This window comes from Anastrepha ludens, chromosome 2 (assembly GCF_028408465.1).
Source record: "Anastrepha ludens isolate Willacy chromosome 2, idAnaLude1.1, whole genome shotgun sequence".
Taxonomy (NCBI): domain Eukaryota; kingdom Metazoa; phylum Arthropoda; class Insecta; order Diptera; family Tephritidae; genus Anastrepha; species Anastrepha ludens.
In genome coordinates this window covers 59,307,045-59,379,133 of record NC_071498.1, presented here as the reverse complement: position 1 = coordinate 59,379,133, position 72,089 = coordinate 59,307,045, and the positions used below count along the sequence as shown (strand labels likewise).

The window sequence follows — 72,089 nt, the reverse complement described above, 5'->3', positions numbered from 1 at the left end:
ATAAAATACAAAATTGTTATTGAATTACTTAAAGAACTGTGTATGCGTGACAAATTGTCTTTAAAATGTGCCTTTTTTAAATAATTGTCTTATGGTTATATATTATACAATTTAATTTATGAGCTTTTTGTTAAGAGAAACTCTTTTGTTAAGAGAACTACTCGTTTGCTATATTTGAGGTTATGTAAAAAGACGAGGTACTCTTTTTCTAAAAATTTCGTTATAGTTTCTTCAGTATTTTCTGGTATTTTGATGATGTCCTATGTTCCACAAAGGATTGAGGACCGGAATAATTTTGATTCGTATTCAGTAAATTCAAAGGCTTTTTAAAATGTGTAAAAAGGGTGTAAAGAAGAGTTGAGAAAAAAAGATCTAATATTTTTGCAAAAGGAGCAAAAAATTAAATTTGCACTTTCAAAATATCAAATTTTATAAGAATCAACAAATTTTCATTAGCACTAAAATCTTCTCAGAGTGACATTTTTCAACCTTCTTCAGTTTTCTTTAACGTACAGTTTCGGTAGCTTTAAATTAAAAATAAGAAACAAACACGAAATTTAAAAATTTTCGCATTTTGATATTTAGAAAAGTGCTACATTTATTTAAAAGAGCAAATGGTTGGTAACACTGCACAACTCAGCCAATGTGACGTCACACACTCTCGGACGGACGAAATCTTGTTTCTAACATGATTTCTTTCCTGATTCCTTCAAATTCGCTGAGAGCCGGTTAGCGGTCTAATGTTAGCCACACCCTCTGAATTCATTTCACTATATCAGGAATCAGTTATTGTTGTAAAATCGTAAAAATTTCACATAAAAGAGTGGAGATTGCTGCTGAAGTGACAGTTCTTGGCTGAATTTAAATAGAACCACCTGTCACGGGGAGCAGAGTATTAACATTCACTGCTAATTATCATCGATATAAATTCTGTTAAGTTTTTTAAATCCAGCCAAGAGTTAAACTATAAGCAGTTCAATATTTCAAACATTTACAAATATGTTACTTGCCAATAAATATTTTATATCATATTACATGTGGTCTTTCTCCTAAGTCGACATTCCTCCTCGACGCTCTAGTGTGGTGGACTGTGCTAAGAAAACCGACAAATAAAAAACATATGGAAAGTATTCAAAGTCTTGGACCACTCTGCACTACAGAGCCAATGAGAATGTCTATCAGCTAAATCTGCCGTAAGACTCGACTTATAGGGCCAATACGAGTTATATCACTCCGAAATGCAACTGGGTGAAGAATTTCCGAACAACAATATGCTGGAAGAAGAAGGGTGGAAAAGAGGCTAGGAAGATACCTAGCTCCCACCAATACGCTTCATATATACGGTCTGTCATATAACTTTACGGAATTAAAAATGCTATAAAAAAGGAACTACTCAATATTTTTCCAAACTGTTTTTTTTATTTTGAAGTACAATCCTTCCGGTTAATGATGGAACACAACTTCATTCATATGGCTGCTTCGGCTAGTATACCAAGGTCTTTACGCAAAATTCGTCTCAATGATGTCTCCGAAATGTCCAATTGTTGAGAACGACGATGAACTGATGTTCCTGGTGATTCACGAACACTCTCGGCCACAGCAGCAATATTTTCGGGTGTATGCACGGTTTTTGGTCGGTCACGCGTTGGTTTGTCAATAAGCAACCCAGTTTCTCTTACTTTTTTCGCAAAGTAACGCACATACGCTTCATTCGGTGCTTTTCTTCTTCCCATTGCCGTACGTAATTTTCGTATACATTCTGCAACATTACCAAGATTTTCAAAGTAATGTCGCAATATTTCCCAGCGTTCTTTGAGCGTATACACAACCATTTTCGTTCAGCGGAAGAATAAAACTAATTTTCTGTCAAATCAGACCAGGTAACCAGTGTTACCATTCTGCAAATAATACCTAGTTCAAATCCGTAACGATAGATGGCGGGCCCTGTATTTACTGACGGCTTGAAAATGATGGACGGAGTAAGTGCAGGGATTTATCGCGCAAAGCTATGCATCCATCGAGCATTTAAGCTCGCTGATCACTTCAATATTTTTCAAGTAGATGTCGTTACTGTAGGAAAGGCTGGGGAAATAGCATTCACAAAAACATCGAGCAGTTTCAAAATAAATACACACGTGGATAGTGAAGCAGGGAAGCCATAGAGAGACTGGCCGCAGGCAGACAGCCTCATATCTATTGGCTACCCGGGCATAAAGGCATTGCAGGAAACGAAATTGTACGTGAGATTGCCAAAAGCGCTGTTTACATACCATTTGAACAAGAAAGTGACGTAATGAAGCTTTTAAATACGATGTACAATGACGTTGTTGCTGACATGAAAATACGAATAGACAGAAGGTGGAACAATCTAGCCAATTGCAAAACCGCGAAAATCATCAGCGCCAGATTCGTACTAACTTTGTCTAGAAAGGAAAGCAAAACTATGGCAGGTATACTGACAGGCCACAACTTACTAGCGGCACATGCATACAATATAGGAATTACAAACAACGATAGCTGCAGATTTTGGAATCGCTGGAACTGGATAAGAGTGAAACGTTTAAGCATCTTCTATGTTCTTGTCCATTACCTAGAACCCAAATAAAATGTCTAGGAGCTCTACAATATGAGAAGTTGGAATGCCGCTCGGGGTTTAAGCTTGAGGGCTTACTTAAATTTACAAGAAGTCTGCTACCAAGACACGTAAAGCTCAAGCTCCTGCCGGTATCACTAAGGACTAATAGGTCTAATGTGATGACTTTCAGCCAGCCAGGTCAACTAAACCATATCTATATATTTATATTGGAAACCCATTAGACACGAAAATACAAGGTGAAATCTAAAATAATCAAGACTGAGCTAAAATAGAAAGAAAAATGAAATAAATAAATAAAAAAATAAAAAGTGGTCCCTTCTGGCCTCGATACACTGTTTTGCGCGATCTAAAGCTTTTTGAAGAGTGTTTCAGGTCATTGACCGGAATGTGCTTCCGGATGTTGGAACACGTCTTTTGGATGACCTCTACGGACCCAAAAAGTTTTCCTAGTAGAAGTCACAGGGAGTCATATCAGGCGAATACGGTGAGTGATTGATGGTTAAAATGCGATTTCTTGTCAAAAAATCAGTCACTAAAGTGGATCGATGAGACGGTCCATTATCATGCAATAAGCGCCAGCTTTCTCTTTCGCGGTATTCAGGACGAATTCGACGACTGCGATGAAACAAACGCTTCAAAACGCCAAGATAGAAAATTGCATTGACGGTTTGGCCCATTGGCATGAACTCCTTGTGAACAATTCTCTTGGAATCGTAAAAACAAATGAGCATCGACTTGATTTTTGACTTCTCCAGAAGCGATTTTTTGGGTGGTGACTCGTCTGGGGCCTTCCATTCCGCACTTTCACGCTTAGTTTCAGGTTCATGTTGGAAACACCACGTTTCATCAGCAGTTACAATGTTTTAAGGGAAGTTCTCGTCTTTTCTCGCCTCTTTAATGAGGTCTTTCGAATGTTGAATTTGGTCCTTTCGTAAGCCCAAATGATCAGTTAAAATGCGTTAAATCGATGTTTTGCAGATATTCAACTCCGATTCCATGCATTCCAGCGATGACTTCGGTTCAGTTTTGATAAATTTACGAACATTTTCGATAGAGTTTTCAGTGATTACTGATTTTGGGCGGCCCGTATATTCATTGTCATTTATGTCCCCACAACCATCTCTGAAATGTGTACACCACTCACGAGGTAGACAATCATCGCCATAAGCTTTTTCATCACTTCAAATGTTTCGGTAAACGTTTTACCCATTTTGAACCGAATGTCACCAAGCTTTCACTGGAGGTCAGCTAGCTAGGTCAGCTAACTTCCAATACACTAGTTCATTGAAAATATGGCAGCATCAATTTTTTTGGACTTCACCTTGTATGTTTTCATTTCCCCTACAATAAAAAGTTTAAAAATCTTTTAGACGTACGCAATTTGTCAAATTCAATACTTTAAAGTCGAAACAGATTCAAAAAGAAACGTAGAGATATTATATTTAACAAACTTATTGCTATAAGGTTCTTATAGGGCTTTCACAATAGATCAGCTCTGGTCGCAGTGCCTTCTAATAATAATAATAATAAATACTATAAGGTGGCTCGCAGTTAATCATCCAATTTTATTTTTAAATAACTTTTCCACTTAATAAAAAAAAATGTTGAATGAGTGACGGAAATCTTTATTTTGACCTTTATGCGCTCCACTGCTGCAGCTGCCTACATCAGAAGTGTCAAATATAGTCGATGTATGACGCCTTTTATAAAAATTATAAGTCTTCCACCTCGCATAAATAGTTACATATTTTATTAATGTGGAATAAAAAATGCGAGCATTAGCAAAATCCTCAAATGAGTAAACCTCAATTTGAGGAATGCCAACGAACCGAAGCGTGAAACCTGACAATTCATAAAATAAAACACAGCTTAACTAATTGTATTTGCAATAAATGCCAACTAAGCTAATTTCGGCAAATTCATCAAGGCCGATAAAATTACTCTCCAGTCATAAATTTGTGCATACGAATGTGTGCGAGTGTGCATGAATGAGAAATGTACATTTAAATGTGCATATGTGTGAGTGTTTATGTAGGTAAGTATGTATTTATATTATATAGGTATGTATGTATGTATTATACATATGTATTTATGCATCTATGTATTTGTGAGCACACATTTTGTGGCTTAAATTGATGGCAGTTGTTAAATGATGGTGTTGTCATTGCTCGATGAACACAAGTAGATTTGAAGATGTGTGACAGTATTTATAAATTTCTATGCATGTATGTAGTATATTTGAATGCACGCTAGGTATATACATATAAATAGGATATACAAAGAATATTTAAATAAATACATTCGCTTATTATCCCACAAATCTTACCAACGCATGCCGTTTTGAGCTATACCTCCTCTTATTTATTTATTTTCAGGTGGCTCCAGAAGCTTCTCACGATTCCGCCCGCAAAGTTTCTGTTTTATTTAGCACAACAAAAGCGGAACTATTTACAAATTTTTTATCTAACCAAGAATGTTTCTTACATTTCTCACCATATGGGTTCAATTCTTACTAAGGCTTCTTTGGTCTATGGAAACCTATTTTGTTGTTAAGTCAAACCCAATGCACTTTTTAAGTGAAAAACCTTTAATTTTATCTGTGAATATTTATCAATTTCAGGGTCAAATTTTCGAATCGAGTAAAATTTATAAATGCTCTTCTCTGACTACGTTTTTAAATTTCTTTTGTTTCAGAGGCGCGCACAACCGTCGAAAAAAACCCACACCCAATGAAAACATAGTTCATTATTTTGCACGTGCCTGTTGGTATTGATGGCAACTTCAGAGTAAAACTTATTAAAATTCCATGAAAAAACACTAAATTTCCAGACAGCATTAACTTTCTGCATTCGGCCGACGTAGCCGAATGGGTTGGCGCGTGACTACCATTCAGAATTCGGAGAGAACGCTGGTGCGAATCTCGGTGAAACACCAAAATGAATAAAAAATTTCTTCTAGTAGCGGTCACCTCTCGGCAGGCAATGGCAAACCTCCGACTGTATTTTTGTGCCATGAAAAAGTCGGCTTGAAACTGTAGGTCGCTCCATTTGTGGAACAACATCAAGACGCACACCACAAATAGGAGGAGGAGCTCGGCCAAGCACCCAAAAAGGGTGTACGCGCCAATTATATATATGTATATATTAGGGTGTCCCAGGCTACAAGGGGGAATTTTTTTTTTCGGAATTTCAATACGCATACCCTTTATTTTTTTTCCTTTTGACTCTAAAAACTTAAATATAAAATATTATTGAGATCGGATGTCATTAACCCGTGCCGACTTGAAGTCAAACTTTAAGTTTAAAAGTTAGTATGAAAGCTATAGGCTCACAATAGAGAAAGGTTTAATTGAATTTTTAGATTAATTAAATAAATAAAAATAAAACACATATTTCGTATTTATTTTCTTTTTATTATAAAAGGGACATCAATCATCGAATTTTCTTTTCAAAGTTTGCTTTTTACAGTCGGGATATACCTGTCTGTGTTCTTGTACGCAACGTAATAAAAATTGTTTTTGCTCCTCTTGAACAGTGATCAAACCATGGAACTCTTGCATTAACTTAACCGCTCTTTCTGCCGTATCATTAACTGCTTTCAGTCCTAGCAGCTTCTTTTTAGCCTGTAGAAAAGAATCATCATTTGACCACGAAGAGGGGCACTTGTTCAGAAAACTGTCGGCAATCTGGAGTCGATTAAAAAAGAATTTCCTTTTGACAGAGACGAAGTCATCAATGGTTCTCTCTGAAATTAAAACAGATAGATCAGTTATCATTTATACCTATTATAATTAGCAAACTTAGTCATAGAACAAAATCAAAGCTTAAATAACGTACCAAAAAATGGGCTACAGAGTTCTTCTTTGGATGCAATGTAACGTTTATTGTAGGCTGTTGGGCTTTCTCTAGTTAAGTTAGCAATCATTTTTACTTTAGTTTCTAGATCGTCATCATAATCAAATAAAGCCAGAATAGATACTTCATCTGTCAAATACCACAAATGCTGGCAAAACTTCTGCAAAGCTGCTTTTGAAATGCTTTTATCTATTGTTTCGTAATTTTTCATGGCCTTCAAAAAACACAAATCCTGATACGGCGCCTTTACTGCTAAAATACATTGGAGCCAGGGTTTTACGTAGGATGTCACGATGAACAGACATACGTCCAACAGAGCTGCCTTATCCTTGTTTGAAATTCTGAATTGAGAGCTAAGTAACGATATTTTTAATGAATAAATGGCTCTCGCCATCCATCGAGCCTGGTGCATAGCACCTGGAGGGCGAATCTTATATTTCTTCTCTGAATCTCCGCCAAGAAATATAATTGAAAGCTCAATTAAATCGCGATAGTCATCTCTAACGATTTCTTTGGTTAATTCAGAAATTGTAGAATTCTAGCAGCTTGTCAATTTCCGAAACATTAAAACAAGATAGCTTTTCTATACAGCTTGGTTTTTTCTCGGGATCGATATTTTTCCAGTTTTCTCGGAATTTCTTCAATAATGGGATGTCTGGGCTTGTAGTTACTTGACTGATTTTCGCTTCAAACACGCCTTTAAGTACTAATTCGTAAACGTGACGACGACAAGCAAAAATAAGCACTTCTCAACTCAGTTTTTGTTCGAGAAGCACACATGCTCCATTTATGCGGCCTGTGTTAGAAGCAGTAGTATCACAACAGAGAATCTGCGCTTTGTCTTCAAGGTTCCAGTTCGTAATAGCATCCCAAATTGCGTCTGCCTGTTCCCTTCCTGTCGAGCTATCCAATTTAGGAACAGCAATAATTTGTTCTTTATTATCGTAGGTAATAACTACCGGTAGGCGTTCTTCTTTACTTTTACGTGAATCTACAGCTGGCAACAGTTTTCCGTCCCAGTGGACAGTTACCGTGTCCGGGACCTTGATTTGAAAATCTATTTTTATAGCTTCAGCCCGTTCTTTTCGCATTCAATTATAAAGACAGAATCCCTCACACTTAACTGACACCTGTCTAATGCGGCAACTAACTTGGGAGTTATGATAGAAGTTTTATCGGGCTGAGAGGAGGCTTCTCTTGAGCTGGGCCTATTTTCATCCAATTCTATTATTTCAGAATCAGAAGATGACTTTTCTAGTGGTGGTTCGCAAGTTGATGTTGATGGTGCTAAGGATGAGAAATTTTTAGAACGTCGCTTATCCTCCTCGATGATTCTAAGGCGCGTCCTTTCCTCTTTTTTTGTTAGTTTTTTGTCCACTCCGGCTAAGTGACCGGGCCGACCTGGTTCTCTTTGGCGCTGCAAGAAGATCTTATCTTCATTTATTTTAATCGATTGAAGAGCATTGGTATGTGCGATGTCAAACAAATTGTTTAAGTTTGAAACAAACTCCTGTCGACGCTGTTCAAACACTTCTTGAGTTTTTTTCGCATTTTTTTGCGATTCTCTCCAAACTTGGTATAAGTTGACTAGTTTCTTAACACAGTTAGATATTGATCTGGTCGGTATACGTGCCTTTTCCCAATAAATAATACACTCACGAATTTTGAGATTTGCACTTTCATTGACACTTAAGTTCACTTCACGAATATTATAGAACAAAACTGCCAGTACTTGCCCGTTAGAGGGAAGTTTAGAACCGGTAATTTGATGTTTTACGTCCCCTATTAAAAATATCTCCTTTTTGGAACTTCGTAACTCCACTGACATGTTGACTACACGAAAAACCCGCGATTACTAATAAAACAAACAAGTAATTACACGCAATCAATCCGACAGTTCGCGCGCGCCGTACTATACAAGTACCGTTAGGTTTCCCCGCAACTCGGCACGGGTTGCCGTGATTCTAAATAGACGAAACTTTATTTTTAGATGTTTTGAGACCATTCAAACCAAATAAGAGGGTATGCGTTAAAAAAAACACTTTAATTTTTTTGGGACACCCTAATGTATATATATATTAACTTATTATATATCTATAAAATGTTTCAATAAGATTTCCTTTAGCTGCTATAACCTCCTCGATACGGGTCCGAAAACGTTTGCATGTCCAAGTGAAATGCTCTTTATTCATATTGACCTTAAAGGTATTAATTGCAGCCTTTAGTGAAGAATTGGTGTCACGAGGAATGCTTATTAGTTTCACGCTCAACTACATCCCATGCATAGCAATCCAAGGGATTATGGTATGGTCAGTTAGGCGGCCTTAAGTTCGATGCTAAGTAGCTTGAAAGTTTTCAGCCATCCAATCTTGTGTCGCCATCGCTTTGTGTGAAGGAGCAGAGGCTACTTGAAGGATGTATGAACTGTCACTGCGTACACAAACAATCCAGGGTTTCACTACTGTGTCTATGTGGAACCTCAATATTTGCAGCAGGATTCACTCGAAATTCTTGTTATTTTTGCTCAAAACACCTAAAACCATGTCAGTGGCTGGAAACTTCGTGTGCATGACAACAGGAACCTCTGTAGGATTATAACATATCCATCGGTCATTTCTGCAGTTGATTGTGGTTGGGTTTATGGTATTGGTCTAAATCTTTTTCGTCAGAAAAAACCATAACATCTCAGGCGCTTTAGGGTGTTTAATTTTGTTTAGAAGGCGTTTTGATCGAAAAACTCGCTGTTCGCGTATTTGCTCCAACCTAAACTGTATTCTGCGTATAACGGAGGATTTATACCGGAGAGCTTCGTGGAAAACTCAATGGATAAGACCCTCAGAATCGTTAAGCTCCGCCGCTTGCATTTGTTGAATAAATTCTGCGAATCGGACAGTGGCCTATACTTGATGTACGTCGAACATGGAAGAGAATATGATGCTCAAAAACGGGCATACATTTTTCTACAGAAATTCTGACGGTGCACCGAACTATTGTAAACGTACGGACAAGAACTTCCTCATGAGCCGTGGGGGAGATAAAAAGATAGGATTCATTCAGCATATTCCTCCTTTTCTTCAAAGAGTTCGTTTCATATATCTGGAGTACCACTTCACCGACGATATGGACAGTTGCGTGTTTCAGTAACGCTAGCGGTGTTGAATCAGTTCGCCATATGATGGGGGTGGTTTTAGGACAGGATTGGTAAGGGATAGAACTGGTAAATTCTTTCTTGGGCACCACAATCCGACCCCGTGGACACTAAAGGATCTAAACTAACCTATGAACTGAATTACCACTTTCATACGAACTGCGGTTTTCAAATTTTCATTGTCAAAGTGGCGAAAAATAAATTATTTCATAATTTTATTTTAATTTTTAATTCCTATTTTTTATTTAATTTTTGAATAACTTTGTTTTTGAGGGAAAAAAAATTATTTTTTGTGATGTAAATTTGTATTTTGACGTTTACGTGCTCCTTTACGCTTGTTTGCCTGTTTGTACACTGCAGCTGTTTCTTTCACAAGTCTCAAATATGATTGACGTATGGCACCTAATTTACTCACTTATCTGGCAAGCGATAGTTGGTCTTGGCCGTTACCAAAATGTTGCGCCAATCGCCTCTGCATTGTGCGCATTGATGCCAGTTAGAAGCACCAAGGGCGGCCAAGCCGTCGTCTTTGGTCGACTTGGTATTTCCAAATTAGGACGTCCTTTTTAGCGAGTTTCACCAGTGCCTTTTGGAAAAAGTGCCTTCTTTGGTGGAGCGTTATTGTACATTCGCTCAACGTTACCTAGCCAGCACAGCCACTGAATTTGAATACGCTTCACTACGTTGATGTTGGCGTACAGCTCGTGGTTCCATTTTATTCGATAAGTATCATTCACGCAAATCGAACCATAGATCTTGCGAAGAATGACCGGATGAGTGATTGATAGAGTTTTTTTTCGTGCATCGGGAGAGGGATAAGCTTTTCAATTTTCTACGCAGCCCAAATGAGCAAGAACTACTCTTCGCTGGATCTTTTGGTTCACGTTGTTGTTGGTGTTAATTCTGGATCCTAGGTAGTCCTAAGTCCTTGACTACGCCGAACTCGTACTTGTCAATCGCAGCTGCTGTCCAATACCCGTAGACTTTTTGGTTGTTGGCACAAAGCACTTTGTCTTGCCCTTGTTTATCGCATGACCCACCCGACGTGATTATTTTTCAAGACTGATATCATTAGCGTAAGCGAGCAACGTGACAGTTTCATGCGAAATAGTGCCGGATTTGTCGATATTGGCGGCGCGAATATATTTTTCCATCATTAAATTGAAAAAGTCGTGTAATGAAAAATCGTCTTTTTGAAACCCCCTTTCGTTTCAAAAGGCCCAGAAAGATATTTATCAATTCTCACTGCCCTGATGGGGTTTTTTAGGGTCATCCTGCAAAACCGGATGAGCTTGGCGGGAATCCCAAATTCAGACATAGGAGCACACAGGTGATCCCTTATCGTACTGTCGAATGTAGCTTTGTAGTCGACGAAACTATGGTGGGTGTTGATCTGCTTCTCTTGGGTCTGCACCAGAACTCGGCGTAAGGTGAAAATCTGGTGGATGGGGGATTTACCAGGCCTGAAACCATACTGATAAAGCTCAATCAGTTTGTTGACGAGGGGTTTCAGCCTTTCACAAACTACGTTTGACAGGGCCTTGTATGCGATACTGAGTAAGCTTATCCCACGGTAGTTGGCGCGGTTCACCTTTCTTGTGGATTGGATAGAGATTACTGAGATGCCAGTCGCTGGGCATGCTTTCATCCGACTATATTTCGCCTATGAGTATTTGCATGCTTTTCGTCAGCTCATCATCTCCGGCCTTGAATGCTCTGCTAACTGTCCTTCCGTACCCGCAGCTTTGTTGCTTTTAAACTGGGCAATAGTTTTGAAGACCTTGTCTTAATCGGACGGTGGAGCGTCGACACCGTCATCAGAAACTGCACTACTTAGCTCAACTTCTCCGTTTGTGGGCGTGTTTATGTCATCACCATTTAGTAGTTTTGAAGTTTTAGAAGTGACGCCTCCATATCATCAGCATGCTCTACACGTCCAGTACTAGGTTTCCATTTTCGACATACGACACAATTTGCAAAAATTATAAATCTTCCACGTTGTACAAAGCCACAATCATGCATTATAATACTCCTGCACTCTATCGAACTCATCAAACACGTAAGTATTTTTATCGACTTGTCCATGCATACATTTAAGTACATCACACCACTAGTTTACATTACATTTTATCTTCATTAAATTACACCACAACAACAAACATTGATCCCGCCTTCAGCTCATATCACTATCGTATAGATTCACTGGAAATGTGGCAGAAATATCCTCACACGCACAGCTTGCTTACTCACTTCTATTTGTCACAGAAGGAAAATGAAACTGGGAGCTGGAAGGTGGAAGCTGGATAAATGACCGGATATTGTAAAATCCCATTGTAACAAATGACAAGTCGTTGTAAGAAGACATGTTGCAGCAACAATGCGACAACGAAAGCAACCACAACAAAGCACCAGCAACAACACTCAGCTTATAGAGTGCACGAATTATCTCTGAACAAGCTAAATAGTCAAGTGTCTGGTCATGTTGCAGAAGCGAAATCTACACATCTTGGTACACATTGCGCAAGTATGTGAATTGTATACACAGTTGCGAGCATAAAAATCGACCCAATTTTTGATTAGTGACCAAAATTACCATATATAGAAGAACCCTTACCCACATGAGGTACGAATGATTTGAGGTTATTTGTCGCAAAAGGGGCGTAATTCGGGCTTGAGAAGCACACATTTTTAAATCTTATGGCTTACCACCAGGAAACTACCAGATAACAACACGAGAGTGGCACTGGATTGGAACCCGCAAGGAAGCAAAGCTCGCGGTCGGCCAAAGATGAATTGGCGTAGGTCGATGTTGCGCGAGCTAGCAGATGTGCGATGAAAGAGTCTTGTCGAGATCCTATGCTCCCAAACATAGTGAACAATTATATAAAAAAGTAATAAAGGTGTACGAAGAGAATGACTAATCCAAGACGTGTTAAGGAACCAGCTAGAAGTAGTATCGCTTTTCTGAATTTATGAGTTTGCAAAATACAACCTAAGATACTTAAGGGGTTAGGGGTAGTCAGAGGCCCGAAAAAATGATGATTTTCACGAATTTTTTTTTGCTACTTAATTAATTTATTTAACAAAAATAAAAACATAGCATAAAAACATCATGTTTTAACTTGACTTCACCAAAATTTCAAGAAAAAAAATTAATAATTGCAAAAGTTATCGCTGTTTGTGTGAAGCCCGTTTCTCCAGAAGTCCCTTGCGGTGAACATCACAAGTCCTTGCAGATTCATCTAAAACCAATCGGATGAGAAAAATTATTTTTATTGATAGATAATCTCGAGCCGGATCGAAGCTTTTTTTTTTTCAAAAGGAACAAAATGGCGGCCTCAGGAAATATTTTTCAAATTTTCGGGAAAAAACCAACAGTTAATTGTTAAAAAAAAATCGAAATTTTTGAAAAAAAAAAAATCCTTCGATCAGGCACAAGTTTTTTATGTTTTTCAAAAGCTGTATAAATTTTATTGAAATCTACGTAGCGGTTTTTAAGTTACAGTGTTCACCAGTTTGAAAAACATAGTTTTGAGAAAAACGCATTTAAAGTTTTGCTATCGGCTCCGGAGCGGCCGAGCGCCCTTTGTTAATTGTTGAATAACTTGAAAAGTATTTGTCGGATTCACTTCAAATTTTTACACAATATTTTTAAAACATTATACTTTAAGAAAATGCAAAAAAAAAATCGATTTTTTGAAAATTCTGACTACCCCTAACCCCTTAAAGAATGAAAGGCGCGATTTTATATTAATTATATCAATTCCGCTCAAGTGAGATGCACTGTCCACATTGTGATTTAGATTTCTTTACAAAATGGTTTTGCCTTCTTCTTACTGTCGTCCCAAAATCATTATCCGCATCACTCCTTTTTTGAAGGCGATAAATGGAAATAGTTATGGGAAGACAGTAAGCTGTGTGGTCACTTTTGCGAATCCCTTAACTTTTAAGTCATGCCTCGCAACCCGAGCTATGTGAGCGAGCTTGTCGTCTGGCAGAAACGGCGCACCAACTTGTCATGTCGTTTTTTTATGACTACAGACGCTTGATCTGAACCAGTAAATCTGCATGGTCCTAATCCATTACTAATTTTTCGACTTTCTTCAGTCACTACTCTCACTGGGCACCCACGAAGCGCTCGCTCTCATTAGGCTCTCTTCCTTGTTGAAATAGCCCGATTCATTGTTATCCCTATAAAAAATCGTATATACATTTTCTTCAAAAATTTATTTCAAATCTGCCTGTGCGATTAAGAGAGATATCATTGAATATGGCGACACAGAAATATGTACGAAAAAGCATTCGTTGAAGACTTCAAACCGATTTAGCCGCTCGGCATTCTGATCAAATGCGATTTTCACAACGAAAATGAGAGAGCCTACAGCAGAATTGAACTAAAATCTATTGACTAATAGTTTTCCAGTAGCGTCCAAATTTAACCCATTTGGTGCCAATACTGTACCGCATGTGAAAGGAAGAAACTTGGAAGGCTATAGCTGCAAGTACATTCGAAATTCCATTGTTAAGATGATAGCCGAATTTTTTGGAGCGTTCTTCTTATTATGAAATAGAAAACCCCACCATGTGAGTAGTTACTTTGAGGAAGTTTTCTGGCGATTTGTGGCCAATTCGTTCCAAAATGATAAGAGGTATCAAAAATTTCATTAATCCACGTTTTTTCTTTCTTTTTCAAGTAAACATGAACTGACCTCATAATAGTGTCGACCTCAATCCTATGAGCACCCATTGATAAATTGTGAATATACTCGTCCATGATAACCAAGAACGGACCGAAAACTTCACTTAGGGGGCGATAAGTCCTTCGAAAAATTTGCTGCAACGGAATTGTTTCCCGTATTATTTTCACCCCCAACTGTAATCCAAAAAGAAGATTAAGCAGGCAACTTGTCTCCTTGGCTGGACAATGAACGCAGCTGCTAGGAAATAACGACAGAAACAAATCAATAATCGTCAAAGTGTGCACGCTATGTGTGTTCCTTATTAAATGAGCTAAAAGCAGTTGTTGGCTAACAGAATTCTAATGCAGCTCAAGGCACTACTATGGGGGAAAGTGCGATACTCGTAGATATTTTGGAGCAAAGCGTGAAGGAGATTGTGACAGATGCCGGTTGATGGATGAGTGTGGCGATGAAAAGGAGTTTACGGCAGCTGCGGAGAATATTCGAAATTATCTAGTGAGAGCAGGTGAAGAAGACACAATGTCAATGTGGACTCTGTGTCACCAATTTCAGGAGGGAAACAGTAACTTTGATGGTCAATTGAGTACAGCAATGACGAGTAATCAAAAAAATAACAGATCAATACTGTGGTGACTTTCACCAGGCTGCGCTAACACACAACTTAATAGCAAATGCCCCGTGAGACAGGAATAAGTAAGATAGCAAGGCAACTGCAAAACATCATAGCAGTTGAAATTTTATTTTACACTTTAACTCAAGGCAAACAGCACGGCCACCAATTACTCAGAAGGGTATAATACCCACGATGTGCAGAATGTAGAGGTGTGGCCAACATTAGGTCGTTACCCGCCTCTCAGCGATTTTGAAGAAATTTGCTGACGTAACAAGAGATGGCGGTTCGTTAACGAAAAACTGAGATTGTGTTGCTGATTTACGAAGCTTCCGTTAATATTACTTCGTTACCATCTGAACAACGACTGATTGAACGAATGGTTGAGTCCGTGCGAAATAAGGGGGCAGAGTTCTGCTCCCGAATCTCCGATGCCGAAATTTTTCTCTCTCAAAATTTTTCTTGTATTTTATGCTGGTAAATGAGATATATATTGATTGCAGAATTATGGCACAGAATACAGAAGAAGGCAATGATATTAGAGATCCGAAAGAGGAAATGAGGCTGCATCGATCATGTTCTGCTTAAGGTCCGCGATTAGTTGGAACCCCAAGGAAGTGGTAAACAGGGAACAACAGAACACCTGAGACGATTGCTGTAGTCAGAAACCCACGCCATGCAGCTTAGCTAGAATGAGCTTGAAGGAAATTCGTCGTCCTTGAATGAAGGAAATGCGTTGTGGCCTTTTGTTCCACACTTCAACTCTAGGAATTTATGATGAAATGAAACTCTTGCGATCTATACCAAATATTTCATGGCGTTTAGTACATCAAATAATACAATTTCTTCAACTTTTTTACGTTACCTGCAGTATGGAACATGAATGGATGCCGGTTGGGTGGTGTTTGTTTTCTGTTGACGTACTGCCTTGGACCATCTTTCAACTGTAGAATAAAGAGGAGCAGAGTCCCGCAATGCTTTCATCAAATCGACATGTATTTCTTTCATTAAATTTTTTTAAGACAAAAATTGTGCGATCTTTGAAGTGTATCAAATTTTCTCTTAGGCCAACTGCGGGTCAGCAGGGACCCCATAGGTACCAGAGCCAATAATCGGAATCAGTTCTACAGGAATCATTAATTGGATCAGCGATCACGTATGCAATTTACATATCTAAATAGTCATCCATAAATAGATGCAAAGTGTTTTGAGACAAGCCCGAACAGAAACCTTCGAAATTTCTTCTAAAACTTGGTAGAAAATACGTTAGGTTGATTGTTGGTATTATTACAGGGCACAACCCATGGGGTCAGCATATGACCACCACTGGAATTATTGAGGATCCGATTTGTGTGTCTTTCTTATAGGAGGCGGATAGCACTGAGAATTTTTCCATGTGAGTGTCCTACCTTTGCTAGAGCAAGGCTGCGAATTTTGGGTTCCGATGTCATGAGAATGAGTAATATTCGTTCTTTCTTTCATATTTGCCAAAGAATCTGTAAAAGTCTCTCTGTCTCTGTCTGTATTCTATCCTATCTCTTTCTCTCTGTCACTTCTCCCCTTTCCTCCTTGGCTATCTACCCTTTACTTTCCAGAGCTTTAAATGCAATGGGAAAGTTCTCACAGGTCTAGCTACCTCAATGTCACTCTCTATCACTTCTCTTCTTTCCTCCTTGACTATCTATCCGTCCTGAGCTTTGAATACAATGGGCTTTTTAGCCTGAGAGTTTTAGATGGTACCATTCTCTCGGTGCTTCTTGGCTCGCCTTCTTCAAATTTCAAAATTTCAATCCTGTAAAAAGTATTTAATGATAGAAGTAATGGAGACATATCCAGTGGATATACGAAGAATGGCCATCTTTGATTTTTCTACTTGACGTCAGCCAGCTCAAAAAAGAAGGAATTGATTGACGCAATTTTTTAAACTTAACCAAAATCACTCAAAAATTTTATTTTTTTTATTTTGTTTGTAACTAACTGCACATTTAATAAACTTGGTACCTTAACTAGTTTTAAAGGGACTTGTCCGGAACTAGTTCATAGAAACCAATTGAGAGTAATTTGAAGGATATATACACACGCATAATTGGCTGATATTTCAAGCATCTCCTTGAGTAAAGCTATCAAATGAGGATCCAAAATTGCTTCCATTGGTTTGATAAACAAGCTGAAATGTGTTGATTGAAGGCAAAAGTTTTAATTTCTTTTTTAACTTCTCTTATAAATAGCGATAAATTCAATCAAGTAGCTAAGTTAACTGGTCTTAAAGGAACTAGTTGTGAACTAGTTGCGAACTAGTTCCGAAGAAGCGAATCGAGACTAGTTATAGGATTTGAACAAATATCTCCATGCTTGAAACTATAGAAGACAAGCCATACATTATAAATATCTACACACCTTAAACTAGTTGAAAATCTATATCTTTGCAGACTAGTTTATTTCCCTACGAGGCATTTGCACTTAATTGTATGAAACTCCAACCGCATACATATGTATACCATGCATGTGTGATGTATAATAGCATTGGGTAGATTTGCTCCGTAACACCTTAGAGTTAAGTGCACATCCTGGCCATCACTTGCCCTTTGTGTGTTGCATGCATCGCCCGTATTGTGACATTCCTCACTTGAGGCGCTAAAATCAAGGTAAACGAGAAGCATTTTGTGCTGGTAGTTATTGCTTTTGTAAAATATTTGTGTAACTCACCCATGTATGTATGTATGCATGTATGTAGGTATGTATAAACATCGACCGAGATGGGAAAGAGTTTGTGTATTTGCGGCTGTTGCAATTACGTCATTAGCACACACACGCACACAGCAGTAGACTATGCTACATGCGTTAGCAGCAAATGCAATTTGCAATAAAAACATTTAGACACCTTTTGATCTCTCACCACCCTGAAGGCAGACCAGTCCCTTCACTTCACACCTCCTCTCACTTTCTTACCCTGCGGCGCACTTTCCGGTTTGTTGAGCACAATCCCAATTATTATTTTATTATCACACATAAGGACATGATATCCTTTTGAGATACGGCATTTTCGAATCACAGCAAACACGCCTACGAGTATGTATGCATGCATATGTGCATATATGCATTTGTGTTTGTGGGGCTAAGGGTCCGTAAGCCGTACTGTGGCATAGACGTTTGAATTGCAGCAAATTTGTGGCAATGCGACGTTGGATGTAATATCCTAATGAGTGGTAAGATTGCGTATGATTTTTTGTTTTAGTTTTCATTTGACAGTATTTAGACATGATAGTAGGAGAAGATAACTGTAAATTCAATATCCAAAGTAACACAGTGCACAGTTATTAGTGTTAATTAAATTAAGGTAATTTCTCCTTAGAATTAGGAACCGCCGAAGCAGGGTGAGTTTATATGTAACTATTATTATACAGTGGCGGCCGCTGTAGCCGAATGGGTTGGTGCGTGATTACCATTCGGAATTCACAGAGAGGTCGTTGGTTCGAATCTCGGTGAATGCAAAATTTATAAAAAACATTTTTCTAATAGCGGTCGCTCCTCGGCAGGCAATGGCAAACCTCCGAGTGTATTTCTGCCATGAAAAAGCTCCTCATAAAAATATCTGCCGTTTGCAGTCGGCTTGAAGCTGTAGGTCCCTCCATTTGTGGAACAACATCAAGACGCACACCACAAATAGGAGGAGGAGCTCGGCCAAACACCTAACAGAAGTGTACGCGCCAATTATATATATATATATATATTATACAGTTAATTCCCGGTATCCTATCACAGGTGTATCTGAAATACCAAGCGAGAGAAAAATTTGTTTCTAAGGGGTGATCAATTTAGAGGCATCGGATTATAAATTCGAATAAAACAACGAAAATTCAAATTGATTGGTCAGTATTTATTATTTTTGTGTAGAACCATTCATGGCACTTATTTTTTAAAGATAATCCCTTTCAAATGTTGGTCGCCGTAATTCGGCCATCTGTAATCACAAATTTTGAAGGGCTCGCTGGAGCACTTCGGTCGGTATCTCGTGAATAACTTTAGTACAAAAAAGAAGGAATGACTTGCGCAATTTTTGAACTTGACCAAAATCACTCAAAATTTTTATTTTCTTCATTTGTTTATAACTAACAGTACATTCAATAAAGTTGCTACCTTAACTAGTTTTAAAGAGAATAGTGGGGAACTATTTTATAAGAAACCAATTGAGAGCAATTTGAAGGATATATACACGCATAATTGGCTAATATTTCAAGCATCTCCATGAGTAAAGCTATCAAATGAGGATCCATAAATTGCTGTTATTGGTACTAGTTTTCAACTAGTTCCGAAGAAGCGAATTGATAGTAGTTTTAGGATATGAACAAATATCTCTAAGCTCGTTGGAGCACTTCGGCCGTTATCTCGTAAATAACTTTAGTAATGTTGGCTTACAATGCCTCAATCGCAACTGGTTTATCCATAAAACAGTTAGACTTTACATAACACCACAAATAAAACTACAAAGGGGTGATATCACACGAATTTGATGACCAGTCCACTGGCTCAAGACGAGAGTTAAATTTTTTCACCGAAACGAGGACGCAGTAAATCCACTGTTTCACGAGCTGTATGGCTGTATGGCAAGTAGAGTCGTCTTTTTGGACGAAATGTTGTGAAGATCACGGGTTTCAATTTCCGGCATCAAAAAGTCGCTTATCATCGCGCAATAGCGTTCGCCATTCACTGTTAGATTGGCGCCAGCCTCGTTTTTGAAGTAATATGGGCCGATGATTCCTCCAGCCCATAGGCTGCACCAAACGGTTGTTTTTAAAGGATGTAATGGCTGTTCTTGAATGGCGTCGGAATTCGGACACAAAATAGTAACAAATTCGCCAATCGAAATCTGTAGTGCAATTCCGCCTAATCAGCAAAAAATACGTTTTTCCTTAAAGTTTAAAATAAAACGGTAAAAGTAACTAAATTTGCCGTTAAATTGATTTAAACACTTTAATCGCTTGCAAAAAAAAAAAACAATTTCTTCGCACTCGTAAATGCTCATTCGCAAAATTCGCTAAATCAGTCATTTTTTATTTTCTTTTTATTTGTTTTTTTGTTTGCCACTTTTAGTTGGCACCTCCGCTGCTCCGCAGGTTAAACACATTTTCAGTTCTGTTCAATTAAATCCATTTGTACACAAAGTCAGCATTTTACTACAACACTTCGCTTCCTTCGCAATCGCAATCGCACCTTTAACCACAAAGACAACTTCGAGCACTTGAAATGCCAGCACAGCATCGAAGTCTGCTCTAACTAGTACAATTTACAGCTTAATCTCTGCTCTCGGTTTTAATTTTATTGTTTATTTACAGTACTCAATATCGCCACTCTTCACTTCCGTACAGTGAGCGAGTCAACAATCATTTCAACAATCCGACTTCCGCAACTCCGTAACCCCACAGCCACTTTTTTGGTTGCCTTTGACTTTGTTATTGGTATAATAGCAGCTGCTGCTGCGTCAGCCAACAAAGGTAGACAAACAAAAGTTTCGTAAGTTCAGATTGCTCTCAAGTGCGTGGTGTAGGCGTACATACATACATACATACACGTATATAGCACGAATATATAAGTATAAGTATTTTATAAATATATTCCTGATGTGATAGAGAGGAGTAAACAGAAAAAAATGTGCGCTTTCACACAGTTTCTGATTGCTGCAGCCTCTGTCTGTATGCTAGTATTACAATTACATAAGTGCTGAGGTTAAATTGGAGCAAATTCGCCTCAGGTTATTAAAAGATCTGTAGGAGATATTGACAGTTTGTATTACTTTTGTATTCTTAGATTTATTTCTCTATTTCTTTTTTCTTCTTTCTTTAATATCATTAAATGCCCGTGAACTGAAGTATATTTCGAAACAGAGCGTTACAACTGTTTTGAGAATAGAAAAAGACGTTGGATTATTTTTTTTAATGTGGTATAAATTTGGAAATAAAATAAAAGGAAGCTGAAATTTTGTTAGGAAAAACAAGGATTGTAAAATTTATAAATAAAGCCACACTAATGGCCATTGGCGGCCATCGTGGCCGAATGGGTTGATGCGTGACTACCATCGGAATTCAGAGAGTGAACGTCGGTTCGAATCTCGGTGAAAGATCAAAAAATTAAGATAAAGTTTTTTCTAATAGCAGTTGCCCCTCGGCAGGCAATGGCAAACCTCCGAGTGTATTTCTGCCATGAAAAAGCTCCTCATAAAAATATCTGCCGTTCGGAGTCGGCTTGAAACTATAGGTCCCTCCATTTGTGGAACAACATCAAGACGCACACCACAAATAGGAGGAGGAGCTCGGCCAAACACCCAAAAAGGGTGTACGCGTCAATTATATTATATATATATATATATATAATGGCCATAGGATATATCTAAATACTAAATTACAGTAATTCAAACGAAAACCAGTACTTTTTTAAAAAAGTATTTTTAGACTGATTCAGGTCACTGAAAAAGAAAATGAGTTTCATTTATTGTTTGAAAGAAGCATTTTCGAGGTATAGGCGAAAATTTTCTTGGTATTTTCTCATTTATTGCAAGAAAAAAAAACCGAAAAAGCGAAAAGCTATGACAAATTGGAAAAACAAATTAAACTTATTTTCGTATATATAATAATTCAATTCTTCAAATGGTGTTTATTGCGTCAGATTCCTCGACGACTTGCGACTTTTTATCTGGTCTCTAATAAACAGCATTGACGTAAAGTGTACCCACTGTGAACCGTTCCCACTAAGCCCATCTAGGCCTGGATCGCCTGAACGTTCAGGTGACATTTTTTCAGCTCGGTTCGGAATATGTCTCTCAATTGCTTTCATTTATTTTTTGTTAGCGCAACTGAGAAACGAAGAAAATGTGCATACAACCAAAATTCAATGGAAAAGTATAAAATGCGACTGCATACATTTTATTTTTTATCGACATCTTGCAATTAGAATATCTTTTAGATCGCTATCATTTTCATTCCGCAAGGGTGCTTCAACCCTTCGGTCTATTGTGATCGAAACCTGCGAAACCTTGTGGGAAATTTTGCAACCATTACATATGCCAAAGCCTATCGAGGCCAATTTAAGAAAAGTATCAGAGAATAACTGGAATCATTGTAGCTTTCCCAATTGTGTAGGATCCATCGACGCAAAACATATCCGTTTAAATTGTTCAGCGGGTTCCGGATCAACGCCTTTTAATTGTAAGAAATATTTCTGCATGGTAGTACAAGCGACAGGCTAATCGCCTACCCTGTAAGAAATCAAATAGCTTAACGAAACCAACGCAAGACAAGTATTGTCGAGGCCCTATGCTCCCGAGAGGAGTGAGCAAGGAAAACAAAAAAAGTAATACAAAATGCGAAATGCAAATTTTTGGCAATTGAAGTTGGTGGATTCGGCGCCAGAGCGATGGAGGGACATTTGCTTCTTCCGCACTTTACAAAACGAAAAGCTCTCGGAAATTCAATTTCCCGGAAGATGATGGATTACATAACAACACAATAACCATATCATATCATAGCATATCCCCTATTAGACTGGGTACGTCGACCTATTTCTAGAAGAAATGCGGCAATGGAAAATGAATATTCCATTTCCCGTTTATCACGAGCAAGGTGATGTGTCGAATGTACTTCTGGTACAATGAATTCAAAGTGGAGGATTTTATGGAAGTCAATAGAAACTGTTCCGAATACTGCATACGGTTTTTTTACAGCTATTTGTATACTACATAAGACTGTAATGGATTCGGAAGACGTTAAAGTCCACAATGCAGAAGGAGAGAAATTTATTAATAGTGTAAAACAGAGTAGAATAGGAAGTTCAAAGAAAATGGATAGACTAGTTAAAAACACTTTTGGCAGTTATGTTCGTCAAAATAGAAATATGAATAACAAAGAATTACATGAAATATAAACAATTCACTACAGCTTCACTTTTCGCCTTTTTTTGAATTGACGTCTTTGAAAACAGTACCGCCCACTTTCAAGCTAACCGCTTGCGCAACGTCTTCATCTTCGTATTCGGTTTCGTTTCTACTCCATCTACAATCTAACTGTCTGAAGCATTTTAACGACATCGTATTCTTAAACAGTTGTATCGAAAGTGGGTTGTCATCCTACCAGGCCACATGCAACCCATGATTATTTGCAACTCAAATAATATTTTCATTTCGGAATTTAGAGCTGTTTTAAAACCCGGTACTTTATCTTAGACTTCGCGTAAGTTTGCTTAGAATGTCATTATATCAAAAAGATCTTTAGGAAAAAATTGATCAGAGTATTGGTACAGCTACAAAAGATGTAAATCTTGTTGAAAATCTGGTTGGAAGTGAAAACCAGATCCTTCAAATTTTGTTTGCTTTTTCGTCAATACAAATGTTTGATCAGATAACATCGTCTTCAACTATTTCATCAAAATTTTCCACGTTTAGTGAGCGCACGTTTTCTAATAAAACCATATTAGTAATGTAATAAATTTGTAATATTGTAATAAATTATTATAAATTATCTAATTGATCAAGAATTTACAAGTTTCAAAGCTCCTGTGGTCACGGTAAAATCCTGGCTGGCATTTCAGAGCTTCCCGGACTGGTGGAATATGCACTCTCGCTTACACTTGCCATTACAATGTTCACGACCCTCCTACCATCAAGGTAAGAGTAGGAACGGGACGATGCCAGAGAGGGTGAGTCCATCCATGTATACACAGATGACTCAAAGCTCGAAGGCAGAGTGGGCGGCGGCGAATATTCCGAATATCTAAGGATTTCTTTGCGTTTTCGGCCCCCCGACTACTGTAGTGTCTTTCAGGCTGAACTGATGGCAATAATGAAAGCCGTGACACTGGTACAGTGGGATGCGTTGCCTGGAGATGATATCTACATTTACACTAAAAGCCTGGCGATGATAAAATCCCTCACAAAGCAGTCGACAACCTCAAAAGTAGCCATGAAATTCCGCACATTTCTAAGCGAGATGACTGAGTAATTTCTCCTAAAGGTAGCATGGGTTCCTGGCCATTGCGACATTGAGGATAACTGCAGAGCCAATAAACAAGCGAGTCTCGGCACCAAATTGACCGATGTGTACATAAACAATCTTTGAATAAATCGTAAGAGCAGTGCTTTTATGATAGTTTCAAAAACAGTTTTCAGGTTTTATGTTTACAAAATCATTATCAAAACTACTTTTTTCTGAACCGTTTTTCGTTGTAGCCCTTTTGTGTGGGTGTGTGGTCAATTGCCTGATGTTATTTTCCACTATTAACGGCATACCTTCCTCTTTGTAATGAAATAAACATCCGATCATATATATTAGAAAATAGAATTTTTCTTTGAATATCAAAATAACACATCTTATTGGAGAACCCTTTAGAACACGATGTACAAAAGATGAAAATCTCACAACATAGAGCGAAAGCGGACTGTCGAGAAGAATGGAGACGTATTGTAGAGCAGGCAATGGTCCACCCCGGACTGTAACGCCAAGATGAATTTCCATTTCAAAAGACGTTAGTGGGCTTGGAAAGCATTTCCTGCAACAGCTATGTGGTAAAACATAGCGCTATCTAGCGGTGGTTAGCTAGGCACTATTACTTCGTACGCACACTACTATTGCGCGTTTGCTAGTAGTAGAAGAAGAAGCATAAACAACACAGCCAAATGTCAAAAACAGCTGCCACAAGTACTTTGTTTTATTTCTATCAGACAAATGCTAATACAATTTGTTGATTCCCGTTGGCTTGTGTGCGTAGTTTGTCGAATTGATTATACGTAAATTAACTTAAAATTAACAATTTCTGGTTGATGTGCGAGAAAAGTGCGCTGGGTAAAAAATGCGCAAGCAATTAATTTGAAACGGTTGTGCTTTTAATTATTTGTGTAGAACAAAGGCTGTGTTTAATCTTGTGTGCGCGGTGGCCTGTAATAGAGCTGGCCAACCCCGCAAACAACAACAAGGGAAAAGTTAGTGTACACGAGCAACATTTCTTATTTGCATATTTTAGAGTAATTTAATCAAGTGCAATTTGTAGTTCACCTAACCTTTGCGTAGAAAACTGTATAAAAAGTGATAGTGTGACGCTAGATTTTGTAATTCTAATGTGATTGCAAAACAAAGAGCTGGTAATTAAATCAAACAGTCATCCAACATTCCAGCGGCAGTGTTGGGTACAACGGCACTTGCAACCACATACTTCGCAAGTGCATATTGCGCTGCGTGGCCTATGAGAAAATAAGCACCTCCGCGTGTGCTCCATCGCCCGCAGCTGTTTTGGGTGATCGGTGTAGCGGGAAAATACCCATTTGGTCCCCCGCCTCTTTTAAAAAAAGGGGTATAAGGGGGGGTAGAGGGGTGTATCCCCATCTTAAAACTGAAAACAGAACCTACCGGAGGCTTATAGTTTTTAAGTTATTTGAGTTTAAAAATTCTAAAATTGACCAAGAATCCTCCTATTTTGGTTACTACAACCAGCCGAAGTGCTGCCAGACATCGTATAAATAAACAATTTTAGAAGATAATAAATGAATAGAAATACAAAATTTTACAAATTATTTCTATATTATATACGTCTATTCATATATATATATATATATATATATATATAGGTATATTTATGGATATATGTATATATTTATATACATATATATATTAATGCTTGATTTTCAGTAAAGTATGTTTGATTGTATGCATTTTGAATATATGATATATATATATGATATATATATTTTTAATTCCAAATTTTCACTATATTATGAATATATGATATATATATATACATATATATATTTAAAAAAAAAGAAAAAAAAGCGCCGCAGGCGAAAATTTGGAATAAAAAATCGCGCGATTTTTAATTCCAAATTTTCACTATATTATACATATATATATTTAAAAAAAAGAGAAAAAAAGCGCCCCAGGCGAAAATTTGGAATAAAAAATCGCGCGATTTTTAATTCCAAATTTTCACTATATTATGAATATATGATATATATATATACATATATATATTTAAAAAAAAAAGAAAAAAAAAGCGCCGCAGCCGAAAATTTGGAACAAAAAATCGTCTATGCTGTCCACAGTATTTTTGCGTAAAACTTTCTTCTGCGTAGGCGGCCTTCGGCCGCGCTTCAAAAAAATAACCCTCATCAGTCCAACTCCGGCTAGGCAATCCACAGTATTTTTGCGTAGTACTCCTTTTCGCGTAGGAATTTTACGTGAAGCTGAACTGTATTTCGAAAATCACATCGATATTGTATTTATATATATTTATGAACTCAATATATACACCTTAGAGGTTGTAAACCCCCATTCCCTCATTATTCTAACAAAAAAGAGTGTGTGGAAATTATGTTCCTATGTTGCTTCGTTTTCAATCGCATTCTATTTTTTTATTATTTTTTGCTTCTGGCAGCACTCCATTCAGCCATACTTTTCAGTTATTGTAAATTTAGCTGGCGCGTCAAGTGTTTGCAAGTTATAAATGCAATTTAAATTGTTAATTTATGGTATATATCAATAAAAAGAGTTAAAAACGTGTGTGTATGTTAATGTAGTTTGAATATTTATTAAAATAAATGTGATAAGTGCACTTATTGTATCAAAATTTGGTGAAGGTAAAAGACAAACTTTATCAACAAATAACGTAAAAACTATTATTAACAGGATAGTGTTGGTGCTAGTTTTAGCAAAATAAGCACGAAATGAACATCTCCTGTGAATTTCATTGAAAAATTCGTAATATTTCTCTCAAAACAAGTGAGGGGAGAACACATGGAGTCGGAGCCTAATATAGTTTCAATATTTATTAAAATAAATGTGATAAATGCACTTATTCTATCAAAATTTGGTGAAGGTAAAAGACAAATTTTATCAACAAATAACTTAAAAACTATTATTAACAGAATAGTGTTGGTGCTAGTTTTAGCAAAATAAGCACGAAATGAACATCTCCTGTGAATTTCATTGGAAAATTCGTAATATTTCTCTCAAAACAAGTGAGGGGATACTGCATGGAGTCGGAGCCGATGGGATAAATCCTGATTGCTTAGGTATAAATCCCCGACGTTCCGTTAATTTAGAACTCTACTGCCTTGGTAAATGATTGATCGTTTGACTTATTTGGATAGCAATACCATTACTTCATAAATATACTATAGTTACTAGTATTAACCAATTGAAACTGTGCGTTCCAAAAAGAGTTGGTGTAAAGGGGCATGTAAAGATATCACGAGGACTTTCTCTGCTTACCTGTTAACACTCTCGTTAAATGTCGTACAAGTACGTAACAAACAATGGCTAATCCGTCAAGTCCAAAGATTGCTAAATGTATTCCTAAACTGTCAGTGAGTGCACTGAACAGTTTTCGAAAATACCTGGCAGCGGTTAAGATACCCAACGAAATCATACCCAGTAAATATTGTTGTTGTCGTTGGTGTTGTAGCATGTGTAGAGGTAGTAAGTATCATGCGGGTTACCTTCGCATGCCGTACATGTGTTTTGCATGTGATGTTGGTATTATAAAAGCAGGCACAATGGATCGGTAACGGTTTAAGTGAGTTGGTTTAAAAAGTGACTGCCACTTCCGCCTATGCATAAATTACTCGCTATGCAAATGATGTTCAGGTTACATGAAAGAACATTTTGTTATTCTTTGCTGTGATTAGCGAAACCCTCGAGCTAGTTGTAAAAATCGTAACGCAGCATTGGAAATCAAATAAATGTGTACTAGTGTGGAAGTTTCAAAATAAATTTCAAATACTGATGACCGTTTCAGTCCTTCTAGCAGTGAAAAGTTATCAATATCTTATGACTAACTGTGTAAAAAGCTGATCGCTGTTAAAAAAGAATGTGGTTATTGCGCGATGTAATTGAGTGGACAGCGTCAAGTGCTATATGGTGATGCTGTACTCATTACGAAAACTTGTTCCAATGTGATGCTAGGGTTAGGGCCTTCGCACACAGGTCGTATCGTCATCGGCAGTACATGATTTTTTAAAGTAGCGACGATGATGATAAGCTGCTACAACAATAACAGCATATGCTTGCTTGTCCGCACACAATGCAACTAGTACGAGCTGTCAATATGTCTAGCGATTAAGAGGAATTTATTTTATTATATTATCAGCTCAATCGGAGGAGAAATAAAAGTAAAAGGAGGTCCTGGGTGCATGCGTACATTAGGAAAAACTCAAACAGCAGATTACTCATTGCCACGAAATTTCACACATTTTGGATAAGATGTCTAAAAATGTTTTTAAGGCCCTTGTAGAGATTGTGAAGCCGGATATTCAAATTTAAGATTTTGGTGTGGTGGACGCAGTAAAAGAAGATGTGAATATTTCACCTCTACTCCTTAGGAAAAGCAGTGTCTAAACTTTATCAAAAGTTATATCTCACCTCTTTAACTCCTTTATTATAGAACACGGGCAATTTTTTTTTTCTTTTTTAACATTAACATATGTAGATAATAGTTCTGTTCATGAAGCAAATAGTTTCTAACAATTGTTACAAATTATCACGTTTTGGTGTTCATGTACCCAAAAAAACCTGCAAAGTAGGGAGAAGTGAGAGAGCAAAATGGCATTTCATTTTGAGGGGAAGTTGCAAGTTTTTACTGGATAAAATTTACTTCTAAGTATTTGCAGTGAGAAAAACAGCTTCACGCAAAATAAAAATGAACGCGAATTAAAATTTGAGGATGTCAATTGCTAATGGAATGTTCTTCATCTGAAGCGATGATGAAATGGAACAAATGGAGCATTGTGGACAAAATGTAATCAAGTAATCGTTATTTAGCATTTTATTTACTTTATTTTTTTTTTTATTTATTACGAGGTAGCTCAATTGAAAAAAAGTTTTAATTTTTGGATTTCTACTGCCAACAATTTAATCAGCTGTTCGTCAAACTTACAAATTGTTACTGGTTTTGCGTTCATGTACTTTTTTTTGATATTTTTCTCTTAGAGAGAATTTTCGGAAATTAAGTTAATTAATTAAGTATAATTTTTACATGAACAGACCTAATTATTAACACAATTTTTGTAAATTACAAAATTGTTGAGGAAAGTTCATAGAAAAATTCTTAATTGCAAACAAAAATGTTTTAGTTAAAGGATCTAAAGATTATTTCGAACTACAAGCGTACAGGATATTTGACGACTCTCCGATAAGCGTCATGCTGCATACTTCTTTCAATGAGACCAGGTAACTGACGGTCCATGTGCGATTCGCCATTTTAAAACATGTGTGCAACAACAAAGCGTATGCCTCGCGTGCATTTTGTCGCATACGCTACGATGACGATACGACCCGTGTGCAACAACCCTTAGACGGTATAACAAATCGGGAGACTTAATGTGTATTAACTAATAGAGATAACGGGTTATCTAACGAGAACACGCGGGGCTTGGTGGCTTTCCAAAATTTCAGTAGTGAAGCCCAGTACCAAGGGACATTATTCCGACAGCTTTTTTTAAAAGCTTATGAGCCTGCTGCCATAGCAATAATTTCGAAAAATATACGTGATAACTCTAAAAACACATTCTAAACATTTTAGTGATTTCGCTGCAATATTGTATAACAACATAGAATTGAAAATGTTCACCAAATAATCAGTCTACCCTAAAATCTAATTTTTGGCAGACGAAACGCAAAAGTATAATCACTTATTAATGTAGTATTTCTATAATTGCCATCTCGCCACCGACTTCCTGTGACTTGTAAAAAACGCAAATCATTAAGTGGAGTCATACGACTTAAAAGTTATGAGCCGGACATTTTCTCATTAGAATATTATACTTGTATGTATGTGTACATACATATTTACCGTGTTTTAAACATCTCAAGTAATTATTCTCTAACTCTATGTGAGTTACACTTCTTTTAAAATAATTCTGTGTAAGCGTACATAAAATGACCCTCGTTAAGAAATAACTAAAAAAAACATTGAATAATTAAAAATTTTACTCATTAACTTCGCACTGCTGGGAGCAGCACTCTAATCGGACATGTAAGAAGACAATAAAAACAGTAGTTACGAAATGCTTATCGCCATACGTTTGACCATAGTCAACAAAACAAACAACGGAAGAGCTGAAAAAAGTATTATACATACATAAATATGTACGATATGTACGATGAAAATTGTTCAGTCTTTGTAATGAATTTACTATTAAAAAAAATTTACTGACACAAACATATATACGTACATACATATGTGTATTTGCTCTTCGATAAAAAAAAGCAAAGCGTTTAGTCCAGATAAAAATAATAGGCCCGTAAAATATGTGTTTAAATTATATACCCAAGGCACATTCAACAAGGTATAATTGACAACCCAGTCGCACTCTCTCATATCCATTGTAGAGATCCATAAGTAAAAACACACCCAGCTGGTTGTCAAAAAATATCAGCAGCTGAGGTCACCTGATTCCGAAACGCTCTTTTACGTTACATGGTTGCATAAAGATGATTAAATTTCATAGAAAATCGTATCAAGAAGTCAAAAAATTACGTAAAAACGCAGATATTTTTCAATAAAAGCATTATATAAGTATTATATATAGCTAAGAAATATAGGTGTTACAAATATTTGTTATTGAAAATTTTCGAAGCCACAAGTTCAATTTTTTTTTTTGTCGATATTCTATCGTTTTTAATGTTATAGGCATTGGCACATGGCATAGCAACCCTGCCAATTTGCTCAAAGAAAAGGTCCCAGCACTCACACCATCACACACTTATGTAACTGCCTGTCAAACCCACACCAAGGTTGCCTGTCGAAAAATAGGAAAAAGAAGAGTATTTTACTTGTATTTTTATACAATTCTCATACCTGACTATTACTCGTAAGTCAAAAAGAGTAAACAAACAAATTAACCCTTTATGATGCATATTCCATTTTTGCTAAGGTTGTGGTCACTGAAGCTTACATTTTTTGTTACATTTTGTTGCAAAATTTTGATGGAAAATATTGAAACTTTTGTTGTAATATAAACTATATTTATATGAAAAAATAGTGGTGTGCTTTTAATTTTGCAACGGGGTGTAATGAGAAGTAAACGTAGAGGTACAAATTAAAAGTGGTTAGGGCAAGTATATTCTTACATTTGTTGCAAACAACAGTTATGTAAAGCAACTTATTCAACCCTAGTACGCAAGTGCGTATGGGTATAAAATAATGACTAAAATGCTTAATACGTAATAATTGCTTTGTTGTTATTATCGCCGTACAGCATAAAACGTTTTAAATGGGCAGAGTCGTTTTCGCTGATTACTTGATTTTATTGAAATCATTGCATTCGAACTAAGTATAACTTTTTTACACTCATAAATGACGAACTTTGTACTGATCAGATGTTCCAGCGGCATTTAGAATGATATTTCGAACGAACTATGAATGGGACTCGCATAGTTTAACATTAATGCAAGGGCAATTACAAAGGAAACTGCATGTGAGAAGTTTCGAATATACTTTGTGTCTCCTCAAAAAGTCTGCTTTCATAGAGCAATCAACAAGGAGATGCTCGCGATGGGGACTTTATTGAAGGAATCGGGCACTACTCAACATATATAAGGCTATTGTCGACTGGCTTGTAATGAACTAAGGATGCCGCTCTAGTGTAGAACATGGGCATCACGTGTTGGGAGAATCTCCTGCATGATAAAGCAATGCGCTCTATTGCTACTAGGTTTATTCTACTAAAATTTTAGGGTCAAGCATAGCGGGAACAGTCGGGTACATCAGGGTTTTCATTAACAAATCTCACGAGAGCCGTTTTTGCAGTGCTGACACGTGAAGCGCTATGAAGTATTTCCTGGAAAGGCCTGACAAGATGGTACGAAAATTCGTTCCTGAACAGAAAAGGAGTGAGCTACGAGCGCTGACTTATTACTTTGTCACCACAAGCATCATCAGAAAACCACTCTTGGGAGGAATATTTATGTTGTTGCAACAACAACTACATCCACTGTGCACATCTGGTTTGAAGGATAAAGATAATACAGAGCATTTTAGCCGTCTTTCGCCATATATAAATGTTGTTGTAGTTGTTGAGGTGTTTAAGTATTTATACTAAATAGTATTAATTAGCGACTAGCGCCGTTTTATTACCACTGTTCTCGTATGATGTCCTTAGTCAGATCCATTTCGTGAGATCCAGATATAACAGCAAATTTTGTATCTCTATGTCTGCGATTTCATTAATTTGTTGTAGGAAAGGTTTACCGAATGAGCGAGGTCTTGTTCTGGCTAAACCCAGGACATTCGAATAAATAGTGGAAAAGACTTTCTCACCCTCCGCTTGACAGTTTCTGCAGATAGAATTGAAAGGAAGATTGAGTCTGGCTGCATGATCCCCTTAGATCGTACATTTTTGGGTCGGATGTATTGGGAATGCATGGCCTACATTCTCTTTCCTTCGATAAACAGCTAACATTCTTAAAAAAATCTGGGATGTTTGCAGAGAAGCAATGAATTTCCAACCCGACCTAGGACCAAATTGTTCTTGCTAAATTCTTTTAGTCAAAGTTCTATGACTCCCTCCGCTTTCCTCTGATTTGCTTGAAATTTTGACACAAAATTACGGAAGCGTTAACCTTTCTAAAGCCTCACTAGTACCAAGAAATTATTGCTAAGTTCCCCCTCATTTTCTAGCCCCTTAAATCGTTTGGCCAGCGAACATAGTTGTTCCATGACTAGGAGCGATCTTGATTTCTTAATAGTCTGAGCACTTCTGGCACGGCACATCACAGTTTCCAGATACGGTGCATTAGACGGCTTATAACGTATTATGTTATGTAAAATTTATTTTATATCATTTTCTCCCATGTTCTAATACGTTTTGCTCTGTTATACGAGTATTATGTTATTTTGACTTATGTTATACTAGATTACGCTATGAAGTATTATGTTGAGTTAGCTTTATTTTATATTGTTTGCTTCTATGTTTCTCTACGTTATCTTCTGTTATATTATTTTAGATTATGTTTTATTAGTTTACGTATGACGTAAAATTTATTTTATATAATTTTCTTCCATATTCTACCGCATTGTGTTATGTTATGTTAGTTTATGTTATAATGTATTATGTTATGTAAAATTTATTTTATTTCATATTCTTCCATGTTCTACATTGTTATGTTAAGCTATGTTAGATTATGTTATTTTAGTTTACGTTATAACATATTATGTTATATTAATTTTATTTTCTATTTTTTTCTATATTCCACTGCGTTATGTTTTGTTATGTTGTATTAATTTGGATTGTGTCATGTTAATTTATGTTGGACGTGTAATGTTGTGTTATCTTTATTCTGATTTCTTTGTTTGGAATTTGGTTTCCAATTTTATTTTATTTCACGCCACTCTATTTTATTGCATTTACTCTGACCTCCTCGTATCAACTCCTATCTTTACGTTGTTGTAAATTATATTTAAGCATATGCGTGCATTGTACATCCATACATGAATATCAGCATTAAATATAACATTTTTCTGCTTATCACCACAAATACTCGTATCTCTGAAAATCTCTCAAATTGCCACTTCTCTAATCCACACGCCACCATAGATTGACGATTCGTTTAACAATTATCATATATTCGTGTCAATAAAATTTTCGTTTTTCGATTAAGGCTTATCGGTTTATTCGTTTGTTACTGCTGGTTTAGTGGCTGTGAGATTGTGATACATTTGAGTTTAACAGTGCGCACAACGCCCAACAATAAACCTTTCACAGAAAGAGTTACAAAGTTCGGTGCACTAATCCAAAGGTAGCCACACCAAATCCCAGTCCAGTTGTATTTATTTGTTTCTATATTTAAAATAGTGACTTAAACATAATTAAAGCAGAGGAAGAGATATAAAAACAGTGATAAAAGGGTGATAGAGCTGCGCAATCCTATCGTAAAACTGAAAACCGCATCCTCCAGGGATTTACAAGTTTTGTGTAGTTTAGCGGAAACTTAGTGCTGCCAGACACCTGAAATGAACGAAGTTCGTATGCAGATTGCCTTGGAGTTTAGCGAGAAGGGTGTTTGAAAATCCGCGATATTTTTGCGTATAACTCTTTTCATAAAAATGATCCCCATAAATTAAAACGCCAAATGTGTGTGTGTAGAATGGAGCCACGAAACCCCCCATCCCCATCATTAGCACTGCACAGAAATATTTCTTTTTAGTTCATGTTTTTATTTCCAATTACACACGTCTGGCAACACATTATTGTTGACAGTTGCAAAGGGTAGTTATTTTCGTTTGAAATTGTAAAGTGATGGTATTCATAAAAGCATTTGCATTTTATTTTCATTGAAAATGCGTAAAAACGAATGTGTGACTCCATATTTTATGAACTGAAGTGAAGTTTTGAAAAATGTGAAAAAATAAATTAAAATTGCTGAAGTCTTTTTAAAGGCAAATAAACTGCAAAACTTTTAATTCTGGAAGCTTGGGAGTTATAAAGGTGTTCAGGAACCCCTCCCTAACATTTCCACCACGTTTCACTAACTAATATAAATCATTATACAAGGTGAAGTCCAAAATAAACAAGACAAGAGCTAAAATAGAAACGATAACTTCGACTTTATTTATTCAAAATACTTCGCTCTGCAAATGCAATTTTCCGAATAGGTAGAAGTCACAGGGAGACATATTCAGCGAATACGGTGAGTGATTATAGTTAAATACGATTTCTAGTCAAAAAATCACTCACAAGAGTGGATCGATGAGATGCTACATTATCATTCAATAAGCGCTAGCTTCCTCCTTTCGCCAAGATAGAAAATTGCATTGGCGGTTTGGCCTGTTGGCACGAACTCCTTGTGGACAATTCCCTTCGAATCGTAAAAACAAATGAGCACCGACTTGATTTTTGACTTCTCCGAACGCGATTTTTTGGGTGGTGACTCGTCTGGGGCCTTCGATTCGGTACTTTGACACTTAGTTTCAGGTTGATGTTAGAAACACCACTTTTGGTCACCAGTTATAATGTTGTAAAGGAAGTTCTCGTCTTTTCTTTCCTCTTTAATGAGGTCTTTCGAATTTTAAATTCTGAGCAATTTTTGGTCCTCAGTTAACTTGTGCCGAATGAAACGTGCACAGATCTTTCGAAAGCCCAAATGATCAGTTGAAATGCGTTAAATCGATGTTTTGGAAATATTCAATTCCGATTCCATACATTCCAGCGATGATTTCGATTTATTTTTGATAAATTTACCAACAATTTCGATGGAGTTTTCGGTGATTACTGATTTTGGGCGGCCCATATGTTCATTGTCATTTATGTCCTCACAACCATCTCTGAAACGTGTAAACCACTCATGAACTCTGGCACGAAGTAGACAATCATCGCCATAAACTTTTTTCATCAACTCAAATGTTTCGGTAAACAAAATTTGATATTAGCTCTTTGTTCGAAACTCATTTTTGTACCGATGACACAAACATACTGACACTTTAGACGCAATAACTTCGCTTCCGCTGAACCGAATGTCACCAACCTTTCACGAGAATTCAGCCGGGGATGTAACTTCCAACGCACTAACTTATTAAAAAGATGGCACCATCATAAACATTTTTACGATGCCAATCTTGTTTATTTTGTACTTCACCTTGTACTTTATCTAACCCTAATTATATTCTCAAGGTCAGTAATTATAAACTCGTTTAGTAATCAACATATAAAAATGCATCACTTGATGAATTCGCTACAGAAAATTAGCGAAATAAAAATTCCAATTTCTTTACAAGTATTTAAAATCGTTTGAAATGAGCATCGAAAACTTCCATTCAAGTTTGAAATTTCATCTCAATAGCTAAGTAACCGTCTGCCGCTGAGCTTTGCTCCTCAATTGCGCTCGTACTTACTACATGAACTCGAAATCATTAGGCCTATTGAGTGATAAGTGCTTTTGATGTGTGCGGCTCTCACCTCTGCTCGTTATCACGATTGTATGCGAGATGAACTTGTGAAATGCTTTCTGACCCCTTTACTTCGTTTTTTTTTTTAAATACAAAAATGACCTTTCTTATTTCAGTTTGGATTTGTTAAGTGACCTCAACTCGCACCTGCGCTCGCTTTGCGGCAACTAGTAAACATGACGAACGCCTTAAGCCGCTTCCTGCTGCCAGTCCACTGCACCTGCAAAGACTTCAACCATCCATGGACAGATAGTTGCTCAAATGCAGCGGCAGGCATATTGCTTTCCTCGATACCCTATAGCTTACGTATCTACACAATGGTCTATGCGGTAAGCTGTTGCAACAACAAAAATCGCTCAAAGTTCTCCCAATTTACGATTTTTATAATTTTGATTTTCTTATTTCTTGGTTTGTTTCTTTTGCAGCTTTCACTGATTATGCGCCATCGGGTACCACGCCTTGCCGATCTTAAACGCACTTTTCTCGGTATCTTGCAATCGTCCGCCTTCCTCGTCTCCAATAGCTACACATTTATTATGATCAATTGCTTGTTGCGTAAACTTCTCGGCCACTACATTTGTGCTACCGTTGCTTTCGTACCCTGTTTTTTCTCCAGCTTCGCATCGATACTCGTTGAACGGCCTGCACGTCGGCCGCTGCTCACACTCTACGTGGCTAATTTGGCGACGGAAACGCTATGGAATATGGCTGAGGTGCGGGGCTACGTGCGCTCCATACCTCAAGGGCAGACTTTAATCTTTGGTCTTAGCATATCAGCCTTATTGTATCTCTACCGTTTGGGTCTTCACAAAACTGCTTGCAAAGATTCGTTATTCAATGTGTTGCGTTTCTTTGTGGATAAAAGGGAGGAGGGGCCAATTGCAATAAAGGCGACAACATCAGCGGCGGGAGCGGGCTCCCCGTTGGGTGATGCAGCAGCGCCGTCCTCAAATGCTCAAAATTCACGAGCGCCACTTGACTTCCGGAGCATAAATGTGCTTGTTCAAATCTATAGTCGGTTCTTGGATGCGGTAAAAAGTAGACACCCCTCATGTCCACATCGTGATAATTGTTGGCATTATGCTTTAATGGGTGGTCTTAAACCCTTCGTCGGGGGTGTCGGTATACAGGTAGCATTAAGGCTGATAATGAATTTAAAGAAAATTGTGCAATTTAAGTTGGATGTGTGGAAGACTATATTCAAAAAGGACACTCTAAATTTGGGAATATTCCTGGGATGTTTTTCCTTTGTGTATAAGGTAAGTACTAGTAGAGAGTTGGTGATGCATTATACGAATATAAATACAAATGAGTACACGAATAATATGGTAATTTCACTACGAATAGGGCGTCGAATACTAATACGAGTGATGAGAATACGAATACTAAAATGAATACAAATACAAATACGAATATGAACCGGAACGCCAGTCCGAATATGGAAACGAATATTAATATAAATATAAAAGTCGAACTCCGTATCACAATTTCGAGCTGTAAGGAATTTTTAGACTGAGTTTAATCCTGTAACCCTGTTTTTGAACTTACATAGTTTCGTTAAAAAGCTAAAAACTAGCACTGAAAACGCAGTCCTAACTTGGCGTTTACATGGAACAGTTTTGCAAAGACGATAGCAATACATTCACACTTGCTTACTATTACATTCCCAATTCTCTCATTGTCTTCGTCACTGTCTATGATTATTCGGGTCCAGTAAATTTGGCAAATTATTTGACGTAACTGGCCAATTCAGCGACGTTTCGTTATAAGTCAGAGTAAGAAATTTGTACGAAACGGCACTAAATGCTGTTCTTTAAAAGTGAATTGTCTTTATAAGTGTCCAGACGCATAAGTTACTGAGACAATTGTATTTTGTATATCCAAATCCAATTGTCTTCAGATGGTAAAACCTGTTTCAAAGCTCTGTCTCATTAAGCGAGGTGTAAATCTTTCAACAAAAGCTGTTTTGATTTTAAGCTTAAAACCACCATGCAAAGAATATAAAGGTGGCGTCAATCGCAAACCGCTACTTTTTTTCGGAGATTTGCTCCATCTCCGGTCTGTAACGTCAGCACAGAAAATACACAAAACTTCAACTAGCAAAAAAATAAAAATTAAGTACCGGTATTAAATTGCGAGAAGGCGCATAAATATAAAGACTCCAAATGCAGTTTCCTTCCTTGCATTCGATCGCGATATATTCTATCACTCTTGGCTTTCACCTTATTTTCGCTTATCCTTCCTCTTCTTTTCGTTTGTTTATTTTCTGCGTTGGCTTCACAGACCGGGGATGGAGCAATCTTGTGTTCTGTCGTTGACCAAAAACGAAAAGTGTTTTTTTTTGTTTTTTTTTTCTTGGTTTTTTTTTTTTTTTATTTCAGCTCACGCTGAAACTTTGCTGAGGTATCATGACTTACATACACTCGGCTCGAGTTAAAATCATATAATAGATGCGAGGGGAGCAAAGAATTTTATACACAAACTTCGACGAGGAAATCTAGATAAATTAGAAATATGTAAAGCTATTTATTAATTCATCAAAAAAGAGAAAAAAATCTGTAACATTTTTTATTAGAAACTCGGCCAGAAATTCGTTATCTTTCTTTTTGGAACTCCATTCATCTACGTTGGAACTCATTTATATTACTTATTAAAAAAATAAATAATTGACCCCTACAATTCTGTTAAGTGTTTGGCCGAGCTTTTTTGTTGTTGTTGTTGTATCAGCATAAACGTTCCTCTCACATATACAGAGGATGCTGCTGAAGAGATAGTTTTTAGCCGGATATAAATTCGGGTCGTTTCGCTTACGTAGAACCGACTGCCGAGCTCCTCCTACTATTTGTTGTCTGCGTCTTGATATTGTTCCATAAATGGAGGGACCTGCAGTTCTAGACCGACTCCGAACGGCAGGAGCTTTTCCATGGTAGAATTACACTCGGAGGTTTGTCATTGTCGACCGAGGAGCGACCACTATTAGAAAAAACTTTCTTTTGTTTGATGTTCTTGCACGGAGACTCGAACCTACGCACTCCGGAAGCGCGTTCACGCACTAACCCATTCGGCTACGGCGGCCGCTTCTCGTCGTTACTAATTTTATTCGGCATAACTTTTAACGAAGGCAATAAGACTATGCCAATTTTTTGTCTATAATTTTGAAATGTAATTGTAAAATAACAAATAACCATAGTGGAGAGCTAGACTTGAAGAACAAAGAATAAATATGTTTCAACCTTAAATTTGAACTCCAGTTCCCTTCAATACGATCGTCTTAATATTAGACACACGAAACAATATTAGACATATGAGACAATGAAACGGAGTCGAAGCAGAAACATGAACTCAGTGGCTTGAGCCGTACTCTCCCGTTTCAACTCGGAACTCATGCTAATTTTTTCAAATGAATTCGGTAACCTTTGATAATTTTAAAACTCAAATTGCTAGAAAAAACTTTAAACGGAGGAAATAGTTTTTATTTAATGAATATCCCTTTAATAAATTTAATTTATTTCAATTAATTTCATATTTTAGTGATATTTTTTTATATGTTTATTTTTTATAATTTTTTCCATTTTTTTTTTTTTTGTATATTTTGTTGTATTTTTTATTTTTTATATTTTGTTTCTTTTTCTTTTGTTTAAGTTGTTTTATTCTTTTTCCCATTTCTGTTTCATATGTTAATTTTTTTCTTTTTTATTTATATATTTTTTTGTATTTTTTTATTTTTATTTAATTTTTATATTTTTTGCTTTTTCCTTTTTTAAGTATATTTCATTCTTTTCCCCATTAATATATTCTATATGTATTTACTTCTTCCTTCAGGGCGTTTCCTGCACACTGCGACACAGCTTTGAACACGATGATGCACGCTTTGCAATACCAGCGGGGCTACTCGCCAGTGTAGCCTTTACTACGTACCCCGATGTGACAGTGGCGCTCTATGTGATGTGGAAAGCGCTGCAGGTATGTAATTATACTAATGACTATAAAGTTATAAACATTTTCGGAGAAATAAAACACTGATTCTGAAATCTATTTTTATGCACCCTCTTGTGCAGTAGGGTAGTACGATACTTTGTTAATTTTCATTATGTTTCATTTTATTTTTATTCCATTCGACTTTATTAACCGACTTATACACTATACACAAACTAAAATATGTTAATTTTTTTCTTTTTTGTTTTGATAAATTTTTTATTTTATTGTGTTTCGTTTATTTTGCATTTGAATTTATTCTACTTAATTAATGTTTTTCATTTCTTCAAGTTGTTATATTTTATGTTTTCTTTTGTTTTGCTAAATTTGATCAATTATATTTTGTTTTATTAATTTTACTTAAATAATTTTATTTTATACATTTCGGTTTCTTTGCATAATTTCTCCTTTCTTCATTTGTTTTTTAGTTTTCTGTTCTTTTACTTCTTAATTATTACTTATACATTAAATTTATTTTTAATTTTTTTATTTTACTATATTTAGTTTAATTTAAATTTATTGTATTTCATTTATTTTATTGCATTTGATTTACCTCAAATTGTTTTGACTTATTTTATTTTCCTTATATTTGTTTTTTTCTGTTATATTTTCTTTTTTTCTGCTAATTTATTTTATTTTATACCTTTTTTTTTGGTATTTTTTTCTTTTTAATTTAATTTTATGCAATTTCACTTTGTGTTATCACTACATATTATAAAACAAAGTCGCTTTTTCTGTCCCTATGCCCCCTTGAATGCTTAAATCTTTAAAACTACGCAACGGATTTTGATGCGGTTTTTTTTAAAGATAGATTGATTGAAGAGGAAGGTTTATATCAATATAATGTGAAAAAATATATAAAGGGGGAGTGGCAATCGGTCAAAATGTGGCAAAAAAACATACATTTTTTGTTTTCACGGCCATAAATCATAAACGAATCAACCAATTAAAATGAAACTTTCTTGAAGTTTAACTTTGAAATACTTACTTTCGTTCTGCATCAAAAAAATAATTGATTTATTTGTTATTTAACCAAAATTGTTTAAACAAAAGCAGCTCTTTTCCCAAAAAAAGCTGTTTGTGTGTTTGTTCGCTGTCAACCGAATAAAGCAACAGGCGTTAAGCGACAATCTCACCACACCTCATTAATGTTGAATTACATCGTATGGTGACGTATGTATGTATGTATTTACGAATCGCCCGCATTATTTCATTTCGGACGTAATTATAATTATACTAGCAAACCCGGCCCCCTTCGCTGGGCACACTAAAATAGAATAGATATGGTTTAGAACAGAAAATATATGATTTTCATATTATTTATTTCTTTATTCTTTATTCAAGCGCTTTGGCATAAACAATATTTTTTGTTTTTCTATTTGTTTTTGAGTAAATATAAAATATAAATTGAAAATCAGGAAAAAAGAAGATTGTTTTTAAATGTCAAATCAACGCATATGAATAACTAAGAAACAATCGTCTTTTTTCCTGATCATCCATGAATTTATCGTTTCAATTTACATGTTTTATTAAGCATTGGAGCTTTTTTAACCATTATTCATTTATATTTTTCAAAAAAAAAAAAACGAAAAAAATTTTTTTTTCCACGAACACATAATTTCAATCGGATTTCACATTAAATTCTCAAATTTCGTAAGAAATTATTCACTGTTCCAAAATCCACTCCAAAAAAATTCACAAACAATTTTTACATGTTGCACTTACGTTTTTTCCTTATGGCATCCAACCCATTTTCAATACTTACTTAACAATGTGCGTATGTTTGGTTTAATTCGGTGCAAAGACACGGCGGGTCCACGTTTTGGCATATATTTCGAGACCCTAGTCATAAATAGGTATGAAAATTACCCCGTATTAAAGCACTTATCAACAGCTTTCATTTGATACCCATATTGTACATACACAACCAAAGGTTACCCGGGTCCACGTTTTGACCTATATCTCGAGACCCCAGTCACGGAGCGGCATGAAAAATACTCTGTACTAAAGCATTCACCAACAGCTTTAATTTGATAACCATATTGTACAAACACATTCTAGGGTCCACGTTTTGGTCTCTATCTCGAGACCCCATTCACGGAGCGGCATGAAAAATACTCTGGACTAAAGCATTCACCAACAGCTTCCATTTGATACCCATATTGTACATACACATCCGAAGGTTACCCGGGTCCACGTTTTGACCTATATCTCGAGCCCTATTTCCAAAATAGAATATAATCCATGTTACTCGTGGATGATGTAGCTTTCGAATTGTGAAAGAATTTTTAAAATCGGTCCAGTAGTTTTTGAGCCTATTCATTACAACCAAACAAACAAACAAAGTTTTCCTCTTTATAATATTAGTATAGATGTACATACAATTTTACAGTTTACAACAATTCTGTTCTCAGGAGATTTCCGTCAAATCCTACCAGTTGTGACTCGAGGAACGAAATAAATGCTTCGCTAAAAAGATCCCACCTTTGGTCGCATGTCAATAAATTAGAGCTTAAAACAAATATGAGGGTTTCGTCATCTTCACGTGAGAACAGGCTATTTCCAGAGATGCTGCTAAAAGTTGGCAATGGAGAATTAACACAAAGTGAGGGAAGGATTAACCTAGAAAACCTTTGTGTTTTGATAGACAACATCCAAGAGTTAGTCAACAATGTCTATCCTGACATTGATAACATAAGTTATAAGACAATATCTTGGTTTAGAGAAAGAGCTATTCTGTCACCAACTAACGAACAAGTAGATAAAGTAAATAACTTGATTATTTCAAAGATTGATGCGCCGACGAAAATATACTACTCAGTCGATACTGTTCTCGATTTGGAAGATGCTGTTCATTTTCCTACAGAATTTCTAAATTCTTTGAACCCGTCTGGACTCCCTCCTCACAAAATGGAGCTGAAAATAGGTTGTTCTGTTATTTTATTAGAAAACCTAAACCGCCTAAACTTTGCAATGGCACACGTTTGCTGGTAAAATCACTGAAAACTTTCATAATAGAGTGCACAATACACTGCACAGGATGTGGTACCGGAGAAGATGTATTGATTCCCCGAATCCCTCTGATACCATCGGATCTACCATTCCACTTTAAACGCTTACAATTTCCGGTAAAGACATCTTTTGCAATGACCATTAATAAATCTCAGGGTCAAACCTTCAACATTGCAGGCTTAGATTTGAACGTTGACTGTTTTTCACATGGCCAACTGTATGTCTTTCAAGAGTAACCTCTAGAGAAAACATGTTTGTATTGTCTAATGACAAGAACGCTATGAACGTTGTATATAAAGACATTCTGTAATATATTAATTGTTGTAAAAATAAAATAAATACATATGTAAAAATGCAAAAAGGAAATATGTAAAAGTGTAGGGTATGAATTTAGATATTCCAAAGATAGCAGGAAATCTTCATGCTATAAAGAAAGGGGAATTGTTTTACTCCAAATTTAACGCGTTCGGGCCACGGGCAGTAATGAATAAGCCAAAACTACTGAATCGATTTTAATCATTTTTTCAGTGAGTGACAGAGCGTATATATTTTATACCGTGCGAAGCCGGGCGGGTTGCTAGTACATATATATTTTCGTATTAATTTTAATTATTTTTTTGTTCGATTTATTCCATATTCAGTTCTATCGTTAAGTTTAAGTTAATTTTTTTTAATTTTCTATTATTTTACTTTTTCACTTTTTTGTTAATTTTTTAAATTAATTTTGTTAATTTTTTTTTTAATTTTATTTGGTTTATTTCATTTTTGATTTAGACCTTCTTTATTTTTAATTTCATTTAATTTATTATATTTCTTTATTTTATTGCATTGGAGTTTATTCTATTTCATATATTTTTTTTAAATTTGCTTCAAATTGTTTTGACTTATTTTATTTCCCTTGTATTTGTTTTTTTTTCGTTTATATTTTCATTTTGTTTTTTGTATTCTTTCTCCTTTTTTCAATCTAATTTTATGTGATTTTAAGTAACATTATATACATTTTTAAATATATTTAAATATCTCTTTTTTTGTCATATTAATTTTTTTATTTGTGTTTTTTTTATATTTATTTTTTGGGTAGTTTTATTTAATTTCATTTTATTATATGGTAAATTAAAATGGTTTTTCTTTTCACTTTCTGTTATTTTATTTTTTCGTCCAAAATCTTGTTAATATTTATTTTATAAGAATTATATATTCTTTTTATTTATCGATCTTCAATAGATCGGCTACAATTTGGGCATTCAGGAAGGTGTTTTGCCCCGTGTGCCGGGCTTTATGCTGTACTTGTATTCATTTTGCACGGCTCTACTCTTTCATGCAGGCATCCTCGAGCCAAAAACAATACGACCGAGCTACTTCAAGTTCCTCCAAGCGATTTCAGGAGATCGGTAAGTTTAAGTTAATTCCAAAAGGTACTGATAGTCTAACCAAGTAAATGGGAATTATTTATTTTGAAAACGGAAGTTATATGGTTGGGATGTTATTTCTTGATCGCAGATATATAACTTTTAGGGACTGAAAATCGAAGAACTAATAAATAAAATATACTAAAACTTGATTCGTGAATCTATGATGCGATAAGATGAAGCAAAGCGTGCCTTTCAACGTCTATATCTGGAAGCGTTCTCAGCCTCCAGAGCGAGTTTCTTTGGTATCATACATTGACGATTGCTCGATATTGGCGTCCGGCAGAGATATCGATGACTTCTGTTCAAAAGTGAAAGACAGATAAAAGAAACAGATTTTATCACTTGTTCACTGCAAGAAACCATCAACTTTTCCTCTCTAAATGCAAGGCGACGCTATTGACCACCTGGATGAAGGAGATCACTCTGGAACTAAAGGTCAAAGTCGATAACACACCAATACCGACTGTTAACAACCCCAAGTTACTGGGCTTCACATTTGATAGTTTGCTCTCCTTCTCGGCGTGAAATCGCTAACCGCTAGCGCTTGGGGCACAAATACATTTTGCTGGCAACATTTAAAGCAATTAGCCTGCTGGTTCTGAATTATGCAGCGCCCATATGATCGCCTGGTATTAGTGGCACTCAGCGCAAGAAACTGCATACCTTGCCCCAAATACAGGATTAAATTCACCTGCTGGATCAAACAGTGTCTAGAAAGGTCTTAAATGGAATTTATCTCAAGTCTCTTACCGCCTTCTTATACTTCCGCCTCTCGAATGCCGTCATCCAATCACCACCCATCTCAGACGAACAGCTTCAGCTGCCTTATCTTGGCACAATTTCGTTCAGGATTTTGTAGCAAGCTTAACTTCTACTTATCCCGAATTGATCCCGACCTACCCAACAGATTCTCGGCATGCGAAGGTCCTCCGGACGGCACTAACCATCAATTCACATGATCCCTTAAACCCTCTCACCTAGCATACCTCTGCCTTTGGAGTCACTCTTGGGGATTCACCGTGCCTGGAGGAATTGATAAATTTACTCAAAAACAACAACAAAGATAATATAAAAATATATACAATATAATATAATAAAATAATAATATAGGCTCCTTCGGCCAATTCTATAATATAAATTTCAGTAACTAATTTATAAATTTATGAATTGAAAAAAATTGATGTGGCCCTATTTAAAAATCGTCATTCTTGTTTATAAAGCTGTGAAAAATATTCGTAATAATAATTTTTGATCGATTTTCGGCACTGCTCAATCCGTTTCTGAAGTATAATTTTTGATTTTACTTTTGAACATATTTTCTTTTATGATTTCCCTCTTTTAATTTACATTTTCTTCAATTACTCCTTACAGACTTAACCGATTTAATGTTGAACCCTTCGACGTCTATGGCCAAAATGCCAGCCAACAAATGAAAGAAGTATCCAGGAAACTAAATATCATCAACCAAGCACCGCTGCCTAAATGCTCACTTGCCTCGTGGAAATAATACCAATAACACACACACAATGAAGCGATATCTATAAATACATACATACATACATATGTACATGCGTATAGAGAATAGCAGACTTACAAAAGGTTTAGAGAGTGGAAATCGAATGGCGAAGCCTTGTGGCAAACAAGCGATTGAAAATGAAATTGGTAGAGCAATGATATGTGAAAGAATACAATAAATATAGTTAGACAACACGAACAAGAGTGTGCAAAGGAATGTAAAATAGTGTAAAGATATTTTATTAGTTGAGAAGAACGAAATCGAGCAGTTGATAAATAAGAATTTTTAAAACGTATTAAATAAAAGAATGGATATTAGTAATAAAATTAGTTTTTGTAAATTGTGTGTATATGAATAGACTTAAGTGGTTTATTATTATTTTTTAACTTATTTTTATTTATTAAATTTTTTTTTTTTTTTTATTTTTTTTTTTTAATATTTTTTTATTTTTTTTATTTTTTTTTTTTAATATTTTTTAAATGAAAAAATTTTTTTTTTGTGTTTTTAAATTTTTTTTTTATTTAATTTGCTTAGTGGAACTACTGTTGGAACTAATACGTTGTGGGAGGCCGCCGTAGCCAAATAGGTTCTTGCGTCACAACCATTCGGTATTGTCCAGTGTAGGCACGAATCACTAAATTATAGAAAGCCTTTTTTCTAATAGCACTCGCTTCTCGCCAGAAAATAGCCAACCGCCGAGTATATTTCTGCCATGAAAAAGCTCCTCATAAAAACCTATTTGGCGTTCAGTGGCGGCATAAAACTGTAGATCTCTCCATTTGTGGAAAACCATCAAGACGCACACCGCAAATAGCAGAAGGAGCTCAACCAAAACACCCAAAAAGCTCCAATTATATGTATATAAATATCAAAATATATACTTAAATGTATAATATTTACATACCTATATGTAATAAGTTTGGTTATTATTATTATTATTTTTTTTTTTTTAATTTTTTGTTTACCGACACATCGAAAACTATACTATGCCTTTTTTTGTATAAAAACTATTTACCGTTAAACATCCATATGATCTGTGTATAGGCGCACATTTCTTTAATGCGGCGAACTAATGAATAGTAATGAAGTATTAAGTTTTAAAAAAGTCTTACAAAATTATGTTTTCATATGATTACTTTGAGAAACACACACGAGGTTGTGGTGGTCAGAATAGTATTTTTTTTATTAATTTCATTAAAATATAATACTAAATTATATATTATAATATATATTGTATAATATATTTTCATTTTTTTCTATTTAATTAAAAAAATATATTGTATAATTTTTAAAATTTTATTTTTTTGTACATGTTTTTATAAAAAAAAAATAAAAGAAAAAACAACTAATAAAAAAAGTTTGTAATTAAAAAAAATTCAGTAATTTTAATAATTATTTTTTTAATTTTAGAATTTTCTCTTTTTTTTTTTTAATTTTTTTTATAATACCATGTACAAAAACTCAATGTTTGGCATTATACTGGCGTTATTATTATATATATGTACACAACTGTTTTCTAAGGGTAGTTGAGTGATTATCTAAAATTAGGATTAACATTAGTTTATGTATTTCAAAACTCACAAAAAAAGCAGAGTTTAAATAAGATAAATGCAAAGATATATGTAAATATATGAACGTATAGTGATTATAAAAATTAAATAGGTTTTGCAAAATATAATAAAGAAAAAATGTACGTAAGACTAAAAAAGATTAAAATAAAAAAAATGTAAATTAAATAAAAAAAATTAAAATTACAAAAAAAAAAAATTAAGAAAAAATTAATAAAATTAAGCACGCAAATTTATTTATGAGTCATTATGTCCATTATTATTGTTGTTGTTGAAGTGACAGTTCGTGGTCGGATTTTAATCCGATTCGCTCAGGTAACGTAGAACCGGCTGTAGGGGTAATGTTGTCATTGTCGTTGTTGTGGCAGCATACACATTCCTCATGCAAGTACGGGAAATTCTGCTTTCGTGACAGTATTCTGCCGGATATAAATCCGGGTCGTCGAACTGACTGTCCTGAAAACGGTAGGCATAGCGCCCTATTGAATGGTGTAGGAGTATAGACGATGACAAGGATGATAAATTACAAGACTTGACGCCAACAAAGTAACATGGACGAAGGCTGCGTTGATTTCATTCCCATCAATGCCGTTGTCGGAGTACAACCACCACCCATTGCAAACGAAGAGCTTCAGCTGCCTCGTGAAACCCGCGTAACTTTGGACCTGCAATGGCGTATGTCTCAGAATGCTGGCCGAGAAATTAAGAGAAACTCGCTTGCGCTGGTATGGGCACGTTAAGACCGGATCAGAATGCAACAAAGAAATTGGTAACACAGCCGCTACCATCAATGGGAATTTGATCGAGCCTTTAAGTCAACGAAGAGACAACCCCGGACCGAGTAACCTGGATTTTGCATACGAGGAGGATCGACCCCAGGCGAGGTCGAAGAGAAAGAAGACCCCATCATACTTAATCTATGACCGGAATGTGAAGCCACCCCGCACAATACAAACCACCTATTCACATGCCCTCTTAAACCCATTCACCTAACACCCCTCTCCCTCTGGACCCAACTTGTCGAAATAGCTCGTTTCCTGGACCTGCCGTTAGATGAGCTTGACGATGACGATCGGCGACTACACCGCACAAGCAGGACCCAATGAACTGCTTGAACACCAACAACAACCAGTATACAGCGCACTTGGTTACTCAATCGTCGTAGACAAAATTGTCCTACTTTTTATTAGTTTAGGGCACATTACACTTTTACTCACACTCAAATTTCTGCTACATTCGATGTCCATCACCAGACAAGATCAATTAACATTTTTACATCCCAGAGTGGTACTAATTTATGCTAGATGGCCCCACATGCCGAGTTCTACCACCACATACCCAGTTGTTCCACCTCTTTTAAAGTAAGGCCAAATCTTATTAAGGTATCTTAATTGACACCGGGCTAACACTTTAATAGAAAGTCGAGCTCTAGACCACCGGGACCCCTTAACAATGGAAGTCAACAAAGAAAAATTTTGGTACATTTTACAGATTTTCTTTGACAAAGGCGTAAAGGCAAGCCAGGCCGTTGGAATTGTGAATGGTGTTTATGGTGGTTATACTATAACAGCTGCTGTGCATTGCTTCTTGCACAGGTTCTCCGAGCAATACGAAAACGTTTTTAAGCGTTTGCTAGGCGCAAAATACCAGAGCGAGTACAAGGTGGTGATGTTTCGGAGTGAATTCTGTTTCTTTTTAAGTAGATATGAAAGTGTTACCTGTCGAAAGGTTGGCGTTGCCGGAATGGTGCGTTGAGGATCTCCGTGGGGAAACCTATCTACCATAACTACATGCGTATCTGCTAGGATGTGTGCCTCTGATGGCGCGCAGGCAGCTGATGTTCGGTTGCCGAACGGGGTGCTTGTACATGTTGACGCGCCCGATATGGTAGAAGCAATCATGATTTCAGTTTCCGAAGTAGCGCTAGCTGGCCGCATCGATGTAGCCGATTGTGTTCTTTGTCCGCTTTTAATCATAATAATTTTCTTCTAATGGTAAGTTATAATACGTTCACATATACATAAGTAGGTGATCTTCTTTTTCGTGCTTAACTCCCAATCCGTAATTAAAAAGCGAAATTTCACATACAAAATTTCTCTCCCAAAATCTTGGATAATAATCATACTTTAATTGTGCAATTAAATTAGCTATTCCTTCTCCTTCTAAATTAGCTATCAATAATAATTAAACAAGCCAAAAACAGCGAAACATTCCACCAAAATAATTTGTATAAAGAAAAACTTTTCACAACAGTATTGACACCTGATTGTCAATTTTGCAGGTAATCTGCCACATGTGAACGCGTAGATTAATTTTGTGGATTTATTGGTAGTTAATGCATTTGTGAACGTACTTTTAGGCTGCTCTGGCGCGATTGTAGCCTTTCCAACTTCCTGGTTCACTTATTGACTTTCTAGGTTATGGCAATGTGCTTTCCAACTCCAGAATTTCAAAATAGCCGCTACTTCGTTGAGCAGATTCGTTGCTAGAAGCTCACGTATGTTGGATTCACCAAAATATGTTATAACCAACAAATAGTTTAGAATGCGAAGTGGGGTGCGAAATGAAAACCGTACTTAACTCAACACCCAATCACTAGTCAGAATCCAATATGCGCTTTTAAGACAAAATAAAAAATGTTTGTGGAACTTTGCTTTCATTTTTTACAATTCAAAATTGAAATAATTGAACCGTTACAACAATTGAAATCCACCGTAGAATCTCTCTTGCCAACAAGTGCTACTTTGGACTAAGCAGGCTACTGAGTAGTAAAGTCCTCTCCCGATGAACAAAACTAACACTCTACAAGACTCTCATCATGCCCGTCCTAACGTATGGCGCAGAAGCGTGGAAGATGACAACATCCGATGAAGCGGCGCTTGGAGTGTTTGAGAGAAAGATTCTGCGCAAGATTTTTGGACCTTTTCACGTGGGCAACGGCGAATATCGCAGGCGATGAACCGATGAGCTGTATGAGCTTTACGACGACATAGAAATAGCGCAGCGAATAAAGATCCAGCGGCTACGTTGGCTGGGTCATGTCGACCGAATGTATACAAACGCTCTGAAAGCATTCGATGCACTACCAGCTTGTGGTAGCAGACGAAATGGAATGCCTCCTCTGCGTTGGAAATATAAGGTGGGGAAGGACTTGGGGAAGAAAGAGAAGAAGAACCGTTAGAAAAGTTAATTGTGTGAGAGCGTAAAAGTCCAATTTTGGTTTCGTCGATTCCGTTTAGGCATTTTTGATGTTAAAGAAAATACCGAATATGACGATAAAGTCACAGAAATATTCGAAGTGGGCGGTCATATTAGTAATCGTAGCATTGCCGCGGAGGTAAAGATCGACCGTAAAACAGTTTTAAACCATTTGCGCAAAAATAAGGGGATACTTTTTCCCCAAACTAATATTTTAATAACCGTATTTCTTTTTAACATCGCATTCGGCGAATAAACCAGAGGAGGCAGTGTTATCAAGCTCAGCGCGTCTTCTATTTCCGTGGCACGCTTTGCCCTGTAGGACTCTCCGTTGGCGTTGTTGCCTTTTTTTGATTTTGTAGGAGTTTTTAGAAGCAAAGTTCATACTCAGTGCATATAATTTTAAAATTAATCTCTGGATGCATTTCGGTTTCATTGTCATACAAGTATACCCGATAGCGCTCTTCTTAATTCATAAAAAGAAGCATTTTAAAAACCTTGCACGTCGCAGGATTGCTGATTCTTCATTCTATGCAATGACACAAGAACAAAATACAAGCGACAAGTATTTGCAACATCAGGCTATAAATTACAGTGAGATAAGTAATTTGTGTGTTTTTCAATTTACTAAAGTACATATATATGTTTGTATGTATGTATCATATCATTTTGGAATCTCTGTTTAAGTATTGTTGCGGTGTTTGATTGTCGAAATTTCAAAATTGCTTCATTTCATATAATAAATCTGCTTGTCACCCCATACAGATATCAGTGAGGTTAATAAATATGGGCTTAACAAAGCGCTAAGAATTGTTGCTGGCTTTACTGGTGTATTGTGTCAAGTTAAAAAATATCCAAAAATTAACTGCCTTGTTCTTATTGCCACTGCTGGCACTCCACGAATTCCGTAACTGCACTTCAATTTGCATTCCTAATTTGTGAAAAATTACAAAATACAGACTTTAGACATAAAAATGACCATCTAGCAATTTTCTACTTATTTTCTTAAAACATACCCTGCAGGAAAATGAATTTGTTTCGAGCAAGCGATCTTCTAGTGAATTCCGAACTCGAACTTACTCGCTCGGCTGCTACGTTCATTTTAAAGAGAAAAGATTATCACTGTAAATGATTGATATTTAGGGCGTTTTATGGGCAAAATTAATTACCCTATCGGAAAATGTATGGCGTCGTACATCAATCTTATTTGACTCATGTGTCGACAGTTTTCCATGTGTATCCTCTTTGTAGTGTTGTGAAGGAGAGAACGGACAAAAAGAAAGTATAAGAAACGAACTGTGAATGAGTGATCGATGTGTGGGTTTAAGGAGGAAAGTAAAGATGGTTCCTTGGATCTTAAGATATAACAGCAAGCAATTTACAATGTGTAGACTCCATAAAAATTTAAACGAACTGTGAATGAGTGATAGATGTGTGGGTTTAAGGAGCAAAGTAAAGATGGTTCCTTGGATCTTAAGATACAACAGCAAGCAATTTACAATGTAAAGACTCCATAAAAATGGTTTCTGGCACGAAGATGGAACTTCGGGACACAGAGAAATCTTTAAGTTGCTATCTGAGCAGTATCCACTATTTTTGGCACCTACAGACGACCTGATACCCACAGTTTCATTTGGAAGGAAATTTGATGTCAGATCCATCCGAAAGCCCAGAATGCATTCAGGGAGGTTTGACGGATATTTTCTTTACCGATGGGTGCAAGAATGAAAAAGGGTCTGGAGCCGGATGGTACTTAAACGATAGTAATAAGTATTACTATACTATGGGGGAAATGGCAATTGTTTTCCAAACGGAAATTTTTGCCATCCTGAAAGTAGCTGAATGGATAATCGAGAACAGATGGGGAGACAAACAGATTGGAGTTTTCAGTGACAGTCAGGCTGCACTGAGGGCTCTGGAGAATACAAAGCAAACCTCAAAGATTATTCAACAATTTAAGAAGAAGCTTAATTCTGTCGCAAGGCAAAACAGGCTTGTACTTATATGGGTTCCAGGACACTCCGGTGTTCAAGGAGATGAATTTGCCGATGAATTGGCCAACAGTGAATCAGCGGTTCTCCCACAAGGGCCAGAATCCACAATCGGAATCAGTTCCGTAGGAATCAGTAATTGGATCAGCGATTATGTATGCAATTTACATAAAAAGCGCTGGTCCGGTCTAGAACGCTGCAGAACTGCAAAGTGTTTTGTTACAAGTCCGAACAGAAAACTGTCAAACTTTCTACTAAAACTTGGAAGGAAAGACGTTCGGTTGATAGTCGGTATTATTACAGGACACAACCAATGGGGTCAGTATATGACCACCATTGGAATCATTGAGGACCCAATGTGCCTCTCTTGCATGGAGGGGGCGGATAGCACAGATCATTTTCTCTGTGAGTGTCCTGCCTTTGCTAGAGCAAAGCTACGAGTTTTGGGTTCCTATGTTGTGAGAATGAGTAGTATTCGTTCTCTAAAACTGGAGCATATTTACAGATTTGCCAAAGAATCTTGAAAATTCTTACAGGACTAACTACCTTTATCTCTGTCTCTATTGTTTTCTATCTCTTTCTCTAACACTTTTCTCCTTCCCTCCTTGACTGTCTACTCTCTTTCCAGAGCTCTAAATACAATGGGCTTTTTTTTAGCCCGAGTGGTTCAAAAAGTTGGTTAGTTTCAGTGAGATATCCTCACATGGTATATGTATGTACGAGGTATGTTAAAAAAATAAAGTGAATTTTCATTTTTCTCACAAAATATTTATTTCTTCATTAATTTCTATTTTCAAAGTTGTCTCCCTCAGATATAATACACTTGTACCACAATCCTCGAAGCGCTTCTGATACCCATTTTTTGGGATGTCCTTGAGCTCTCTCGGCGTTTCGGTTTTTATTTCCTCAATAGTCGCAAAACGCCGTCCTTTCATGGGTCTCTTCAATCTTGGGAACAGGAAACAGTCGCAGGAGGCCAAATCTGGTGAATACGGCTGCTGAGGCATGATAACGGTATTGGTTTTGGCCAAATAATCTCTCACAAGCAATGAGGAGTGAACAGGTGCATTATCATGAGGTATGTAAAAGCCATGCTTTTTTTTATCAAAATTCCGGGCGTTTTTTTTTCGTATTGCTTCACGCAAACGGCACATAACTTCAAGGTAATACTCCTTATTTCCCGCTCGAGCTTATGGTAAGAACCCCTGATGCACTACGCCATGGTAATGGAAGAAAACAGTCAGCAAAACCTTGACATTTGATCGAACTTGTCGTGCTTTTTTTGGTCTTGGCTCTTCTGGATTCTTCCATTGGAACAATTGGGCTTAGGTTTTGATGTCATAACCATATACCCATTATTCGTCACCAGTTATGACTCTTTCAAACAAATCTGGAACATCGTTGACGTCATTCAGCAATTCCTGAGCGATGCTCATGCGACGTCGTTTTGGGTCAAAATTCAGCAATTTTCGAACGAACTTCGCTGCCACACGCTGCATGCCTAAAATTTCCGAAAAGATTGCAAGGCACGAGCCACCCGATATGCCGACATCCTCAGCAAGTTCTCTAATTGTGATTCCACGATTCTCCATAACAATTTTCTTCACTTTCTCGAGCGGGCGTCGTTATTCACATCTTCTCGACCTTTTATGAAAAGCTAAACATTTTTTTGACTCAGAGTACTCTCACCATATGCCACTATCAACATTTCAAGTGTTTTTGAGCACTTAATTCCATTTTTTACGCAAAATTTGATGCAACTTCTTTGATTCATTTTTTCTTGCCCCATAATGCCTAAAAATAAGCATTATTGCTCAAACCGTGAACATATCTTCGAGACGAATGTATCAACATAAAAAAAATATAATAATCGAAAGTCGAATGTACGTAGCGAAATTTGAAAACTCTTCTTATTTTTTGAACACATCTCGCCTGTTGAATAAATTGGTGTCAATTTGTGTACGTAAGAATTTAGCTAGCTTCCATATAAAGCAAATATCGCTCATTTAATTCAATAGTGTAATAATAAAAAAAATGTTTGATAAGTATGCAGAAATGAGGTTACCATGCCTGGAAACCAGGCCATTCAAAACTTTGAAGCCGTTTTCTCGATATTTTGGTTTCTTGAGTTATGACACTATTGAAGTAATTGAGAGATATGCGTTTGTGCCTGTGAAATGGAGTCTCGGGCGACAGCTGAAGTACTTTGCGATGGTAGAATAGGTGGTGAAATGTAGTGCTGGAACGACTGTTCGTGAAGATGGCGATTGCCTCTCGATGAATGTCACTTAAACGACATCGATATTTTCCAGTGAAAGCTTGGATACATTCGGTTCAGTGGAATCGAAGTTATTGCATCTAAAGTGTCAGTATGTTTGTGTCATCGGTACAAAAATGCGTATGGAACAAAGAGCTAATATCAAATTTTGATTAAAAATCGGTAAAACGTTTACCGAAACATTTGAGTTGATGAAAAAAGTTTATGCCGATGATTGTCTATCTCGTGCCAGAGTTCGTGAGTGGTTTACACGTTTCAGAGATGGTTGTGAGGACATAAATGACAATGAACATAGGGGCCGCTCAAAATCAGTAATCACCGAAAACTCCATCGAAATTCTTCGTAAATTTATCAAAAATGAACCGAAATTATCGTTGAAATTCATGGAATCGGAGTTGAATATCTCTAAAACATCGATTTATCGCATTTTAACTGATCATTTGGGCTTACGAAAGGTCAGAGCACGTTTCATTCCGCACAAGTTAACTGAGGACCAAAAATTGCTCAGAATTCAAAATTAGAATGACCCCATTAAAGAGGCGAGAAAAGACGAGAACTTCCCTTACACTAACTTCCCTGAAACTATGCGTGAAAGTGCGAAAGTGCGAAATGGTCACCACCAAAAAAATCGCGTTTGGAGAAGTCAAAAATCAAGTCGATGCTCATTTGTTTTCCCGATTCCAAAGGAATTGTCCACAAGGAGTTCGTGCCAACGTGCCAAACCGTTAATGCAATTTTCTATCTTGGCATTTTGGAGCGTTGAATTCGCCCTGAATACCGCGAAGGAAGAAGCTGGCGCTTATTGCATGATAATGCACCATCTCATCGATCCACTTTAGTGACTGATTTTTTGACTAGAAAACGCTTTCTAACCATCAACCATTCGCCGTATTTGCCTGATATGGCTCCCTGTGACTTTTAGCCATTCAGAAAATTGCATTTGGCCATGAAAGGAAAAAGTTTTGCGTCCGTCGAGGCCATCCGAAAGGCTTGTACTGACATCCTGAAGGACATTCTGGTCGATAACCTGAAACACTCTTTCGAAAAGCTTTTAGATCGCCCAAAACAGTGTAGCGAGGCCGGAGGGGACTATTTTGAATAAACAAACTCGAAGTTAGCAGAGCAAAGCTCCTGTCATTTCCATTTTTGGTCTGTCTTATTTATTTTGGACTTCACCATGTAATTGGCCGCGTGTTTTATTATGTGGACTTAATTCTGTGGTACAAATGGAGAGTTTTACGTCCCCTCCGAGCGGCAGGTAGTTTTTATAAGAAGAAGAAGATGGTTTTCATGATGGAAATGCACTGTCCGCTTTTATAAGTTTTGATGTTTCATGCCCTCGGTCAGTTTCGATTCCGGTAACTACCCAATTGTAGTCGCGCACATACCCACTCCTCTACCCCATTTCAGTTTCTCTTTAAATTGTGAATTAAAAGTTTAAAAACATCCCTGCGGGGCATTTATCAAATTGTACTCGCACGCATGTGTATGTGTGTGTGTGTGTGTATGTATGGGATGGTGCTATTGTCATTTGCAAAGTTTATCCTTGGAAATTTGTTGGGTTTAAAAATGTAGCATATTTATAACTGGTAGCTGGCTGTTGACTCACAAAAACTCCAGCAACTCAACTCACAACGACTGGTACAACGCGTGGCCACTTATCATTTTTATGCGGCATTGTGGGATTTCATTCGACCGCCAGCCACCAGCCGCCGACAGCTGCCGCAACATTGAGCGCTCGTATATCAACGCTTAAGCCTGTAATAGTGCCGCTTGGGCAATAACAACAATGACTACAAAACAAAGCAGCATTTTAAAAAACAATATAAATGAAATAAAAGTAACAACAACAAGCATACGCTTTGTTGGGCGAATGTGTTTGTGTGCGTGTGTGTGTGTGTGTGTGGGATGCGTGCAGCGCAATTCATTTCCATGCATTTGAGACAAATTATGGTTGGTTTCAAAGCAAAAATAAAACGAAACATGAAATAGCGTAAAAATATTATAAAAATTTTAAGAAAATAAATTTCAGCCTTAAAAGCTCAAGACTAGCGCGTGTCCTGCAAGCGCCGATTGCGCTCAACAATGCCGCTTTATCAAAATAACAAAAACAAGAAACAAAAACAATTTTTAAAAACAATTTACTATTTAGGCCGCACGCAATTGACTCAGTCATGCATTGTTCAAGCTGTCTTCACAAGGCTGCCACGGTTAAAGCTATCAAGTAGCAGTTGGCAGAATAAGTTACTTAAATTTGGTAATAAATTTATTTGAAGTAGCATAACAAAGCAATTGAGTGACGGATGGCCAAAAGTGGCATGTAGCCACACCCACGAAGGCTTTTTACTCCTGCAGGGCTCGCTCCTCCAATGATGGTCGATTAGGAGCGCTTAAGCATAGTGCGCTAATATTTACTGTTATAATACCAACGCCTTTACGCGGAATTAATTATATTTATGTGTGCAATGTCAAATAAGAACTTCTTATAATTTCCTTTAAGAGGTTCGCGGAGCCAAATAAGTAAAAACTGTACGTGTATAGATACATGCGTACGCCCCAAATATTGGAATGGTCGGTTTACGAATCGTCAAAAGTGTTGGCAAACTTTACAGATCATATCAAGAAAACCACGCCGGAAAACACTTACCAAATAAAAACTGATTTTCTATTACCCTGAGATGGTGGTAAATAATGAAAAATATTTTTTTTTTTTTTCAATATAATTATATTAATATATTTAATGCTAGTGAAATGATTCTTCATCATCATCATGCCTAGCACTTCAGCTGGGTGTGAGCCTTAGCTTTCTCCACAATTTTGCTTCATGCATCTCGGTCCACAGCCATAATACGGTAGTTGGTCCCTCCTATGCTACTTAGATCGTCATCAACGTCGTCTAATCAAATTTTCCGCAGTCAACCTTCTTTGTAGCCGTGCAATTAGTATATAGCGATTCATCTATTAGCGAAAAGTTGGCCTATCTTAATTCTGCATTGTTGTAGGTAGGTGAAATGGTTGAAGTGCCAGTCTGGTACTCCTCAAGTAGCACTAAAACGCCCCTTTGATACTATTATGAGACCTCCTACAGGCAGGTATCTACAGCCAGCCAAAGCTGTTATCATAATGGAGAAGATTGATGGGATTTAGGTTGGCGCACTGCCTCATGCTGTCGAAGAAAGGAGCACCCAGTGATCTTAATCATCTAGCTGCCGAATCCGAGCATTTACAGAGAAAATGCTCAGCAGTCACCTTCTTTGAAAGGTCCCCACAGCTTCTGCAAAGGGGATTAAATGGTAACCCTAACTTTTTCGCGTCTGTGCAGATCATCCAGTGACCAGTAAACTCAGCTACGAGTTGGAAATTGAATGGCGAGGAGTCTCTGGGGCTTTCTGAGTTCTTCGTATATTGTACTGGAGCCAAAGGTATTTCGAAATAGCACTTGAAGAAATGGAGCTTCATTTTTTCTGCGCTTTCCTGTGAAATAATTTGTGCAGTTCCCCTTTAACTACTGTCAGGGGGATGCCGATGCCCGGGTAGGAGGTCTCTGAGGCCGATTCAGTCCCCTTCCTGGCAAACTCATCAGCAATTTATTTCTCTCTGTGCTCCTATGTCCTGGAACTCAGATTAAAGAAATGTTACCTGCACACCCAAGAGATTTGATCTCTTCCTTACAAGAGTTGTATAGTTTCGTTCTGCACCATGGCGTCGCCAGAGCCTTGATCGCGGCTTGACTATCGGAGAAAATCTTAATATCTCCCTCGCCCCCGCATTCCCTAAGCATTTTGCATGCTTCCAGGATCGCAAAGACTTCTGCTTGAAAAACACTAGCAGTATTCGATTGTTTAAAGGAGATGGATAAATTGGCTGTTTTAGAGAAAACCCCTACTCCGACTCCTGATTCCGTCTTGGAACCTTGCAAGCTTCGGTAAATATTTTCCCCTTGATCCAATCCTGCCTATTTGGAAAGATTGCCCTATCACGACCCTCAAGTTCTAGTTTGCGGATACAGAGATCTGTTCGAAGTTCGGAGAAGTACGATGTTGACTGCCCGAAAATGCTATTGTAGCATGTCCCAGAGGCCAACTTCCTTTAACCTGATTGCACTTTGAGCTGCGAATAACGTAAAACTCGGTGGGAAGTAAGTGCAAAACGTTATTCAGGGCAGCACTGCGTCAATGCCAATGCACGCAGCTTTTTGCACCCTCCCTAGTTTAGTGATATTATAGGCCTTCCGAAGAGCTTCCCACCAAACCAGGCATCCATACGTTAAAATTGGCAAAACCACTGCGCTGTACATCCACAGCATGACCTGTGGCTGGAGTCCCTATTTTTTACCGATCATGTATTTGCAGGCTATACTGGCCTTCTTTACCTGATTTTCAATGTGTAGCTTCTAATGGAGTCAATTATCACTCCACGACACCTAACTTCCGGGTGGAGGTTTATATTTTCTGGTAAATAGCACCAGCTCCGTTTTGTCAGAGTTGTCTCGGAGGCGGCAAGTGGCAGGACCAAGTCATCGGCGTATTCTACTACCTTAACCCCACCGTTATTTGTTGTCTATAAGGGGGATTAATCATCGGGGCCATTGCTGTGTGGCAACATTTTAAGATATTCGAGCTTAGAGCTTATACAAATATAGAATATCATTTCCATTTAATTTTATTTGATCCATCTATAAGTCAAATGGTGATGTAGCGATGGAACCAAGGGTTTTCCTCCAGCCTTCTTTCCCCATTACTTATCACGTAAGGCAGTAACTTAAAATTTGCATGGGGAAGAACGTCGCATTCTGAGCTGTCGTTCAATAGTCGTATGAGAGTATGGCCGAACGGCGACTGCATTTGTATTTACACTACATTTACTCTACAATCGACTCACTCTCTTCCTAAGCCAGTTACTATGTATTATATTTATTTTATGTCTACCTACTTTATATTTCTCTCACTTTAAAATTTGAAATAGGGAATTTTTCTCTTATGTATTTAATTAGTTTTCATGCATTTTCATCTTCTTATTATGCCACTATTTTTCATAATAAAATATAATTTATGCTTTGTAATTGTTTACATCGCACTTATAAAGTGAGCCAAAGAGCTGTTGGAGCAGAGAGGGTGAGTGTGGACGTTTTCAGAGAAGACCTCCACACAATGGATTACTGCAATTTCTGTTATTTTTCATTGTTCAAGACTTGGAATGATTTGCATAATTTTCTTGTTTACAATTTGTGCAGAAATAAGAAGCAAAACAACAACAACAACAACAACGATGACAACAATAAAAACAGTAAGCAGCATGCCTGACAGTTGTATGAATAAATGAATGAATGAATAAGCTACTGGAATAGATGAATGAACGAACGAAGCAACAAGGCGCTTGCTTGCCAATGAAAGGATTCAAGAAATAACGAAATTTATGCTGCCATTCGCGTCCTCGTCCGCGTCCCTATCCTGCAACTTCGTCGTCAAGGCAAACGATTGACTTAAATGAAGTTACAAAAGCGCAACGACACAATGACAAGTGTGACGACAATAATAAAAACAACAACAATAATAATAAAAAATAACAAAAATAAAAACAAAAACTGCATACAAGCGAAGAGTATTGCAATAAGTGCTGCAGCGTGTAATATATATTATGCATTTAACAACGGCAACAGCAACAGCAACAACAAAACACAAATATGTCGGTGGAGTGTGTAATGGAAGGAAACGGCTTATGTAGGTGTCGCTGTACTTTATGCGCTTTATGTTATTGTTATTATTGTTGGCAGCAAATTTTATAATATTCAATTTAAATGCACTTTGTGTTGTTGTATCAAAGCCAACAGATACGCAAGCAGTGCCATAGAGAGTGAATTAAGGGGGTTGGCACAGTTTGGTTATGAATTCGTATATCCTAAAAGTATGCTTCTACCGAAGCGCGTGCAGCAAACTGAAGCGTACGCCGACGCACCCATTTGAATGGCTGAAACGCAAAAATCCGAATGTTATAGCATCGCTGCTGCATCCACTGCTGAGGGATTAGAAGTTGCAAAGTGATGTACATACACTCTTATTGCAAAATCTTCTTAAGTGATTAATGAGATATGTCATGTTGTTCCCAAATGCTGGCACTGTTGCCGCTTTTGTTAGCGACTGTTGCTGCCAAGTTGGTGTTTTTCTTTTTGTTTTACCTTATTAGTTGCATACTCTTCATTGCTCGACTTTTTCTTTTAGTTATGCAAAATGGCGTAGAAATTGGCAGGCAATGACATGGAAGTAGCTCAATTAGAGTGAGTGCAGTGATTGCTCGGTGACAAGAAGAAACTGTTGTGAATAATGAATTCTCTTACGGTGGCCGGGTAGTTCGGTTGAAGGTGAGTGCTGCCGTAGAGCAACTCTGTAAGTGTATAATGATGCAAATATTTGGAAAATTTAGATTTTTCAACCAAACTTCAGACTAGCTTAGGTTTATTTATTTATTTAATTTAGAAAAAACATAAAGGTTCTTACTAAGTATTGACTTAACGCTAATATAAGAGATGTGTTCAAAAGTAAGGCGAATTTTCAAATTTCGCGGGCTACATGCATTTGACTTTCGATTACTAATTTTTTTATGTTTGTATAAGCTTTTCACAAAATCTCGAGAAGATCTGAATCACTAGGCTCGCTTTGGACACCCCAGCACATCAACATCCGTTTAAAATGTTGAGAAAGTGAAAAAAATGTGTGTGGAGAATCGTCGATACACAATTGGAGAAGTTCCGGAGGATGTCGGCATATCGGGTGGCTCGTGCCATCCAATATTTCCAAACATTTTGGGCATGCAGCGTGTGGCAGCGAAGTTCGTTCGAAAATTGCTAAATTTTTACCAAAAACGACGTCGTATAAGCATCGCTCAGGAATTGCTGAATGACATAAACGATGATCCAGCTTTGCTTATTCGTCATGACTGGTGACGAATCATGGATATGATATCGAAACCAAAGCCCAATTGTCCCAAAGGAGGAGTCCATGGCGTAGTATGATACATCAGGAGTTCTTATCACAAGCTCGTACGGTAAATGAGGAGTATTACCTTGAAATTATATGCCGTTTGCGTAAAGCAATACGAAAAAACTCCCGGAATTGTGGAAAAAATTGCATGGCTTTTACATCATGATAATGCACCTGTTCACTCATCTTTGTTTGTGAGAAATTATTTGGCCAAAAACAACGCCGTTATCATGCCTTGCCCACCTTATTCTCCATATTTAGAACTGAAATTTGATGATCGTACCACGGTAATCTTTCCAAATAGGCAGGATTGGAACGAGGGGAAAATCTACACCGAAGCTTGCACCTCTGGCTTCACTGACGATTCCAAGATGGAATCGAGAGCCGGGGCAGGGGTTTTCTCTAAATCAGCCAATTTGTCTATCTCCTTTAAACTGCAGAATAATGTTAGTGTAAGTACTTAGGGAACGCGGGGGCGAGGGATATATTAACCTTTTTTCCGATAGTCAAGTCGCGATCAAGGCTCTGATGATGCCATGGTGGAGATCCAAACTAGTCAACTCCTACAAGGAGGAGATCAAATCTCTTGGGTGCGCAGGTAACAATTCTCTGATCTAGGTTCCAAGATATACGAACCAGGAAGGGGCTGAATTGGTCTCATAGACCTCCTATCCAGTCATCGGAGTCCGCCTGACTGTTGTTAAAGCAGAATTGCACAAATTATTTCTCAGTAAAGCGCATAAGAGATAGAGCTCCATTTCTTCATGTGTTATTTCGAAAACCCTTTGGCCCCAATACAATATACGGAGGACTTAGAAAGTTTCAGGGACTCCTCGCCATTCCAGAAGCTGTGGGGACCTTTCAAAGGAAAGTGACTGTTGAGCACTTTCTCTGTAAATGACCGGGGTTGGCAGCTAAGCGACAGCCTGGGGCAGTGCGCCAACCTAAATCCCATCAATCTTCTCCATTATATCATCAGCTCTGCTGGTTGTAGATATCTGCCTGTTGGATATCTCATAATGGTATCAAAAGGGTGTTTAAGTGCTATTTGGAAAGTGCCAGAGTGGTACTTCAACCATTTCACCTACAACTTGATCAAGACAATGAAAATTATATTAGCGAAGCGACTTTGCACTCAAGTGACTTTAATCCAATTAATAACAAGCGGAAGCCATAAAGAGGGAAATAGCATAGAAAATTGTATAGATCTTAGGGCATGTATGTCTCTTTGGTGCGGCTCTATCCAACTAGCATACATTATTTCTACCAAAGAGGCATCCAAAAAGTTTTGTTTGGCTGGGGCATTCCAGTAGACTCAAGCTATTATCATTTCCATTATTAGCCTGCCACATCTATAGGTACTCAGGAAAATTAGTAAGGTTGATACAAAATTAAGAATCAATTTACTTTTGCTCGATACGACCACCTTTTGTCATGACTATGGCTTTGAGACGGTTCAGAAACGAATCGCAGTTCTTTCGTCATTTGATTGGAACTTCGTCGGGGATTTCGTTCAAGTCGCTTATTCACTTTTTGAACCATTTCACGTATCAATGTAACGATTAGTGGTGCGATAAACAAAAAAGTTTATTTACTTTATGGTGATCCAGTTCACGAATCGCTGGTTGTGACTTTCAAGCCAAGTGCAATCACAGTATTCCGTTTGAAATCCATTACTGATTTTCTTTGTTCGCGTTTACTCTCGGCAAAATGTTTCCGCGTGCTTGGAAACAATGCTCTGGGCTATCATTTAGCCAATTAACTAACTGCACGAGCGGTCTGAAGTTGGTTACAGTTGTTCTATGCAGAAAATTCGTGGTATAGTCAAGAAAAACATTTATAAAAAATCAACGGAATTTTTCGGCAACTTCAAACTTGCACTTTGTTATACTTTGGATTATAAAACTTTATACTCAAATGTTCCAAAAAATTCTGATAGCAAATTTTGAAACTTTGATGATCATTTGTCGATTTTTATGGGTAATATGAAACTTGAGTTACTCTGGTATTTATTATAAAATGAACTACAATATATTTTTATACGAAAATAATTTAAATTGAAAAATAAATAAATAATTAGCCAAAGTTAGTAAAAATGTTGAAGTGCTATATTTTGTCGTGCCCTAAACATAATTACGTAAGCCAAAATTGTTAACATAAATGTTGTTCTAAATGGCGACGAATAATAGGCTTGGCCATTTCTGTATGCTCATCCGTTTGTTCGCACTCACAACAGCTTGAATTAGATTTTAGATATCTGATTGTAAGAAAGTACATACGTCGGTATTGAAAGTAGAAATTTTGTGCACAGGATGATAAAAAAAGAAAAATAAGATTACATAAAAAATTTGAAAAACGATTTGCTTACGAATAATTCTGCTTATCTATGAACTTTTTTTATTCCGACTCTACTTTATTGCCTACATTGTTTTTGTTCTTATCAAGTATGACTTTCAAATCTACCTAAATACGCTTCGCTGAACTGCCTTTTCAATGATTGACTAAAATAAAATTTGAAATATCTCAACGAAATTTGCCATGGGCTGAAAAGTCCCGGGCCTAACACAAAGATGGCACTTGTTTTATTACATTCACCTCTTTTTCAGTTAGTACTAACCATAAAGAGACAGCTGTTAAAATTTCATGATATTCTACTATTAGTTCGTTATTGTTACTTTTGTTATTTCACAATTTCGTGTTTTAATTTTACACTGCTGCTTGATGGGAAAAAAAACCTTTCAGGCAAAGTAATGGCTTGAAAAGTGTCGTGGGGACTTCGCTCCATCAGAAAGAACAATAAAACGATGGTTTGCTGACTTCAGAGGTGGTCGTAGAGACACCGGTGATGCACAACGCAGTGGACGTCAAAATGACGCGGTAACACCAGAAAACATCAAAAAAATCCACAAAAACGTTTTGAATGATCGAAAAGTGAAGTTACGTGAGTTAGCTGACATCGTAAGATATCAAAAGAAGAATGTTCGCTTTATATTGCATGAGCATTTGACTATGAGAAAGCTCTGTTCAAAGTGGGTGCCGGGTTTGCTCAATCAAAACAATGACAAAACTACGTAAATTGAACTTCGAATCGCTCCCACATCCACCAGATTCACCAGATTTGGCTCCCAGTGACTACTGACTCGCAGACCTAAAAAAATTTCGCTCGTAAAGGTTATCGCTGATACTGAGGCCTATTTTGAGGCAAAAGAAAAATCGCTCTACAAAAATGGTATTAAAATCTTAAAGCGTCGCGTTGTTCTTGATAGAAATTACGCTGATGATTAAAGCTAATTTTGAACAAAAAAAACGTGTTTTCTTGGTCAGGCCCGAGACTTTTCAGCCCATGTGTATGTGGACATACAGAGCATTTAAGAACTATAGTACAGGGACGTTTTGGCAAGTTTTTGCTCTATTTTTTTCTTATTTAATTTTTATAACATTTTACTGAAAATATAGTTCATTCTCATTCTCATTCATTCTGTAATTGCCATATAAACTCAGGTTTCAACCTTTTGTGAAAATTATATTAATAAAAAAAAGTTCCACAAATTTTCATCGAAGTTTTACGCTAATCAGAGGCCTTACAGAAACTTCGAGTAAGCAGAGTTATAGCCCACAGAATTTCGCAAGTTTGAAGAGTAGGAACATAAAATATATTTTTATAACTCTTGAGATTCCGTTAGCTTTTATTTGATATGGGTGTTGCCTCCCACCTGCCAAATAACGATGATTTTTAAAGCTCCCAAAATTGAATATTTCAGTACGAGCGAAATTCAGTTTACATTCTGTGAAAAAATATCGAGAATTGTTTATTTAAAAATTGCGCGTGGCACATATGTAGGTATGTCTAATTTTTTTTGCAGGAATGTTGGGACAACTGTCCTTCGTGTGCCGAATCGTCGAAAAGGTTGCAGAAAGCCTATGGCGAGTGTGCTTTATCAAAAACACGGGTCTACAAGTGGTATAAGGCTTTTGCAGAGGGCTGAGAAGTCGTAGAAGACTTTCCCCGATCTGATCGCCCATCAATATTTTAAGCATCGACAAAGTCATGAAAACGTCGACAAAGTCAAGGAAATGGTGCTGAAAAACCATCACTTAAGTTCGATAGAGGCAGTTCGTGGCATTTTACACCATTAATTCGGGCCCAACGTTTATCCAGCACATAATAATAGGTGATGAGACGTGGGTGTGTGAGTTTGACGTGCAAACCAGTCAACAGGCGGCTGAATGGCGCTACCCACTTAAGCCAAAACACAAAAAACCACGTCAAAGTCGGTCAAAACTGAAAGTCCTGCTACTCGTTTTCGTTGATTATCATAGTGTTGTGCAGTCGGAATTCATTCCAAATGGTTATACGGTAAATAAAGAATATTATTTGGAAGTTATGACAAGTTGGAGAGAGAATATGCGTTGGAAACGGCACAATTTGTGGAAGGAAAACTCATGGATCTTGCAACATGATAACACACCGTCTCACAAGGCTCATATTGTGAACACTTTTTTGATCAAAAACTTGACAAATATCATCGAAAAACCACCGCATTCAACGGATTTAGCCCCCTGTGACTTTTTCCTTTTCGCAAAACTTAAATTGCCACTCCGCGGACGCCGCTTTGAGTCGATAGAGGCCATTAAGGAGAATTCGCTGAAGGAGCTGAAGAAGATCTCTTCAAAGGCGTTTAAAAAGTGCTTTGATGACTGGACTAGTCGTTGGCATATGCGTATTGCTTTGAATGGAGTCTATTTTGAAGACGACAAAATATATTTTGATGATTAAACAATTATTTTGCACTTTATTGAACAATTCCCGGTACTTTTTTGACAGGGTGTCACTGCAAACCAGAATTCATTTATTCGCATTATTATAGTCGATTGCTACCCTCTTCCAGCAGTTGCAAACAAACCCAAACTTTGTTCATATCATACTTACATACTCGTATGTGGGCTTATTATTTCTGGAATGACAAATATTTGTATTAAAATGTAAATAAAGACTTTCATACAAACGCGTCAAACAAATAAATCACTTAAAGAAGGTGTCGTATTATTAATCACCCGATAGATTATAATTTTTGCAAAAGATGTCTATCATATGATAGGTATTTGGTACCTCTGAACTAGACAGCTGCTATATACAAACAGATAAGCCATGGAGCGCGCAAAGGTCAAAATAAATATTTTTCTATCACTCAAAGTCATTTTCTTTTATTTAGTAAACAAGTTTTTTATACATCAAGTTGAATGATTCATTTTGCGCCACCTTGTATATAAGTATGTATATTTCCGCGTTTCCCGCATTTACTCACATAAATACATGTATATAAAAATATATAAGCACAAGCATACAGACGCACGTACATATTTGCAACTCTCATCCACATAATAACTCTAAAATTATGGTCCATTTTTCGTAAGAGATTTTATTCTTCATTCTTCATTTCTCAATTTTATTTTATTTTTTATTCTGTATTTTAATTTTCGGTTTTACCAAAGCCAGCAAAAACCTGCTTAATCTGCCTTTGAGATATGCAGCTCAATTGCCAGGCGCTTTTTGCTGGATTACTTCTCACCATTAAGTTGCTGCCATTTTTGCTGCTCGCTCTTTGCCAGTCTATCTTCGGAGCTTTGTTTATGTTGCAAACTTGACTTGATTTCAATTCATTTGATTCTGCTACTGTTATTTTATCCTGCACAAATAGAAATATGTAAATTAGTGAACGTTGATAGCTAAAAGTTGAGCGAATGAATTGAGTCAGCTGACTGCTGGGGCGGGAAAGGAGATAGGCAGGCAGACTATTTGAATTTAAAGAGAATAGCTACTCGGCATCAAATCCGAAGGTCTTCTTTTGCAGTTAATAATCATTTTGGTTTGATTTCGCTTAAAAAGACTTTCGTATTTCTTTCAAAGAAGAAAGGTTAACTGTATTGAACTGTGAAATAAGCAAAGTAAATCATTAAATGTTATCTTAGGGCGCGTGTTGCTCTTTGCAAAAGTTTGCGTTATGATAATTACATCCCTGCATAGTTTTAGAAAAGCTGCAGCCAATTGAGCTGAAAAGGGGAATATTTGATTTTAAAGCTGATTCCATTACAAAAAAATGCATGGAATAGTCAAAGGCCGGGGAAATGGAATCATGTTTTCACTAAATCATACTTTTGGAACATATTTTTTATTGACTTCAAAGTAGACGGTGTCCCTGCCATTTTCCAAAAGATTTTTGTTATCGTTTTCTGTGATATCGCAATAATCGATTCGGATCGTCACAGCGCAACACGTGAGATTGCTTTTTTTTTTTAAGTTGTTTATTTATTTGGTATTAATAATGTTTTGTACTAGAATAAAAAATAGTTTTAAGTATATAATATGATTATACAATGACTCTAGACGAGTTCTCAAGTACATGACGAGCTTCTTATAGATATACATATTATATATAGTAACATTTTATTAATTGATGGTATTTTAGATGTGTCTGCTTTAATTTGAAGCTTTTATAATATTTTATGATTATATTGCAGAGAAAAAAACCTATAAAAAACTGTGCATGCTTCGCTTTTTTAATAGAAGATAAAATTGTTTAAAAGGAGTTTATGTCGGGTATTCGGCATGAAATAGTGTTTACGTTTGTGTATTGTTTAGCCACCAGCATTTTTTATTAATATCAAGGGCTTCTATTTTGTCTCTGGGGGAGGTGTATGTATCAAAACGTTGGTTTTCTCTGTTCAGGGCTTTTGACGTGACTGTTTTAACGTTGGCTCTTCTATGAATGTGATAAATTATCGGTATATGGTCCTTATTTTGTATAAAATCGTTCTTATCAAGATAGAGGAATGTTTCCGGTGGTGTAAATCCATTTTTAATGGTTGACAGGAAATATTCATCGCTTTCATGGTAAAGTGCCCTTATTACAGTGTTATTATTATTGTAAAGACAGCGCATTATGTGTCTCCTAATTAGATTTATTATATGACAGTCGATTCTGGGTACTTTGGCTGTGTTATATACTTTTGCATTCGTTACATATTTGGTGTAGTTGCTTTTTGCTGTGAGATTGCTGCGAAGCTTCATGTATTGCATACATGCATTGAAATTCACTTACAGCAACTTGGCTATGCTCAAAAACTCGATACATGGTTTCCTCACGAACTGAAAGAAACGCATTTAACGCAACGCATTAACAGCTGCGATTTGCTAAAGAGACGTAATGAAAATGATTCATTTTTAAAAGGACTGATAACTGGCGATAAAAAATGGGTTCTTTACAACAATATCAAGCAGAAAAGGCCAGCATGGAGTAGACCAGGTGAACCAACTCAAACAACATCAAAAGCTGATATTCATCAAATATTCTGTTATCAGTTTGGGGGGATTACAAAGGCATTGTCTATTTTGAACTCTTACCACCCAACCGAACGATCAATTCTGATGTCCACATTGAACGAAATTAAACAATGCGGTTGAAGACAAGCGGCATGAATTGACCAATCGAAAAAGTATTGTATTCTATCATGACAAAGCAAGGCCACACACATCTTTGGCCACTCGGCAAAAATTATTGGAGCTTGGTTGAGATGTTTTGCTACATCCTCCATATAGTCCTAACATTGCCACATCTGAATACTTTTTGTTTCGATCTTTACAAAACTTCTTGAATGGTAAACATTTCAATAGTGATGATGATGTCACATCGTACCTCATTCAGTTTTTTGCTAATAAAAACCAAAAGTTTTATGAACCTGGGATTATGATGCTGCCTGAACGATGGCAGAAGGTCATTGATCAAAATGGGCAATACATTATAGAATAAAGTTATTTCGTTCCATAAAAAAATAGTCTTTGATTTTCTAAAAAAAAATTCGCAATTACATAGTCGCCAACCCAATATATTCATTGTGCTACTCATTTTCCACACAAAATGAAACGTTGATGTGATCAAACTGACAAAAGGGGCTGATCTGCGTGAATTATCCAGAAAAAGTGATGCAGGAGACTTAATTGAACCACTCTATTTCTTTGGTCAAACGATTGATGCCACCTGTCATATTTCACAAAGTAAGATACTTAGTGAGACATCAAAAAAGCTAAAATCTTCATACTCAAAATTTCTTTACCAATATCCAAAAACATGGTCTGAATCAATAGGAATAATCGTCACATAATCGAGAGAAAAAAGAAGCAAAGAATAAATTTGTTTGCCAATTTCATAGGAATTCTAAAGTCTGCTGTGGCTGCTTAAGGGAATTTCTTAAGAAGCACTTTGGAGTAACTGCTTTGAAGCGGTTGAGAAGTCTAGAGTGGCAGTGTCATAAGAACGGCAGTTGATCGCCATTTGTTCCACACAAAGATATGTCTGGCTGTAGTTCCGTGGAGTTCTGTGCTTAACAGACATTTCCTAATTTACTGTGCCCACTGTATGGCTAATATTAGGCACCTAGTTTAACATACCGTGCAGTTAAAGACTAAAGTAAAGAAGTTTCCCAACTAGTCTGGCTAGTTATATATACGTCTGAGATTAAGTGTTTAATATTTATTATTTAATAAAGCACATATTATATGCGCAGGATTTCCACTAATTGTTACCGCAATTTGAGCTTGCTAAGGGTTATCTTATATTAGATATTTTTTAATAGATCAGTTAATTTTGGAAGTCGCTTCACGAATATACAACCAAGTTTTCTCTATGGACAGGTCCTTAACATAGGTTAGCTCAAATCGGCTGTTCCTCAAAAGAGCTATTTCGGAGTCCCTAATAACCATTGTCATACGTATTATAGTTTTCCCTGTTTTCGCTTATTCGAAGGTTGAATGAACTCTACCTTCATGATATGGCTAATATTGTACTGTTAAGTTTTAAATCCAAAATAAGTTAAATAATGTTATTTTCTCATTGGGTGTTTACCAAATTGAATGTTGCCCCGATTAGTCCACCTGATGTTAGATAGTTACTGGTCTTGAATGATTCCACACTTGGATCAGATTCTGCATATACCTTCTCATATCTTTTACTCGTACGTTGGCCTGCAGATACCCATATTTATTGTAAAAGGAAATGCTCTACATATACATTTTCGTTGATAGCCAGGTCGCGGTAAATCTCTCACATCTCTTATTGAAATGGCTGAGTTATTTCACCCAAAATTAACATGGGTTCCTGACATTGCGTCATGGAGGACACCTGCAGGGCCAATGAACTAGCGAGATTTGGCACCCAGCTGTCTGATGAGTACACAGACAATGGCATAGGGATACCCGTCTAGACAAGTAAGCTACTTATTTTTGAGAAAATTGTAACAACAGCGAATAAAGGATGGCGTAACGAACCCACCTGCAGAATCGCCAGACATCTGTGGCCGACCCTCAATGCTACACACACAGAATCTCTGCTAAGTCAAATTAAGCATAGCCTTAGCTCACTGATTTATCTCATAGGCAGACACGCATTATCTCATAGGCAGACACGCCGAGGGAATGATAACAGAACCCTATGGTATAATATAGACGTAGGCTATAAGGCAACTGGAGGAGTTCCTCAAGGATCTGTATTCAGCCCGGCTCTGTGGAACATCAAGTATGAGGGTGTACTACGCATTGAACAGCACGAACAAGCAAGTATTGTTGGTATTCAGATGATTTAGCTGTGGTAGTCGTAAGAAAAACGCTAAAAGAGGTCTCACCAAGGATAGAGGATACCATCAATAAAATTAAGCAATGGCTACAATCGTATGGGCTAAAACTAGCAGACTATAACACCGAACTATTCCTCATAAGCTCTAGACGAAAAGTTGAAAACCTTCAAATAAAGGTTGATGGTCACAATATGACATCAACACATACCATAAAATATTTAGAAGTGACGATCGACAGAAGACTCGGTTTTAAAAAGCATCTGGAATACGCAAGCTCAAAAGCTGCAGAATCCTGCGCTGCTTTATCGCAACTGATGCCCAATGTGGATGGACCAAGACAACTAATGAGAACATTGCAAGCGTCTGTAACTCGATCCTGTTTTACGCTGTGGAAGTGTGGGGCGACGTAGTGAAATACCCCAGCTACTTGAGACAGACTAAACGAGTGTGCAGATTATGTAATGTCAGAAGAGACTATAGGACCATATCTGACGAAGCAGCAGGAGTAATAGCAGGCAGAATCCCCCTCGATATAAAGGCAAAATGTATGAAACAAAAATTCGAGCATACAAAAAACGCGCGCATAATCGCGCATAACAAAGCCTCACTGAAGGACACCCTATGACGATGATACCGCTCTGCAAAATCAGCAGACCAAATAAAGCGATAGTAAGAAGGGAAGGACAACTTTTACTATGATTCCCGACATAC

The 72,089-nt window shown here is 36.9% G+C and overlaps 1 protein-coding gene across 5 annotated transcripts; it reads left to right on the top strand.

Moving 5' to 3' along the window:
* Nucleotides 1-24,573: 24,573 nt before the first annotated feature.
* On the top strand, nucleotides 24,574-46,122 carry LOC128871584 (transmembrane protein 135). Of its 5 annotated transcripts, none has more exons than XM_054113446.1 (6): nucleotides 24,574-24,653; nucleotides 35,941-36,153; nucleotides 36,250-37,083; nucleotides 39,647-39,787; nucleotides 44,036-44,202; nucleotides 45,595-46,122. In XM_054113446.1, exons 2-6 carry the CDS (start codon nucleotides 36,001-36,003, stop codon nucleotides 45,728-45,730), a joined length of 1,431 nt encoding a protein of 476 aa, XP_053969421.1. In that variant the 5' UTR covers nucleotides 24,574-24,653; nucleotides 35,941-36,000; the 3' UTR covers nucleotides 45,731-46,122. The 5 variants fall into 5 exon arrangements, with proteins under 5 accessions (XP_053969421.1, XP_053969419.1, XP_053969418.1 ...); XM_054113444.1 differs by having other exon boundaries at nucleotides 24,606-24,735; XM_054113443.1 differs by having other exon boundaries at nucleotides 24,606-24,872.
* Nucleotides 46,123-72,089: the final 25,967 nt, after the last annotated feature.

Bases quoted from the DNA above. Each gene is read 5' to 3' on its own strand.
- LOC128871584 (XM_054113446.1), top strand. From the start codon at position 36,001: ATGACGAACGCCTTAAGCCGCTTCCTGCTGCCAGTCCACTGCACCTGC. The intron at 37,084-39,646 runs GTAAGTACTAGT...TTCTTCCTTCAG, and splicing joins GTTTTTCCTTTGTGTATAAG to GGCGTTTCCTGCACACTGCG. The intron at 44,203-45,594 runs GTAAGTTTAAGT...TACTCCTTACAG, and splicing joins CAAGCGATTTCAGGAGATCG to ACTTAACCGATTTAATGTTG.